Genomic DNA, 72,089 nt, shown 5'->3' on the forward strand with positions numbered 1-72,089 from the left:
CTGTAAGCTCAAACAGATTCCTATGTTCCAGTCTGGAGGCCAAATTCCTTCTTTGGGAAAACTCACTCTTTGCTCAGAAGGGCACTGGTCAGCATAGCTTAGCCACATTGACTCATAAAATTATCCTTCCCAGCCACAGTTCTATCAGTACTCAGAAAACTCCCAAGGCAGAAGAAAGAAAAAAAACTCTTAGAGATGTCAGCTCCTTCAGCCTCCTTTCCCGAATCTGGCAAGGGAGAAAGATCACATTCTGTGTGAGAGAATCACCAGTTTTTAAAATGCTGACAAGGTTCAAATTAGCCCCAAGTGTCCTATGGTGACTAATACACAGGGCAGGGCTCCCTAGGTGCCACCTTCTCAGCACATTTCTGCACCCCAGGTCCAATCTACTTGCCCATGAGTCCTGAACCTTGTGGGGAGGGGAAGATTTAACTACACACAATGAAAAGGAGCTCTTTATCATTAGCTCCGACTCTTGCCCCAGCTTGCCACTCCTAGCTGGACTGCGCCAGATGGATTCCATTGCCAAGTTGTCATAAATGTCTTCCCAGCCCCAAGCCATGTGCCCTTTCTGCTTAGCTGTGTCTGGTGTCATGGGAAAGCTCACACACACCCCTTCCCTCTGTGGGCCAAGGGGAAGCACCCACAAGGTGGTGGGAAGCCCTGGCTCAGAGTCCACATGCACACGAGGCCTGGCATTGATGGAGGCCCTGGAGAGTTTGCTGGTTTGACTCATTGTCTCAGTCATGCCCAGGCCCGAGAAGTCAAGCTTTTCGTCTTATCATTTCTTTTCTTTTTTTTTTTTAGCAAGGAATGTACTGTCTTCTGGGGCTTCCCAGGTGGCTCAGTGGTAAAGAATCTGCCTGTAGTGCAGGAGATGAGGGTTCAATTCCTGGGTTGGGATTGAAGACTCCCTGGAAACAGAAATAGCAACTCAGTCCAGTATTCTTGCCTGGAGAATTCCATGGACAGAGGAGCCTGGCAGGCTACAGTTCATGGGGCCGTAAAAGAGTCGGACACAGCTTGGCAACTGAATAACAACTAGTGTTGTCTTCTACAGGTGTGAAGCACCTTTCTGCTTTGGAGAAGATCTGCATCCACATAATAGAGGAGAATTGGAGTAGACTCACTGCTGGCTGCTCTATCCTTGGATCTCTCTTACCTGGGAAGCCAGGAAGGTTGGCAGTCACCCACAGAGTCCTTGTAAGGGTTACATGAGGTGCTGATCTTAAGTGCCTGGCTCCAGTGTGCATTGAACAGAGTGTCTTTCCTCTCCCCTGTTATCTATGGACCGCTCTTGTTACAACTCAGTTCCCCACATGCTGTCCCATTGGATCACTCATATTCCCATGAGACAGATGTCGATTCCCTGGCCAGCAGAAATGGGACTTGAGAGTTGGCATGTCATCCTCCTAGCTTTGGGACCATGGGTGGCGGCCCCACAGTGTTCCCCAGTCTGTCCATGAGCAACCTCGAGCCTTTCTGTTTCACAACATATCAGGGAAAACAGGTGTCTGAGGAAATAACAGCCCACAGGGAAGGGCCAGCCAGCTTGAGCCTTGTGGGCCTCTGTGGCAATTCTTAGGCTACAAGTGGGCCAGACAGAGGAAGGAGCTGGGATTGGTAAGTGTGTGGGAAGCTGAGGGGAGAAAGAATGAGGATCCAAGCCCCACAGTCCAGGCGGAGAAAGAAAAGACCACCTTGCATGTGCCAAACAGCCATCTGAGATTCTAGAAGCACTGGTAAAAGACAGGTCATCACCCGGTGAGAGAAAGATTAGGAGAAAGGCAGGCCCTCAGCTCCAGCTGCTATTTCAAGGCTACTGTCACCTCTAACCCAGAATACTGCAACAGTCTTTCAACCGGTCTCTTGCTTCTGACCTTGACTCCGTCAGGTGAGACTAGGCTCCACATAGCAGCCAGAGAGCCCGTAAAGGCATGAGTCAGCTTATGTCACTTTTTTTGCTCAAAACCCTGCAGTGACTCCCATCTCAGAGCAAAACCAAACTCCTCATAAGGCCTTGCAATGACCTCTGTGGTCACTACAATCTGCCTTCCATCCCTGACCTCCCCTAACACTACTTCCCCATGGGCTTGTTATCGTTAATCACTAACTCATGTTTGACTCTTTTTTGACCCCATGGACTGTAGCCCACCAGGCTCCTCTGTCCACGGGGTCTCCTAGGCAAGAATACTGGGGTGGATTGCTGTTTCCTACTCTGGGGGATCGTCTAGACTCAGGGGTTGAACAGGCATCTCCTGCATTGCAGGTGAATTCATTACCACTGAGTCACCAGGGAAGCCTTCCCCACAGGCTTACTCTGCTCCAATCAAACCAGCCTCTTGGCCTGTCCACACACACACTAGGCCCACATCCACTGTCCTTTCCACTGGCTGTTGCTTGACTCGGAAGACTTTTTCCCTGTAGATCTACTTAGTTATTCCATGACTCAAATCTTGTATCAACCTTGCTCAAATCTCCTATTCTCCGGGAGGACTACCCTGCCAGTCTACTTCCTACTACAAACTGCCCTCAGTCCCCACTGCCTTCATTTCCTTCTCTGTTCTTGCTCCTTTGTGTCTGCATTTTTTTTTTTAATTTTACTTAAAGGTATCCTCTGCATTTCAGTACAAGAATGTCAGCCTCACAATGGTAGCAGACTTTCTCGTTTTTAAATATAAATTTATTTATTTTAATTGGAGGCTAATTACTTTATAGTATTGTATTGGTTTTGCCATACATCAACATGAATCTGCCATGGGTGTACACGTGTTCCCCATCCCGGAACCCCACCCACCTCCCTCCCCATACCATCCCTCTGTGTCATCCCAGTGCACCAGCCCCAAGCAAACTGTATCATGCATCGAACCTGGACTGGCGATTCGTTTCACATATGATATTACACATGTTTCAGTGCCATTCTCCCAAATCATCTCACCCTCGCCCTCTCCCACAGAGTCCAAAAGACTGTTCTATACATCTGTGTCTCTTTTGCTGTCTCGCATACAGGGTTATCATTCAGATCAGATCAGTCACTCAGTCGTGTCCGACTCTTTGCGACCCCATGAATCACAGCACGCCAGGCCTCCCTGTCCATCACCAACTCCCGGAGTTCACTGAGACTCACGTCCATCGATCTTTCTAAATTCCATATATATGCGTTAGTATACTGTATTGGTGTTTTTCTTTCTGGCTTATTTCACCCTATATAATAGGCTCCAGTTTCATCCACCACATTAGAACTGATTCAAATGTACTCTTTTTAATGGCTGAGTAATACTCCATTGTGTATATATACCACAGCTTTCTTATCCGTTCATCTGCTGATGGACATCTAGGTTCCTTACATGTCCTGGCTATTATAAACAGTGCTGTGATGAAAACTGGGGTACCAGGAAGAAATTGAAAATCTTAACAGACCCATCACAAGCACAGAAATTGAAACTGTAATCAGAAATCTTCCAGCAAACCAAAGCCCAGGTCCAGATGGCTTCACAGCTGAATTCTACCAAAAATTTAGAGAAGAGCTAACACCTATCCTACTCAAACTCTTCCAGAAAATTTCAGAGGAAGGTAAACTTCCAAACTCATTCTATGAGGCCACCATTACCCTAATACCAAAACCTGACAAAGATCACACAAAAAAAGAAAACTAAAGGCCAATATCACTGATGAACATAGATGCAAAAATCCTTAACAAAATTCTAGGAATCAGAATCCAACAACACATTAAAAAGATCATACATCATGAACAAGTGGGCTTTATCCCAGGGATGCAAAGATTCTTCAATATCCACAAATCAATCAAAGTAATACACCACATTAACAAATTGAAAATTAAAAGCCATATGATTATCTCAATAGATGCAGAGAAAGCCTCTGACAAAATGCAACATCCATTTATGATAAAAAAAAAAAAAACCCTCCAGAAAGCAGGAAGAGAAGGGACATACCTCAACATAATAAAAGCTATATATGGCAAACCCACAGCAAACATTATCCCCAATGGGGAAAAATTGAAAGCACTTCCCCTAAAGTCAGGAACAAGACAAGGGTGCCCACTTTCACCACTACTTTTCAACATAGTTTTGGAAGTTTTGGCCACAGCAATCAGAGCAGAAAAAGAAATAAAAGGAATCCATATTGGAAAAGAAGAAGAAAACTCTCACTGTTTGCAGGTGACATGATCCTCTACAAAGAAAACCCTAAAGACTCCATCAGAAAATTACTAGAGCTAATCAATGAATATAGTAAAGTTGCAGGATATAAAATCAACACGCAGAAATCCCTTGCATTCCTATACACTAATAATGAGAAAACAGAAAGAGAAATTAAGGAAACAATTCCATTCACCATTGCAAAGAAAAGAATAAAATACTTAGGAATATATCTACCTAAAGAAACTAAAGACCTATATATAGAAAACTATAAAACACTGGTGAAAGAAATCAAAGAGGCCACTAATAGATGGAGAAATATACCGTGTTCAAGGATCGGAAGAATCAATATAGTGAAAATGAGTATTCTACCCAAAGCAATCTATAGATTCAATACAATCTCTATCAAACTCCCAACGGTATTTTTCACAGAGCTAGAACAAGTAATTTCACAATTTGTATAGAATTACAGAAAACCTTGAATAGCCAAAGCAATCTTGAGAAAGAAGAATGGAACTGAAGAAATCAACCTGCCTGACTTCAGGCTCTACTACAAAGCCACAGTCATCAAGACAGTCTGGTACTGGCACAAAGTCAGAAATATAGATAAATGGAACAAAATAGAAAGCCCAGAGATAAATCCATGCACCTATGGACACCTTATCTTTGACAAAGGAGGCAAGAATATACAATGGAGAAAAGACAATTTCTTTAACAAGTGGTGCTGAGAAAACTGGTCAACCACTTGTAAAAGAATGAAACTAGAACAATTTCTAATACCATAGACAAAAATAAACTCAAAATGGATTAAAGATCTAAACATAAGACCAGGTAGCAGACTTTCAATTTGCTCATGACTATACTCTAAGGTCTGGTAACCCACTCCAATACTCTTGCCTGGCAAATCCCATGGACAGAGGAGCCTGGTAGGCTGCAGTCCATGGGGTCACTAGGAGTCAGACATGACTGAGCAACTTCACTTTCACTTTTCACTTTGATGCATTGGAGAAGGAAATGGCAACCCACTCCAGTGTTCTTGCCTGGAGAATCCCAGGGACAGGGGAGCCTGGTCGGCTGCCATCTCTGGGGTCGCATGGAGTCAGACATGACTGAAGCGACTTAGAAGCAGCAGCAGCAGCAGCAGCATACTCTAAGGTCTGAGAATAGACCTTGACAAACACTGGGTGTTTCGTAAACATTTTTGAAAAATGAATGAATAAATGAAAGAAAATGTACTTTGGAGCCAGTCAGACTTAGGGCTCAAATATACCACCATCTACCACAACCCACTGATCTTTGGAAGGTAGATTTAGCTTTCAGGGCTCAGTTTCCTCATCTGTAAAATGGGAATTGTAGTTTATACCTCATAAGATTGCTTTAGGGATTAACTAGAAGAATTTTACATAAAGTGACTGGCTATCAGTAAGAGCTAATTTTCTTTAAATATTTTCAGGAATTTTTCAGCACCAAAGTATCTGAAAGTGAAAGTTGCTCAGTCATGTCCAACTCTTTGTGACCTCATGAACTATACAATCCATGGAATTTTCCAGGCCAGAATACTGGAATGGGTAGCCTTTCCCTTCTCCAGGGGATCTTCCCAACTGAGGGATCGAATCCAGGTCTCCCACATTGAAGGCGGTTTCTTTACCAGCTGAGCCACAAAGGAAGCCCAAGAATATTGGAGTGGGTAGCTTACCACTTCTCCAGTGGTCTTCCCCACCCAGGAATTGAACCAGAATCTCCTGCATTGCAGGCAGATTCTTTACCAACTGAGCTCTGAGAGGTTGCTTATATCAAAATAATCAGGGACAAGTTTCAAAAATCAATAAAAACTTCTGAACACCAACCTGTACCAAGAACTCTGCTAGTCTAAGTGAATACGAATAGATAATAAAGCAGCTGTGCACTCAAGGAGCTCAGAGTCCTTGAGAGTCAGAGCCAACAGTTCAAAGCGTGAAATGTTCTCTTAGAAGATTCAGAACGTGTTTCAAGAGGAAACAAAGCAGCATAAATTAGCTTTCTTAAAAGCATATTTTGAAATAACTTTAGATTGGCAAGATACTGCCAAATAATGCAGAAATCTCCGTACCCTATGTCCAGCTTCCTCCAGTGTTGATATCTTCCACGTATGTCATGTTGGTTTGGTTTAGTCACTAAGTAGTTTCCGACTCTTGCAATGCCATGGACTATAGTCATCCAGCTCCTCTATCCAAGGGATTGGTCCAAGCAAGAATACGGGAGTGGGTAGCCATTTCCTCCTCCAGATCTTCTCCACCAAGGGATCAAGCCCCAGTCTCCTGCATTGCAGGCAGATAGTTTACAGACTGAGCCACCAGAGAAGCCCCCATGTATCTTACATTCTTCATCAAAACCAAGAAATTGACGTTGATCAGTTGCAACTACAGAACTTATTCAGATTTCACCAGTTTTTACATACATTCTGTGTGTGTGTGTGTGTGTGTGTGTGTAGCTATGAGATTTTATCACATATATAGAGATTAACTGTTAAAGAAAACCAGAAAACATTTCACAAAAGTAACACAGTATCTTGTGTTTTTCCTGAGGTTGTGAATTTGATATTTCCATTTTACAGATAACATAATGAAATTCATAAAGCTAAGTGACTTGCCTAAGATGACATAATTCCTAAGTGGCAGAGCTGGTACCTGCAATTTTCTGACACTCAGCATGTATTGACATGAAAAACCTTAATGTTGGAAGGTAGGGTGCAATAGCATTAGGAGTTATCAAGGCTTTGTTTTCTGACTTATCTTGCCATAGAGACATTTGCAGCTATACAACTGCTGTTGTGTAGGTATCAAATTGCTATTTTCTTTGATCTTGCCCCAACATCTGGGCTCTGGAGTATCTAGGATATAAAATGCAAAAAAAAAAAAAAAAAAAGGCACTGATATTTCAGGATGACCTGAGTGCTGAGTGAAGGATTCCCCAGGACTTTCCCACTCTTAGATGTGCCAGCCAGACTCACCTGTCTGGGCTGTCAGAATCCTATAGAGCAAAGAAAGCAAAAAGGTTTAAAACAAGGGCCATGGACAGAGGCTTAAACAGCCTGGGAGGAATCCTGCAGAAAGAAAGTAACTGTTGTCCTTTCCTCTGAAGCTCCTCTCTATTGCCCAGTTTGAAAGCAGCTGAGTCTGAACCTCAGCCAAGAGATAAAGGGCTTTTTTTTTGGCTAAAAGAAGTAACTGTGATCACGGTGGGCCAAAATAGGAGGGAAGTATTAAGACTTGAAAGGGTAACAGAGCTACCAAGTGTCAGAATCAGTGCTTTAGGATACGCATTAATTCTGCAAGGAGTCATGCAGTACATGCATCAGGCATGCATACGTGATTATGAGACAACTCCAGGTCTTTCAGGGAACTCCCAAACTAGTAGAAGACTTGCTCATTTTGCTCACTGTTTTTTGAAAAAAATCTCTGACTCTTTCAGAATATAATTTAGTTGTTAAGAACATAGTCTTGAAATACGAAAGTTTCACTCATTCATTCATGTAATATTTATTCAGTGCCTACTAAGTTCGCAAGACTGCTCAAGACACTAGGAAACAAAAGTCAACAAAACATAGCTGGGAACTGAGAGATGGAGGGACAATGGACAGGAAGCAGAGCAAATAAATAATATAGTATATTGTTTCTGTTCAGTCACTAAGTCATATCTGACTCTTTGCGACCCCATGGACTGCAGCACACCTGGCTTCCCTGTCCATCACCAACTCCCGGAGCTTACTCAAACTCATGTCCATGGAGTCAGTGATGCTATCCTCCCATCTCATCCTCTGTCGTCCCCTTCTCCTCCTGCCTTCAATCTTTCCCAGCACCAGGGTCTTTGCTAATGAGTCAGTTCTTCGCATCAGGTGGCCAAAGAATTGGAGTTTCAGCTTCAGCATCAGTCCTTCCAATGAATATTCAGGACTGATTTCCTTTAGGATGGACTGGTTGAATCTCCTTGCAGTCCAAGGGACTCTCAAGAGTCTTCTCCATCACCACAGCTCAAAAGCATTAATTCTTCGGTGCTCAGCTTTCTTTATGGTCCAACTCCCATATTCATACATGACTACTGGAAAGACCACAGATTTGACTAGACAGACCTTTGTCGGTAATGTAATGTCTCTGCTTTTTAATACGCTGTCTGGGTTTGTCATAGCCTTTCTTAAAAGGAGCAAGAATCTTTATATTTTGTGGCTGCAGTCACCATTCAAAGTGATTTTGGAGCCCAAGAAAATGGAATCTATCATTGTTTTCACTTTTTGCCCATCTATTTGCTATGAAGTCATGAGAGCGGATGCCATGATTTTTATTTTTTGAATGCTGAATTTAAAGCCAGCTTTTTCACTCTCCTCTTTCACCTTCATCAGGAGGCTCTTTGGTTCCTCTTTACTTTCTGCCATTAAAGTGGTATTATCATCTGCTTATCTGAGGTTGTTGATATTTTTCCTGGCAATGTTGATTCTGGCTTGTGAGTCATCCAGCCCAGCATTCCACCTGATGCACTCTGCGAAATAATATAGTATATTGGAAACTGGTAAATGCCATGGGAAAAAGAAAACAGAATTAGGTTAAAAATCTCAGAAATATGGGGCAAGAGAGTTTAGAAGGCAGTATTAGACAAATTTGTCAAAGTCGACCTTATTGAGAAGGTGGCATGTGAGCAGGGATCTCACATGAGATGAAGCAGGTGAGGGAGTGGGCGATTGTGTGGATATGGGATGGAGGAGAGGAAGCAACGGAGATGGGGGGACAGACAAAGACAAGACCCTAATGTGGAGCCAAGCCTGATCTTTCCAGGAACACTAAAGAAGGCCACAAAGTTAGGTATAAAGAGGGGAGGGGAAAGGGGGAAGAGAGTTAAGACTGGGCCGATTATAGAGGGCCATATTGGACATGGTAGGATTTCTTCTTTTATTTAGTGACATGGGTAGCCACAGCAGAGTTTCAGCAGAGAACTGCCATCATCCATCTCGTGTTTCAACGCACCCCAGTATTCTTGCCTGGGAAATCCCATGCACAGAGGAGTCTCATGGGCTACAGTCCACAGGGTTGCAAAGAGTCAGACATGACAGAGAGGGAACATACACAATATATATTGCTACAATACATAATCTGCAACATATTATAATACCAGTATATTTATACAGAGAACACACAGAATATACACCTTGCATATATACAGCAATATATGTATATACACACATATATAGATTACAACACATATACAAACACATATAGCTAGATATACTCAATAGCTAGTTATGGACACATATATACATAGGTAGATACAGCCACGGAGAAGGCAATGGCACCCCACTCCAGTACTCTTGCCTGGAAAATCCCATGGATGGAGGATCCTGGTGGCTTCAGTCCATGGGGTCGCTGAGTCAGGCATGACTGAGCTACTTCACTTTCACTTTTTACTTTCATGCATTGGAGAAGGAAATGGCAACCCACTCCAGTATTCTTGCCTGGAGAATCCCAGGGATGGGGGAGCCTGGTGAGCTGCCATCTATAGGGTCGCACAGAGTCGGACACGACTGAAGTGACTTAGGAGCAGCAGCAGCAGATACAACCACAGCATGCATAGATAGATAGATAGATAGATGAAATTGAACTGGTGAGATTCCGAGAAAACTGCTACCAGGAGCAGGACTGTGAGATTGGAGGAGGCGCAACCAATTCTGCCAGAAAAAGAAAATAACCTGGCATTTCATGAAGCAAATTAAAGTCCAAGTGTTTGGGGAGCGTCTCAGTGTTTGTCTTTCTGGTGAACTCTGGTGCTCTTGGCCGTGGGCCCAGGCTGGAGAGCGGGTGCAGGAAGGAGGCAGTCCTAGGCACCCAGCCTGCCGAGATCACACTTGTAACACTCCTCTCGTGGGTCTCTCAGCCAAACATTGCTCAAGGACTCCAGAGGCAGGAAAACACTGTTCTGTTTGTGTTGGAAGTTTGGAGAATCTGTCTGAAACAGAGAGAAATTCCAGACTTTTAGAAGTTTATCTTTTATGTTTGGGAAATAAATACAAACAGGACTGGTGTGAGAAAAGTCTTAGAATGTCCTAAGGAGGTGACATGGTCACATAAACATAAAATAAATAAGATATGTGAGGGGCATTTAGGAAGGGGTATCACAGAACACAGTGTCCTGGTTAATTTATCCAAATCGGACTTGACCATCTCCTACCCTTTTCACCAGGTGAAAAAGCATGGACTTTCATTTGATGGTTGGCTTTTGTTGTTTGCTGCCATCTGGTTGATTTTAAAAGACTTTTTAGACTTTCTATGAAGATGGGATATTGAATATAGAGTTTGTTCCTCTGATCCACAAAAAGAAAAGTGATAGGGAAAAAATAAGTTCAATGAATAAAGAAATAAATAATAAATTATGTCATTAATATATGTTATATATATTGATATACAGGTGGCCAAGAATCTGCCTGCAATGCAGGAGCCACAGGAGATGTGGGTTCAATCCCTGGGTCAGAAAGAACCTCTGGAGGAAGAAATGGCAACCTACTAGAGTATTCTTGTCTGGATAATCCCATGGACAAAGGAGACTGGGCTACAATCAATGAATACATACATATATGGAACAAATAAACTAACATATACATATATGTTAGTCACTCAGCCATGTCAGACTCTGCGACCTCATAGACTGTAGCCCCCCAGATTCCTCTACCCATGGAATTATCCAGGCAAGAATACTGGAGTGGGTTGCCATGTCCTTCTCCAGGGGATGTTTCCAACCCAGGGATCAAACCCGGGTCTTCTGCACTGCAGGCAGATTCTTTACCATCTGAGCCACCTGGGAGTGATTTTGTAAAACCACTCCCGAGTTTTATATACATATATGTATATATACATGTATGTATGTATACACATAAGATGGCAAGAGTGAACAATGACATTTTAGGAATCAGCAAATTAAAATGGACTGGAATGGGTGAATTTAACTCAGATGACCATTATATCTACTACTGTGGATAAGAATCCCTTAGAAGAAATGGAGTAGCCATCATAGACAACAGAAGAGTCCGAAATGCAGTGCTTGGATGCAGTCTCAAGAATGACAGAATGATCCTTGTTTGTTACCAAGGCAAACCATTCAGTATCACAGTAATCCAAGTCTATGCCCCAATGAGTAAGGTTGAAGAAGTTGAAATTCAATGGTTCTATGAAGCCCTATAAGACCTTCTGAACTAACACCCAAAAAAGATGTCCTTTTCATTATAGGGGACTGGAATGCAAAAGTAGGAAGTCAAGAAATACCTGGAGTAATAGGCAAATTTGGCCTTGGAGTACAGAATGAAGCAGGGCAAAGGCTAGTAAGAGTTTTGCCAAGAGAATGCACTGGTCATAGCAAACACCCTCTTCCAACAACACAAGAGAAGACTCTACACATGGACATCACCAGATGGTCAACACTTAAATCAGATTGATTATATTCTTTGCAGCCAAAGATGGAGAAGCTCTATACAGCCAGCAAGAGCAAGACCAGGAGCTGACTGTGGCTCAGATCATTAACTCCTTATTGCCAAATTCAGACTTAAATTGAAGAGTGTGGGGAAAACTTCTAGACCATTCAGGTATGACCTAAATCAAATTGCTTATGATTGTACAGTAGAAGTGAGAAATAGATTTAAGGGACTAGATCTGACAGAGTGCCTGATGAACTATGGATGGAGGTTCGTGACATTGTATAAGAGACAGGAATCAAGACCATCCCCAAGAAAAAGAAATGCAAAAAAACAAAATAGCTGTCTTGGGAGGCCTCACAAATAGCTGTGAGAAGAAGAGAAGTGAAAAGCAAAGGAGAAAAGGAAAGATATAAACATCTGAATACAGAGTTCCAAAGAATAGCAAGGAGAGATAAGAAAGCCTTCCTTAGTGATCAGTGCAAAGAAATAGAGGAAAACAACAGAATGGGAAAGACTAGAGATCTCTTCAAGAAAATTAGAAATATCAACGGAACATTTCATGCAAAAATAGACTCAATAAAGGACAGAAATGGTATGGACCTAACAGAAGCAGAAGATATTAAGAGGAGGTGGCAAGAATACACAGAAGAACTATACAAAAAAGATCTTCATGACCAAGATAATCACGATGGTGTGATCACTCACCTAGAGCCAGACATCCTGGAATGTGAAGTCAAGTGGGTCTTAGGAAACATCACTATGAACAAAGCTAGTGGAGGTAATGGAATTCCAGTTGAGCTATTTCAAATCCTGAAAGATGATGCTGTGAAAGTGCTGAACTCAATATGCCAGCAAATCTGGAAAACTAAGAAGTGGCCACAAGACTGGAAAAGGTCAGTTTTCATTCCAATCCCAAAGAAGGGTAATGCCAAAAAATGCTCACACTATTGCACAATTCCACTCATCTCACAAACCAGCAAAGTAATGCTCAAAATTCTCCAAGCCAGGCTTCAGCAGTACATGAACCATGAACTTCCAGATGTTCAAGCTGGATTTAGAATGGAACAATATCTGGTTCCAAATCAGGAAAAGAGTATGTCAAGGCTGTATATTGTCACCCTGCTTATTTAGCTTATATGCAGAGTACATAATGAGAAATGCTGGACTGGATGAAACACAAGCTGGAATCAAGATTTCCGGGAGAAATATCAATAACTTCAGATGACACCACCCTTATGACAGAAAGTAAAGAGGAACTAAAGAGCCTCTTGATGAAAGCTAAAGAGGAGACTGAAAAAGTTGGCTTAAAACTCAACATTCAGAAAACTAAGATCATGGCATCTGGTCCCATCACTTCATGGAAAATAGATGGGAAAACAATGCAAACAGTGACAGACTATTATTCTGGGCTCCAAAATCACTGCAGATGGTGATTGAAGCCATGAAATTAAAAGACGCTTACTCCTTGGAAGGAAAGTTATGACCAACATAGATAGCATATTAAAAAGCAGAGACACTACTTTGCCAACAATGGTCCGTCTAGTCAAGGCTATGGTTTTTCCTGTGGTCATGTATGGATGTGAGAGTTGGACTATAAAGAAAGATGAGTGCCAAAGAATTGATGCTTTTGAACCGTGGTGTTGGAGAAGACTCTTGAGAGTCCCTTGGACTGCAAGGAGATCCGACCAATCCATCCTAAAGGAGATCAGTCCTGGCTGTTCATTGGAAGGACTGATGTTAAAGCTGAAACTCTAGTACTTTGGCCACCTGATACAAAGGGCTGACTCATTTGAAAAGACCCTGATGCTGGGAAAAATTGAGGGCAGGAGGAGAAGGAGATGACAGAGGGTGAAATGGTTGGATGGCATTGCCAACTCAATGGACATGAGTTTGAGTAAACTCCAGGAGTTGGTGATGGACAGGGAGGTCTGGCGTGCTGCAGTCCATGGGGTTGTAAAGAGTCAGACATGACTGAGCAACTGAAGTGACTGACTGATATATACAAAAATGTTTGTAATTGTGTATATATATATATATATATATACACACACAAATATATATATAGCCAGGAATAAAGGGGGAAATAGTACCTTTCTTGGATGGTGGGTGGAATAAAGACACAGGTGTGTGGGAAGGCCTGCAGTTTGAGCCTCCTGGGCTCTGAGTCTGGAGCAGGGCTGAAGATTCTGCTTCTGAAAAATAAATCAAACCAGCCCCCAAGATGGGGATCCAGGACAAGGCTGACTACCCAAAGCCAGCAGATGGATTCATCACATTTTCCCACTTATGAAAAAGGGAGAAAATGACTGTTGCCCTCCCCCACCTAAAACTCTGGATTTGAGCCAATTTTGACCTGAGAAAGCACAGAAGTCACAGCCATCACCTCTCAAATAGGAATGGAGTCAAGCAACATGCTGACCAGGAGACTGGATCTACAACACTCCCATTAATAATATATGTGGAACAGGATTCCTAAAATGCTTGGGTGAGATCTAGGGATCTGTACATGGCCTGGGAGCAAGGAGAAGGCAACTGTCAAATCATTAGGTAAGGTGGGATTAATACAGGTGGAGAGAGAGAGAATAAATATAGTTCTCTCATTTAAATCTAAGCCTAAGCCTAGCTCTAATTCTTGGCCAACTCCTAGTGGAACAGAAGCCAGGAATTAGAAATGATTGTACCTCTAGAGTTGGAGATATACTGGATCAAAGACTAGGAGGACTGATTATAGGTATATGTACGTGAAAGAAGCAGCTAGATTCCTAGGGCATTCCTGTAGCCAAAATGACATAATTGCTCTTCCGTCTTCACTCATCCCATGGCCACAGAAGACTTTAAGTTTACCATTGAGAACACTGAACCAGGAGACCCTGGGCTCTGGGGCACCAGGTATAGCCGAGGAAGGATGCAAAGCTAAAACTGCTGAAATGAGAGTCCAAAATCCTTTTTCCCCTCAACTCCTGTCAGTCAGGCTTATACCCACAGGCAAGAGATTGGCGCATACAGAAACTCCTCAGGAGACAGATAAGCCCAAGTAAAAAGACCTACAATTGCTAGACAATTACAAATTCTGCAAGAAAATAGCTGATTATTTGTTCAATTGCCTGAGAATGAAGTTCACCACTCACTAAGGCTTGACCTCATGTGTTGGACTTCCAATAAGCTTTTAAGTGCCTAACTTTTTGATGTAAATGGATGGAAAAGAATCATCTTTTTTTTTTAACAATCACTTCTAATATAATAAGCAGACCAACACAATTATTTCTTAAAAAGAAATAAGGAAATAGATAAAATGTGGGAAGCCAAATAAATCAAGGGAAAAAACATTCCTGAAGAAGTCAAAAGTATTGCATCTATGAAACAGGAGCAAATACTGTTTAAAAGAAAAGTCGCAAAATAAGCAATAACAACAACAAAAAAAAAACCTCTTCAAAATTAAAAATCTAAACTAATCTGTTCTAAGGAAGGAAGGGAGCCTTGATAAAGACAGGCAGGTAGGTAACTATGCTCTGCTATGCTAAATCACTTCAGTCGTGTCTGACTCTGTGCGACCCCATAGACGGCAGCCCACCAGGCTCCCCTGTCCCTGGCATTCTCCAGGCAAGAACACTGGGGTGGGTCGCCATTTCCTTCTCCAATGCATGAAAGTGAAAAGTGAAAGTGAAGTCGCTCAGTCGTGTCTGACTCTTAGCGACCCCATGGATTGCAGCCTAACAGGTTCCTCCGTCCATGGGATTTTCCAGGCAAGAGTACTAGAGTGGGGTGCCATTGCCTTCTCCAGGTAGGTAACTAGGTAACAACAAACACCCAGTTCAAAGTAATATTCTAGAGGGATTTAGCTGTTAATCTCTGATTAATAAGGAACGGAAATGGGATGGAAGAGCAACATACAGGGTGTACATTTCTATCTATGATGGCTTATTTCTTAGAAAACACTTTAGAGGCAAATATGTCACCATTTGACAAAGCTTTTTTTTCTTTTTTTGATTGTGCCAGGGCTTACAGGATCTTATTTCCCAACCGTGGATTAAAATTGTTGGTAAAAGCCCAGAGTTCTAACCACTGGACAATCAGGGAATTTTCACTGGTAAAGATTTGGGAAACTCTCATATCATTTCTTTTCACGCTATCTGTATTTTAAATATTTCACATAAGTTTTTTTTTAAGTAAATTTTTCAACAATCCACTTTCACTACAATTCTTATATTTTTTTAAAAATTCTAAGTACACACATATATAAACAATTGAAAAATACTTAGACGACATTAGCTTCACTACAAATTATCTCATACATGGAGCTTCAGTTATTTTAACTTTGAGAATAAAACTTCAGATGCATAAAATAGCTAGACGTTTGACTACCCTGAATAAGTTTTTGTCGTTGCTATTAACTAGTATCAATTGAATATCTACTACATGGAGATGACTGTGGCAGGCTTTCTTCTACACAATACATTACAGAATATGTTCCCAGTGTCAATTATTCATTTGCACTGTATTAACTGTGAATTCTGAATAATTCCCTAAATTTCTGATTCTTGTACAAAGGCCAATGCATTTCCCTATTGATTCAAACTGTGGTTACAGTGAGAAAAGTGGAAAAAACACTCTTCTCTAAAGCTTGGGAGGCTGTGAACACATTCTTTTAACTTTCCTTCCAAAAAAGATCTATTGAGTAATTATAATTGAGTCTGCTGGCTCCACAGATCTCTGCTTCGCTGAGGACTTTTACCAGAAAGCATTTTATGACACCAACCAGCACCACCAATCCACTTGGATTAAATCAGATGCTCCTTTTCAACACTGTGGTCTTAGCATGCTTGTGTCTTAGACCCCTTCCCCATCCAACCACCTCCTCTATACTTGGAATTCCTGTTTACTTCTTCACCTGCCCCCAAAGAATGGGATCTCTCTAAGGGGGTTCACTGTTTTGGTCACTGTGGTATTCCCCAACATGTAGCTTAGGGCATGGCACATAGTAGGTGTTCAATAAATACTTCTTTGAATGAATGGGTAACTAAATGCCAGCCTTCGTTTTCTGCCATTGCCCTGGATAGATCTTGATGCTGCAGCTTGGTCACAGCAGAGCAAAGACAACTGTGGTCCAAAGTCTTCCCTTATTACGTCTAATCATACAACTATAAAACACTGCAAAAGGCACACCCACCAGAAACTAATTCCTGCATGGTCAATTTACAGTAAGTGCTTCTGGAATTTGCCTCAACTGTGGTATCAGAATTTGAAGGTTCCAATTACTGGGAAAACAGTTCCCATTACCAACAGAAGAATCATGAGGAGGAACGTTCAACTAGGTTGGCATATGAACAGCTTAGTGTAAATAATGGATTATCAGAATTTCTACATCACCAAGAGAAATGGCAAAGAAGAACAAAGTCTCTGTCCAAATGTTCAGGCCCTCATTTCCTACTTTTCCAGTAAATTTGTCTTAGCTGCAATACTTAACATTTGCATATCTCAGTTTCTGTGGAGGCATATGAGTCTTCCCAAAGCCTTATAAAATCAGAGCCTTAGGCATCTTAGATTACACTGTTTCTTAACATTTTCTGACTCGTGTTCCTCAGAATCACACTATTGAAAAATCTGGGTCTCATTCACCTTTTATAAGAAGGCAGTGAATAGCATACATTGAAATAAACTATTATTCTATTTATCATCTACATTAAGAACTTAAAAATTGCAAGGGTGAGGTTTACATTATTATTGCTATTTGCAGTGGGTTGAATACTGTCCCTCCAAAAAATTCATGTTCACTTAGAATTTCACAATGTGTTCTCTTTGAAAATGTAATTAGTTAAGGATCACAGATGAAACATTCTGGTTTAGGGTGATTTTTCCAGTAGTCATGTACAAGTGTGAGAATTGGACCATAAAGGCTGAGTGCCAAAGAATTGTTGCTTCTGAATTCTGGTGCTGTAGAAGACACTTTAGAGTTCCTTGGACTGTAAAAAGATCAAACCAGTCAATGCTGCAGCAGCAGTCATTGGAAGGACTGACGTGGAAGCTGAAGCTCCAATATTTTGGCCACCTGATGGAAAGAGACGACTCACTAGAAAAGACCCTGATGCTGGGAAAGATTTAAGGCAAAAGGAGAAAGAGGCAGCAGAGGATGAAATGATTAGATAGCATCACCAACTCAATGGATATGAGTTTGAGCAAACTCCGGGAGATAGTGAAAGTCAGGGGAGCCTGGTGTGTTGCAATCCATGGGATCACAAAGAGTCAGATCCAACTTAGCAATTGAACAACAACAATTAAATCCATTAACTTGTATCCTTATGAAAACAGGGAGGGGAGAGAGAGACACACAGGTAAAAGGCAATGAGAAAATAGAGCAGTGGAGGTCGGACTTCAGCTGCCACTTCCCAGGAGCCTCCAGAAGCTTGAAGAAGCAAAGAAATATCCCCGCTTATAACCCCTGGCAGGAATGTAGTCCTGCTGATATCTTGATTTCTAATCTACAGAACTGTGAGAGTCTAACTTTCTGTTGTTTAAGCCACCCAGTTTTTGGTACAGCATTAGAAAACTAAAAAACTGGTTTTGAAAGCACCAAAGCAGTAATTGCATCATTGGTTGAAAATGGTAACAAATACTATTACATTAATAAAAAGACAATTCTTTTTTCTTCAAGAATACTTCAGTATTCTTGCCTTGAGAACCCCATGAACAGTATGAAAAGGCAAAAAGATAGCACAATGAAAGATGAACTCCCCAGGTCGGTAGGTGCCCAATATGCTACTGGAGATCAGTGGAAAAATAACTCCAGAAAGAATGAAGGGATGGAGCCAAAGCAAAAACAACATCCAGTTGTGGATGTGACTGGTGATAGAAGCAAGGTCCGATGTTGTAAAGAGCAATATTTTATAGGAACCTGGAATGTTAGGTCCTTGAATCAAGGCAAATTGGAAGTGGACAAACAGGAGATGGCAAGGGTGAACGTCGACATTCTAGGAATCAGAGACCTAAGATGGACTGGAATGGGTGAATTTAACTCAGATGACCATTATATCTACTACTGTGGGCAGGAATCCCTTAGAAGAAATGGAATAGTCATCACAGTCAACAAAAGAGTCCAAAATGCAGTACTTGGATGCAATCTCAAAAACAACAGAATAATCTCTGTTCATTTCCAAGGCAAACCATTCAATATTATGGTAATCCAAGTCTATGCCCCAACCAGTAATGCTGGAGAAGCTGAAGTTGAACAGTTCTATGAAGACCTACAAGACCTTTTAGAACTAACACCCAAAAAAGATGTCCTTTTCATTATAGGGGACTGGAATGCAAAAGTAGGAAGTCAAGAAATACCTGGAATTAACAAGCAAATTTGGCCTTGGAGTACAGAATGAAGCAGGGCAAAGGCTAATAGGGTTTTGCCAAGACAATGCACTGGTCATAGCAAACACCCTCTTCCAACAACACAAGAGAAGACTCTACACATGGACATCACCAGATGGTCAAGACTTAAATCAGATTGATTATATTCTTTGCAGCCAAAGATGGAGAAGCTCTATACAGCCAGCAAGAGCAAGACCAGGAGCTGACTGTGGCTCAGATCATTAACTCCTTATTGCCAAATTCAGACTTAAATTGAAGAGTGTGGGGAAAACCACTAGACCATTCAGGTATGACCTAAATCAAATTGCTTATGATTATACAGTAGAAGTGAGAAATAGATTTAAGGGACTAGATCTGATAGAGTGCCTGATGAACTGTGGATGGAGGTTCGTGACATTGTATAAGAGACAGGAATCAAGACCATCCCCAAGAAAAAGAAATGCAAAAGAGCAAAATGGCTGTCTGAGGAGGCCTTACAAATAGCTGTGAAAAGAAGAGAAGTGAAAAGAAAAGGAGAAAAGGAAAGATATGCCCATTTGAATGCAGAGTTCCAAAGAACTTCAAGGAGAAATAAGAAAGACTTCCTCAGTGGTCAGTGCAAAGAAACCGAGGAAAACAATAGAATGGGAAAGAGTTTCTTCAAGAAGAATCTCTTCAAGAAAATTAGAAATACCAAGAGAACATTTCATGCAAAGATGGACTCAATAAAGGACAGAAATTGTATGGACCTAACAGAAGCAGAAGATATTAAGAAGAGGTGGCAAGAATACACAGAAGAACTGTACAAAAAAGATCTTCATGACCCAGATAATCATGATGGTGTGATCACTCACCTTGAGCTAGACATCCTGGAATATGAAGTCAAGTGGGCCTTAAGAAGCATCACTATGAACAAAGCTAGTGGAGGTGATGGAATTCCAGTTGAGCTATTTCAAATCCTGAAAGATAATGCTGTGAAAGTGCTGCACTCAATATGCCAGCAAATCTGGAAAACTCATCTGTGGCCACAGGACTGGAAAAAGTCAGTTTTCATCCCAGTCAAAGAAAGGCAATGCCAAAGAATGTTCAAACTAACACACAGTTGCACTCATCTCACATGCTAGTAAAGTAATGCTCAAAATTCTCCAAACCAGGCTTCAACAATATGTGAACCATGAACTTCCAGATGTTCAAGCTGGTTTTAGAAAAGGCAGAGGAACCAGAGACCAAATTGCTAACATCCGCTGGATCATCAAAAAGGCAAGAGAGTTCCAGAAAAACAACTATTTCTGCTTTATTGACTATGCCAAAGCCTTTGACTGTGTGGATCACAATAAATTGTGGAAAATTCTGAAAGAGACGGGAATACCAGACCACCTGACCTGCCTCTTGAGAAACCTGTATGCAGGTCAGGAAGCAACAGCTAGAACTGGACATGGAACAACAGACTGGTTCCAAATCAGGAAAGGAATACATCAAGGCTGTATATTGTCACCCTGCTTATTTAACTTATATGCAGAGTACATCATGAGAAACGCTGGGCTGAAATCAAGATTGCTGGGAGAAATATCAATTACCTCAGATATGTAGATGACACCACCCTTATGGCAGAAAGTGAAGAAGAACTAAAGAGCCTCTTGAAAGTGAAAGAGGAGAGGCAAAAAGTTGGCTTAAAGCTCAACATTCAGAAAACTAAGATCATGGCAGTTGGTCCCATCACTTCATGGCAAATAGATGTGGAAACAGTGGCTGACTTTATTTTTATGGGCTCCAAAATCACTGCAGATGGTGATTGAAGCCATGAAATTAACAGACGCTCACTCCTTGAAAGGAAAGTTATGTCCAACCTAGATAGCATATTCAAAAGCAGAGACATTACTTTGCCAACAAAGGTCCGTCTAGTCAAGGCTATGGTTTTTCCAGTGGTCATGTATGGATGTGAGAGTTGGACTGTAAAGAGTGCTGAACACAGAAGAATTTATGCTTTTGAACCATGGTGTTGGAGAAGACTCTTGAAAGTCCCTTGGACTGCAAGGAGATCCAACCAGTCCATCCTAAGGGAAATCGGTCCTGGGTGTTCATTGAAAGGAGTGATGTTAAAGCTCAAACTCCAGTACTTTGGCCACCTGATGCGAAGAGCTGACTCATTGGAAAAGACCCTGATGTTGGGACAGATTGAAAGCAGGAGAAGGGGTCGACAGAGGATGAGGTGTTTACATGGCATCACTGACTCGATGGATATGAGTTTAGGTAAACTCCAGGAGTTCGTGATGGACAGGGAGGCCTGGTGTGCTGTGTTTCATGGGGTCGCAAAGAGTCGGACATGACTAAACAACTGAACTGGACTGAAAAAGATAATAAAAAATAATTTTATCACCAAGATCAGTATGAGGAAGCAGAAATTCTTAGAAAGCATTCAGAAAACTGGGTTTCCTTTTGCCACAGCCATGGTCTGTGGTAAATATAGAATGAAAATGTACTGATTGGGTGGATAATCAGTATTGGTCTCAAATGACCAAAAAAAGTGGTCAACGGAATACCAGCTTGAATACATCCTTTCAGATAGAGGGTTTAAAATAAAACTGATAGTGAAATGAGGAATTGCAGAACTCTATAACTGTGTTAGTTGCTCAGTTCTGTCTGACTCAATGAGACCCCATGGACTGTAGCCTGCCAGCCTCCTCTGTCCATGGGATTCTTCAGGCAAGAATACTGGAGTGGGTTGCCACTCCGTTTTCCAGGGGATCTCCCTGACCCAGGGACTGAATCCAGGTCTCCCACATTGCAGGCAGATTCTTTACCATCTGAACCATCAGGAAAGCCCCATTAAACCTTGGGATTCTCCAGGCAAGAATACTGGCATAGAGAGCCATTTCCTTGTCTCGGGGATCTTCCTACCCAGCGATCGAATCCTGGTCTCCTATATTGCAAGCAGATTCTTTACCACTGTGCAACCAAGGGAAGCCTAATTATAGGACCTTTTTATATAAAAATGTAAGGCATTATTATATAAAAGTACCGGGTATCATTAGCACTTCTCCAGAGCTCACGCATTTCAGACATTTTTCCAGGCTGGCTCATCACCACCCTGTCCGTTGGACACATTGCCACTCTCCGTGAAATGGAAGGCACATACCAGAATGGAAGCTCCGAAAGCACGGGGAATTTGACCTGTTTGTTTGATGAACCATGCCTGGCACATACTAGACACTCAGTAAACACTTGGTGAATTTCAGGAAACTAAGACTTGCTCAAGGAAACACAGCTAGTGCACAATGAAACCTGGACTCCAAGATTTGAGCCCAGGTAATATTATTTCTGGAATCATACTCTCAACCAGCATCCCAACCTGCCGCTGACAGTGCAAGCGGAGATTTAAATCTCAACATATGTAAACAAACCAACGCTAACCATTTCAGAAAATCTGCAAAATAGAGAATAGGAGATAATCACCTGGTAACCTACCACTCTGCTGGTCAGCATTGACATTTTGTTAATATTTCCTCTTAAGGCTCTTTCCTTGTGTTGTGTGTGTGTATGTGTGTGTTAGTCACTCAGTCACGTCCGACTCTTTGTGACCTCATGGACTATAGCCTGCCAGGCACCTCTGTCCATGGAAATTTTCCAGGCAAAAATACTGGAGTGGGTAGTCATTCCCTTCTCCAGAGGATCTTCCCAATCCAGGGATGGAACCCCGTTTCTCCTGCATTGCAGGCAGATTCTTCACCATCTTTGTGTTATATATATTTTCCCCAAAGGTATATTAAAACTCTAAATACAGATTCTGCTTTTAAATTTAGCATTCTAGCAGATCATATTTCTATGCCATTATAAATTCTTCATAGATAAAGCATCACATGTTGCACTGAGAGGTTGTTACCTGCTTTACTTCTATTCCTAGGTGTTTGGTGTAAGTCATTTTCACTGTATATTTTGTCCCTGCAAATAGTTCTCTGACAAATATCTTGGCTCATAATCTTTTAATAAAATTTATTACAATATTTAACATACTTATATTAAATATAAACTTTGAATACATATTTACAATAATAAAAATATCCTTAGGGTAAATTCTTCTTTTTTTTTTTAGGGTAAATTCTTAAAGAGAAAAAGACAAAAAAAAAAAAAAAAAAAGACTCCTAGGTCAAGTGGTACAAAATTTTAAAGGCTCTTATTAGTAATACTGACAAAATGATTTCCAAAATGGACATGCCTATTTATCCTTTCATCAGCCATGTATGGAAGTGGGAGTAGGTTATGGTGGATCTTCTGTACTAAATACACTAAAATACTAATTTCATAAGCAATAAATGTTATCTCATTATTTTAATTTGCATTTCCTACAGGCCAGAATATATATGTATATGAAAGTGAGTGGGTGAAGTTTTTATGTGTATGCAAAATAGAGAAAGGAAAAGAACATGTCTATACTCCCACCAATTCACTCCCAGAGAAACAGTCAAGAGAAATCAACGTGTCTACCACAGTTGTTTTGTTCATAATACCCTTGACTGGAGACAACTCAAATGTCTATCGTGAGTAGAATGGAGAAAGCAATTCGAGTATATTCACAAAATGAGACACTACAGAGAAATTCTAAAAAGAATGAATTGCTACATGCAACAACATGGCTACCAGATGTTGCTGTTCAGTCACTAAGTCGTGTCTGCCTCTTTGCGACCCCGTGGACTGCAACATGCCAGGCTCCCCTGTCCTTCGTTATCTCCTGGAGTTTGCTCAGATTCAGGTCCATTGAGTCGGTGGTGCTATCTAACCATCTCTCCGCAGATATGAGTGTTACATAAAGAAGTCAGGCACAAAGGAAATACTGCACAATTTCATTTATACTGTGTTCAAGGACAGGCAAAACTAACCAATGATAACGCGACTCAGAATAGTCGTGGGGAAAGACAGAGTGGGTATCAGTGGAGAAAGGCAGGCTTCTGGGTGCTGGAAAGCTTCTAAATTTTGATCTGCATGCTGGGCAGATGAGCATACACAGGTGTAGAAATTCATTGGGCTTAAAATTAGCTCAATTTATCATATAAAGCTTATACCATTATATAGGTAAAACTGTAAAAATAAAAATAAATAACAAAGCATGGATTTTGAATGACCACGTAAGAATACAGACCCTCCCGTAAAAGTCCTTTAAGCTAAACGGTTCATTGCTCCATTTTATGGGAGTGAGAATTGGCTTTGGGATGATATCATGCTTTGCTGTTCAGGGAGTTCAATAATGAGCTCACTGAACTATTTACACATATGTTTGAAGGTTATAGAAAACTGGAATGGTGCCCAAAAGACTTAAAGAGTAAAGGAAGTCATTTTAGCAATTACCATCTGGCAAATCTACCACTTCAGTTATTATTTAAATAACACTTTAAGGAACAAAAAAATGATAAGCATAAAAAGGAAAAAAAGCATCGTGAAAATCTTCAATAACTGGGGAAAGACACAATACCCTGAGTCAGAAGAACTGCATTTTCATCCTAGTTCTACAATAAATGATTTCAAACACCAGTTTCCCTGGTTTTCTTCTCCCTTTTTCTTTTCAGTCTCCTTTAGTGCCTCCCAATCTTCCCCTCTTCCTTTAAATGTTGGTGTGCCCCAGGGCGTGTCTCCCTAAATAATTGCATATAATTTTAGGACCTTAAGTATCATCTGTAAGCCAATGCCTCCCAGATTTATATCTCTGGACTTGACCTCTCACCTCAACTTCAGACTTTTGTGACTGCTAGCTTGACAACTCCATTAGGGGTCTAATAGACATCTCAAACATAAGATCTTGATTTTCCATACATTCTCCATTCCCAGCTTCTCTAGTTCAGGACAAGATAACCACACTCTGCTCAAAACTCCCAAACCCCAAAATAGAGAAAGATCATAAAATGAGAGAGAAACCCATTCCCATTTTCTCTTCTACTCATAGTACTTATCACCACTTTCCATTTCATATATTAATATTTTTATCATCTGCCTCTCCAAAACAGAATGAAAGCAGGGACTGTGATAATTGTTGTATTAACAAAGTGCTTAGTATGTTGTGGGCTTCCTTGTAAAGGAAGGGCTTCCTTCTTTTCTTTACGGCTAGTAAAGAATCTGCCTGCAATGCAGGAGACCCGGGTTCGATCCCTGGGTTGGGAAGGAAGATCTGCTGGAGAAGGGAGAGGGTACCTAGTCCAGTATTCTTGGACTTCCCTGGTGACTCAGCTAGTAAAGAATCTGCCTACAATGCTGGAGACCTGGGTTCCATCCCTGGGTTGGGAAGATCCCCTGGAGAAGGGAACGGCTGCCCACTCCAGTATTCTGGCCTGGAGAATTCCATGGACTGTTCCACTGGGTCTCAAAGAGTCGAACACAACTGAGCGACTTTGATTCAGTATTTTGTAGGCACCTGGAATACACTGGTTCAATGAACGATTGATATATTGAACATCGTACATTTCTGATGAAAACATTACTGATAATAACTTTAAAGGACCACCTGTAGTAGTACTGTCATCACTGGGTTGCTGTGAGGTTTAAGAATGAGATAGGCTATGTGTGTGCTAAGTCGCTTCAGTCATGTTCAACTCTGCAACCCCATGGACTGCAGCCCCCCAGGCTCCTCTGTCCATGGGATTCTCCAGGCAAGAATACTGGAGTGGGTTGCCATGCCCTCCTCCAGGGAATCTTCCAGACTCAGGCATTGAATCCGCATCTCCTGCAGCTTCTGCGCTGCAGGCAGATTCTTTACCACTAAGCACCAGAGAAGCCTGAAGTATACTATAGAAAATGTCATTTTTTTGCAATAAATGGCAGATTGCTCTGCTGGTTTCAGAGGACAATGGTCTCACAACTCCGACACTGACTTTTGTAGGCAGAAGTCAGAAAGTTTGTGTTTAAATCTGGACTGTGTCCCTGATTACCGGGGGGCCCTTAGGTTCTGTGTGTAATCTCTCTGAATCTAGGAACTCTCATCTATAAGTTGAAGGTAATGAAACCTGCCTCACAAGGACAATGCAAATCTCTTTAGATGATACAATGTTTAGGAGTATGCCAAGCAACTACACGGTCTTCCAAAAAAAAAAGACAAACGACAAAAAAAACAAACATCTGCATTTATGTAAATTATGCTGTGTATCATTATGCTTTCGTGAGAGGCCAAGTATTATTTTTAAATAATATTTACTTCCCTATTTCTCTTTATAAATTTAAACTTACTGTGGAAATTGTAAACTATCCATAAAAATATTTTTTTTAATGAAAGTTACCTAGAATTCTTCCTCCCAGAGATAACCACTGCTAACATTTTGGTTATATATTTTTCAAGTCTTTTTAATGTACGTATCTGCATGTGTGCATGCTCAGTCACTCAGTTGAGTCCAGCTCTCTGCATATCTATGTTGTATGGTGTTTTACTCTGTCATGTTAACAATGTCATACAAATTCTTAAAGCCCATGGCTTATAAAATCTGTATTTATTTTTTCTGAACTCTTATTGATGGTCTGTTGGGTTGATTTACATGTATACAACTATAATATTGTTAATAATTTTTTTGTGATTATTTCCATGGGTGAAATTTCCAAATGAAATGCTTGGATAAAAGGGGGTTAAACTTTTGAAGCTTTTGATGCATCTTGCCAAATTTCTTCCAAAAAGACCACTGTGCCAATTTACACTAAAGCCAGCAGCATATTATTGCCTATATCATCACATCTACATGAAATATTGAATTTCAGGGTGGGAAAAAAAAAACATGAACACCATTTTGATAAATAAACAATTTCTATTAATTTTATAATATTTAAAAGTATATTTTAATATCAATTTTTAGTAATGACATCATTACATTTATAAAAATTTGTTTTGTGATATTTTTGTTTTCAAAAGAAAATTTTTTAAATCCACCATCCAGTAATAGTGATTGTCAAACTCTTGCTGAGTATAATTCCAGACACCTCTCTATGGATAGAAAAACGTAAGGACAAGTTGGTAGTTAGGTGAGGAGGGGAGGAAGAAGGGGGAAAGAAGTTTTATTAGAAATACAGGCAATTCTCCTTATTTGTGGATTCTGTGTTTATGAATTTCTTACCTGCTGTGCTGCGGTTATCATTTCACAATATATGCAATATAAACCCAATAAATTAAATTAAACATGCCTTTGCAATGCACACACACATGAGTACCAAACCACATCACACATGACTACAAGCTCCCCCAGGACTGGGACAGGCCTGGGCAGCAATAGTTATCCTTGTCAGGGAAAGCCAACCACTCAGGGACCACCGCTCCAAGTTCAGGAGCCCGCACTGCATGGCGCACATTGACAGTCTGAAGCTGACCTAGAAAGAAACAGCTGCCTTGCTGTATTTCACTGATTCTAAGACACACACTATTTTCACATTTTAACGTCTCTGAAAATGAAGTGTGCCTTATAATTGATGTCACGTCAAGGCTTCATTGGTAGAGGTTTTTGTTTGTTTCTTAGAGATATACAAAAAATGACGGTGCAGTTACAGATGATGCCTACAAATGATGGCATCTTTGAATGAACAGACAACAGTGCCCTAGACCTGGAAAAGCAACCCATCAATGATGCTGGGGAACTGGGGGTGATTGGCAGCGAGAGAAGAAGGCTTGGGTAATTGGTGCAGAAAATGGCAAAGGTGAGTGAGTAGGAGGATTCACAATCACAGACAAGGAATATTTTAGTTGAAAGACTGCTCAAAGGTCACTTGTCCATGATCATCATCTTCACATATTTGAAGGGCTGCCATGTGGAAAGAGGGAACACACCGGTGCTCCGCAACCGCTGAGGGCAAATCAGGACCAACCAGTGCAGTAAATGATGTGGCTTTGGCCTCAAAAAAAGCCAGAATTTAAAAGTTTTTGTTTTCTGAACAAATTGGATGAACCTCCATGTGAAGAAGTAAGGTTAGTTGAAAGAAGTCAGCAAGAGGCATGATGCTTTAGAAAGCATCTCTGCCTTCAAGTTGAGATCTGACAGAGCAACTTCCCTTCCAGTTTAAAGAAATGAAAACTTGAAAAATATATACCCATTTTAGCCCTTACCCATAAATTATTTTATATAAATAAATGGAGATATGTGTATAAGGAGATTAATTGCAGAGTAAGAAAGATTCGATCAATATATCCATTCACTGGGATATGGTTCAATAAATATAGCATGATGAAATATACAACTGTTAAAGAGAACCATTATGAAAGCCACGTACCAGCAAAGTAAACTGTGTGTGGTAAAGTCTTGACACAAAACCATATCTTCACTGATTGCAAAAATCTCATGTCTGCACATAGACAAGGGCTAGAAACAGGAAAACAGGTTATTCTTCGAGAGGCAGAATTGTAGGTTAGTTTTTTCTTTTTTTAATTTTTGATTTCTGTTATTGTTGTGCTTAAGCAATTTATGTTGTGGGGAGTTAGTACCACTGCTACTTTGAAGGGCACAAGGGGGTGGGCCTCTCCAAGATGAAAAAAAAAAGCACTGTAAGCTCCCAGGGCTCCTTTCCAAAGCATTAATACTTATAAAAGATGATCTTAAGTTCATTGGACCTAATTACTCAACAAACAGACCCACTAGGTATTTCTTTCAGACTAAAGATTCCATAAACTAACTACCAAGACAATGAGAGCAAAGTGAACCAAGAGATTTTTGGAAACCTCTCATAGTCTCTACATTTGAAGAGTATAAAAGGCAAAACTGGACGATCAAATATCAATGAATCTAGTGTAATAAATCATATAATCTACACGAACACAAAATAGACGTGGGAGAAGGGAAGAGAAATAATTTAGCTATATGGAAAGCATCAAGGCAAGCTACATGAAAAGAATAAGTTCTGAGGGCGTTTGTTTCATTTCACCTAAATAACAAATGCTCTAATGTTTAAAAATCAAATAAACTGGTTTATATTGAGTGATCACAATCTCCTCCCCCACTCACCACCAAATCCTCAGTCCTACTCCCTAGAACCTATTTCTTTCAAACATTAATATCTTACCTACTTTTCCTGGTAATTATCTCATCACTAAACAAGATACTCACACTGCTCTATCTTGCTTTCTACATTTAAGACCTTCTATATTGACTTCCAATATTAATCAGTCAATCCTAAAGGAAATCAATCCTGAATATGCACTGGAAGGACTGATGCTGAAGCTGAAGCTCCAATATTTGGCCACCTGATGCAAAGAACTGATTCTCTAGAAAAGACACTGATGGTGGGCAAGATTGAAGACAGGAGGAGAAAGGGATGACAGAGGACAAGATGGTTGGATGGCATCACTGACTCGATGGACATGAGTTTGAGTAAGCTCTGGGAGTTGGTGATGGACAGGGAAGCCTGGTGTGCTGCAGTCCATGGGGTTGCCAAGAGTCAGACACAACTGAGCAATGGACCTGAACTGAAGAAAAAATGTATAGTGGATAAAATGCTTGCATCTTTCATGTCAGAAAATATGTAAATAATACCTTATGCTCTCAATTGATAATTTGCTGTGTATAATACTAGGTTGACTATAATTATCTCTTTCAATTTTGAAAATATTGCTCTCCTGTTTTCTAGTGTTGCTATGATTAAATTTGAAGCCATTTTGAATTCTGAATCTTGTCTCTGTCTCTCTTTGTCTCTCTCTCGTATTTATTCCAAGTGTTCTACAATTTCACACTAATGTGGCTGGAGGTAAGTAAGGTCTTCTTGCTGACTGTGGGCTGAGCAATCAGGAACCAGTCAATACAGAAGTTCACATACTTCAGTTAGGGAAGACATACTCACATTAGACCTCTGATCAGTTAATCCTTTCCATTTTCTCTGTCTTCTCTTTCTGAGTCTCCTAATGTACTGATGGGGGAGTCCCTGGGTTGAGCTTTTAATTTTCCTGTTTTTCTTCCTTCTTGTCCATCATTTTTCCTTTTGGTGGGCGACAAAGTCACCTTTCAACTTTTAATAAACTTTTTACTTTTTTAGAGGTGTGTGAAATCAAAATGATGTCTTTTCCCCAAAAGAGCTCTTTATTATTCTGTTTCCTTTTCCCAAGCATCCTACTGATATTTTAAATGTGTAACAAATTTTCTTACCTTTCTGAAGATATTAGTTGTAGATTTTTAAGTTTTCCCCTGATGCCAGCATGGTTTGTTTTATTGAGTTCCTTTTCGTTGTTGTTTTCTGTTGGTTTGTTTGTTTCACTGGTTGGTTCTCTGGGGGATTTGGTACATTTTTGTCACTTTCATGTGGAGGGCCTTCCTTAAATACCTGGATTGCCCATTTGCTTTTTTTTTTAAGAGCAAAGCACCAAATGTTTATCTGAGGCACTGTGAGCATGGGCAGAGACTTAATTGCTGGGTTTTACTTGGGATAATTAAAGGGCACACCATCCTTGCGGATGGAAAGCTCCATTTGTCTGTCTCTGCGAAGCTCTCCTTTAGAGCTACTTTGTTTCATTACAAAATGATCTTTCAATCTGCTGCTCCAGAGCTTCAGAAAATAGGTATATATGCTGAGATGCTGGCCTTCTGGGAAAACAGGGAAGGGTGCTGATGGCCTTGCAGTTTGTTATATGAAGCGCTCTTAATCTTCTGTTCTAGCCCCATCCCATACCTCCTTGCTCTCCCCAGACCTTGGTGTCCCTGAGAACAGAGTCCCACGAGTTTAATTTTCCAAAGGTGAGGAAGGGACCACCTCGAGGAAGGGTAAAGGAGGGAGCCAGGTCTGCCAACCCTCCAGTTTCAGCCTGTGTGCCCCCTCAACCTTCCACTACTCCTGGTGTTCTTCTCGCAGAGCCTCTCAGAGACTCAGGGGCAAGTCATCTGCAGGCACTTAAGTGGGAACTTTCTCTGCTCAGCTAAGTGGTCTGCCTCGCCTGCATCTGTTTCCTATCTTCAGAACAGTGGTTGAGCCGTTCCATTCATTGCTGTGTCTTCCTACTCATTTTGTCCTTTGCAGACCAGTGTATTTTCTCTTCTGCCACTATTTCAAGGGTATGGGGGGTGGGGAGGGAGAAGAGAAAGGCATGTGTGTGGACCTTTGCTATGACCAACTGGAAGCCTCATGTCAATTTCCAAGATACAGTGGAACCAGCCAAGTGGAGAACCTAAATGAGACAGTCCAGGGAGAGTCATATGTGCTGGGTTTCTAGCAGACGTAAAGAATAAACTCTCCTTGGATGAAATCTTCTGCCTGCTCCAGAAAAGATACTGAAGGAGCATAGCACTCAGTTTTCAAGCTCAAGATCTGGAAGGATATAGGCTTCATCCCAGGTCTCTTACTTAGTAGCTGGGTATCTTTTGGGGAAATTTAACTACTCTGGTTTCCCCATCTGTCCAATAAGGAGTATAATCAAACCTACCTGATGCCTGTATTGAGCGCATTAAATGAGATGATGCTTTGTGAAGACTTAGCACCATATATAGCAAAAGAGTAAGGACCAGACTATCGTCATCACCATCACCATTAATAGCATCATCATATGCCTACACAAATACACTGTAATAGGGAACATTTGACTGAAGAGACAAAAGTAATTTAGATGAGCAGGAAAAAAAAAAAAAAACTGTACTAAGAGTCAGTGATGGCATCGTGAATTCCTTACACTGGACTATGTTTACTGAGAAAACACTAGAGTTATTTGAAGGAGTAAACTAAATATGAGTATTTGTATAGATATTACTTAGGAATCTCTCACATAGGCATTTACTAAGTGATAGCTCTTATTATTATATGTCATAAGAAAGGGACAAAGAAGACACTTTGAAAGTTCAGAAATGGGAAGCTGGGATTAAACTACAAAATAGGTTGACTGGCAGGTTTAAACACTGGCTTAGAAGAACACTCTGATATGTCAGACAACCCCTGGGAATGACGAAGTACCTGGTTATGTTCTCCTTTAGGACTAGGTACTTACCTCAGTACGTCTCATTCCCTGGCTGAATTTGCCTCTATGTTCCCAGCACCCAGCACAGGATCTCACATATAATCATTTTTGATAGGAACCAAAAACTGCTTAAATTATCTCCATAACCATTTTTAATAGCAAGCACGAGGATATAGGAAGGACAGAAAATAGCTGGTTTGGCACGCCCCCAGATATTTCATATACATATTTTTTTTAAGTTATCTTGTGCATGAATCAGGTACATTGATCAGCACTAAGACAAACAAGTCACTTTGACTCCCACTCTTTCCACAGATCTTCAAGGCTTCCCACATGGCACCAGTGATAAAGAATCCGCCTGCCAATGCAGGAGATACAAGAGAGGTGAGTTTGATCACTTGATCAGGAAGATCCCCTCGACATGGAAATAGCAACCCATTCCAGTATTCTTGCCTGGGAAATTCCATGGAGAGAGGAGCCTGGACGGCTACAGTCCATGGGCTTGCAAAGAGTTGGACACCACTTAGCACACACACACAAGGCTGGCTGAGCCCACCTGGAAATGACAGTATTGATTTCCTTCTTTGGAAAAAGATTGATAACAAGAATTTCAGGAAAGCCCTACAGTGCTGACTGTATTTCTTTTTACCTCATGCATTTACCATGCTTTTCTCATTAGCAAGACATTTTGTCACAGATTATTTAAATGAAACAACGCTTGTTAAAACAAATGGAAGAAAGATGCTCTCTGTAATGGCTTGAATTTTACTCTTTGTAGACATGCCAAATTGCAGGATTATACAATGTTTCCTGTCACCAAAGGGAATGAGTGACTTTGTCTGCACGGTCCCCAAAGTCAAGAAGCATCCTACAATGAAATCTCATATTTTGAAGGTGTATTTATAGCTCTCAGCATGCTTTCATGCACTTATATCACTTGGTTCTATCAGGTCATCGGTAACAATAGTTCCATTTTTGTAATGAAAAAATAAGGACTCAATGAGGTTTAGGTGATGCAAATCAAGGGATTGAGAGTACATAACATGGCTGAAAAGTAGCTGGAAGAGCAGAAGTTGGGAAGAAGGAGGTCTGGGTGCCCTTCTTGAACCTGAGTCTAATAAACTGTGCAACCGTGGGCAAGTTGCCTCATCATTCTGGGTCCCAGCTTCCTAATTTGAGAAATGAAAAGGCTGAACGAAGCATGCTCCCGATACTAACACTCTGAATTGCAGAATCCAGATTTACTAAACTCTTTCCATAGTACAGCACAACTTAGATCACTCTCTGGGATTAAAACTCGTCTGTTACTGATGAACCCGATGGATCTTTGTTTCTCAGTTTCTAGTTCCTCACTTTGATCAACAACAAACTATTAATATATACAAGTAGATTGAGTACCTGCTATCTGTCAGGGATGATTTGCGGTTGTTCAGCCGCTCAGTCATGTCCAGCTCTTTGTGACCCCACGGACTGCAGCATGCCAGGCCTCCCTGTCCTTTACCATCTCCCAGAGCTTGCTTAAACTTATGTCCATTGAGTCGGTGATGCCATCCAAACATCTGGTCCTCTGTCATCCCTTTCTCCCACACCTTCTATCTTTCTCAGCATCAGGTTTTTTGTTTTTTTTTGTTTTTTTTTTTTTTTTTTCCCAATAAGTCAGCTCTCTTCCAATGAGTCAGGGATGATACAGGGCAGTAATGATGCCAAGGTGAAGAGGCCTGGTCTCTGCCCTCAAGGAACCTACTGCCTAGAGGAGACACAAGAGCAGATAAAAGCTATGTTGTGACTACAGCAATGGAGAGATTGTGTACAGAGGTCTCAAGGAAGCATTAAAAAAAAAAATAGCCAACTCAGGTCTGTTGTCCTTAAGGAGTGATGTTTGGGTTGACTCTTGGTGATGGGTTGAAACAGACATTGTGGTGAGTAGTAGCAGGCACACAGTTGGGAAGGCAGGGTGCACACAGTTGGGAAGGCAGGGTGCACACAGTTGGGAAGGCAGGGTGCACACAGTTGGGAAGGCAGGGTGCACACAGTTGGGAAGCAGGGTGCACACAGTTGGGAAGGCAGGGTGCACACAGTTGGGAAGGCAGGGTGCACACAGTTGGGAAGGCAGGGTGCACACAGTTGGGAAGGCAGGGTGCACACAGTTGGGAAGGCAGGGTGCACACAGTTGGGAAGGCAGGGTGCACACAGTTGGGAAGGCAGGGTGCACACAGTTGGGAAGGCAGGGTGCACACAGTTGGGAAAGCAGGGTGCACACAGTTGGGAAGGCAGGGTGCACCCGGAGAACAGCCAGTCCTTCTGCAGTGGGGATGGAGCTGGTAGAAGGAGACGCGCACAGACCAAGACTGAGGTTAGAAAAGTGGACCAGATCCAATCACGCTGACTCTGGTTGATGATGCAGTTCACCGGTTTCATTGATTGACATTCTCCCTTGCTCCCAAAAGGATCTGAGGTGGTTTAAAGGATGGTAACAACAAAGAGCAAAAATTCAGATCGGCTTAAATAATAAAGGGATGTATTTGGTTCAGATTAAGGAGAAGCCTACTGAAGCCCTAGTCAACTAATACAGTGATCTTCAGACCCTTCGGATGACTGCCCCCCTCTATGAATATGTTTCTTTGAAACAGGCAGTTGATAAAAATCAAGTCTTTTGTCTTTTACAAGGACAGTGAGGATGGCATTGCCATCATTGTGGGGATAAAGGCCAGTCCTCTGTTGGGAGAATGCGATGTGCTCCAGGAACCGGAAATAAGCTCTTCCTGCTCCCCAGGTTCTGTCTTTGTGTCTGACGGACTCACACAGACTGCCTTGTCTGGATGTCAGCTCTGATGCCGACTAGCTGTGTGACTTGAGGACAGTACACCAACCTCCCTGTTCCTTCATCTGGAGGAAGAAATGACATAACATACCTAAACAAAAGGCCTAAGTAATGCATATAGAAACATGTCATGTGGGGCCCACTATGAAGTAGGATTCCGAAAATAATGTAAGTCTCCCTCCTTGCTCTCCTTAGAATGCAATATATATTTTCCCATAAAAGAAGTAAAAGTAAGTAACCTCTAACAACTTAACAATTTTAAGATATCTTCTCTCTTTAATATTATAATCTGGTCAGCTTTCTACATCCAAAAAAAAAAAAAAATCATAAACATGTTTAAGAAAAAAAAAAGAACATGTTTAAGTAAAAAGATGACAAAGAAGTTCATTTTATTCTGGAAAGGGTTAATTATTGTGCACTAAACATTTGAATTTGTATCTTAAAATTTTTAATTTAAAAAACAATCTCAGTCCTTGTAGTTTATTTGTAAAGTTTGGCTAAGGTTTACACTTAGAACAAATATTTTTGATTTATTATACTACTAAGTCAACCAAATCATTGTGTGTGTAAACTCAGTCTCCATATCTTGTAAATGCATTTTTTCTAGTGTCTTGCTCTATGTGATTTTCATTGTTTAATTTTTTTCTTTATTGCTTTTTAGCAGCTGAGTGCCTCTTAAACCAAGCAGAGAAGACTAGAAAAAAAAAAGCATATCCTCAATCATGGGTTTGAGGTCATTTGATCCTAGTGATCTTTGGCTTTCCAAAGATTAAAGCCAAATTTAAAACAGAGTAATTTTCCAGAACTAGCAACAAAGAGATGGTTTTGGCTCAAATCCATCCACTATGAAAGAATAGAGAAAATTCAATATTATTATTTATTCCAAGCCCTAACTAACACTTTTGCAAGAATATCAGAACTTCAGGTTAATATTCTCTTTCACTTAATATTATCCAGGGTTAACAATTATTGAACAGGGCCAAGCATGATGGAGAAAGTAAAGAACTCTGTACTTAGCATTATCTATGGAGAATTCAGTATATGCCACACATTTGGAGTTCAGGTATAAATCATAAAGTGTACAAAAAATTTAAAGTAGGAAAAGGCAAGCCAGGTAAGGGCATTTAGGGCAGGTAGGAGTGCTAGTTAACAACAAATGGGGAAAATAATAAAAACTAATCACAAGGCTATCAAACCTCAGCATTCATTTTTTTTGTAAGAGGCACAGGGTGTTAACTATACCATAGGCCCCAAGACATCATACAACCCAACAAAAAAGATAGGGCTGTTGCAGCTTTTCTTGAATGGTAGGCGTTCTAGAACCACACACTATGAAGGGCCTCTGATTAGCCAGGCCATCTGGGAATCATCATTGACTCTCCCAAAGCCATTCTTTATCTCCAGAATGAAAATCACGGTTCTATCACTCCCTACTGCACGGGTCATAGTGGACATCAAAAGAAAAAGAGCTGCATAGAGTCACTGACTTGATTTCACAACTCAACCGCTTCTTTCTCCTCTCTTGGCTTCTGGGACCACACACTGTCCTATTTCCTTCTAATGCATCAACTATTTCTGGCCAGCCTCCTATGCTAGTTCTACTTTTTGATCGCTAAATTTTGGAGTACACCAGAGTTCAGTCCTCATTCTTTTCTCTGTCTCCAGGCTCTCTCTGGATAATCTCAAAGTTTTAGGTATGACCCATTTTGCTGGTCATTCCCACATTTGTATCTCCAGTCCTAACTGCCCTTCTGATCTCCAGATGTATAAACTCACTGAAACTTGATATCTAACAGGTTATCTCGAACTTTATTCGGCCAACATAGACCTCTTGGTCTTCCAGCACCTTCCCTACTTTCATCAATGTCATCCACTTAGTTGTTCCAGTCAATAAACGCGAGGAATTATCTTGAGCCTTCTCTTTCCCTCTTCCCTCACATCTAATCCATCAGCAAGATCTATCAACACAACCTTTGAAACAGATCTCAAATCTGTCTACTTCTTTCTGTTTCCACCCCTTGCCCTTGTCCAAGCCATCATATTTGCTCTGAATATTCCCAATCAACGCTCAACTGATTGCCCCTATTTAGCTATTGGCCTTACAATCTTATTTTTTATGTTTATTAGAGTCTTAAGACTAAGATGGCAGTGGCACCCCACTCCAATACTCTTGCCTGGAAAATCCCACGGAGCCTGGTGGGCAGTCTATGGGGTCGCTAAGAGTCGGACATGACTGAGAGACTTCACTTTCACTTTCATGCATTGGAGAAGGAAATGGCAACCCACTCCAGTGTTCTTGCCTGGAGAATCCCAGGGACGGGGGAGCCTGGTGGGCTGCCGTCTACGGGGTCGCACAGAGTCGGACACGACTGAAGTGACTTAGCACCAGTAGCAGCAGCAAGACTAAGATGATGGCATCTGGCCCCATTGCTGCTAAGTCGCTTCAGTCGTGTCCGACTCTGTGCGACCCCAGAGACGGCAGCCCACCAGGCTCCCCTGTCCTTGGAATTCTCCAGGCAAGAACACTGGAGTGGGTTGCCATTTCCTTCTCCAATGCATGAAAGTGAAAAGTGAAAGTGAAGTCGCTCAGTCGTGTCCGACTCTTAGCGACCCCATGGACCGTAGCCCACCAGGCTCCTCCATCCATGGGATTTTCCAAGCAAGAGTACTGGAGTGGGCTGCAATTGCCGGCCCCATTATTTCATGGCAAATAGAAGGGAAAAGGTGTTAGTAGTGACAGATTTCCTCTTCTTGAGCTCCCAACTCACTGCAGCTCGTGACTGCACCATGAAATCAGAAGATGATTGCTTCTTGGCAGGAAAGCTATGACAAACCTAGACAGTGTGTTGAAAAGCAGAGACATTACTCTGCCTACAAAAGTCCATATAGTCAAGGCTATGGTCTTCCCAGTGGTCACATACGCTTGTGAGAGCTGGACTGTAAAGAAGGCAAAACTCCAAAGAATTGATACCTGCAAACTGTGGTACTTGAGAGGACTCCTGAAAGCCCCTTGGAGAATGGCGATCAAACAAGTCAATCTTACAGGAGATCAACCCTGAATATTCACTGGAAGGACTGATACTGAAGCTTAAGCTCCAGTATTTTGGTCATCTGACGTGAACAGATGACTCATTGAAAAAGTCCCTGATGCCCTGGAAAAGATTGAGGGCAGAAAGAGAAGAGGGCATCAGAGGATGAGATGGCTGGACAACATCACCAATGCAATGAACATGAACTTGGGCAAACTTGGGAGATGGCGAGGAACAGGGAGGCCTGGTGTGCTGCAGTCCATGGGGTCACAAAGAGTTGGACATGACTGGGTGACTGAACAAAAATGACAACATAGGTTTTATATAAATTTTATGACATATAAATAATGCATAAAGGATATTTCTAAATTTAAAAATCCACCAAATATTTAAAATATATACATGTATTTAAAAAATAAAAATTCAGCGAAGACCTAAAATGCCATAACAAAATCTATGATGCATTGAACTGCTTATAAAGGAAATAGGATAGGAAAAGAGGACAAAATAGACTTTACTTTTATATGTAGTATTTGTGTGTGTGTGTGTATGTGGGTGTGCACACTCAGTTGTATCAGACTCTCTGTTACCCCATGGAATGTAGCCCACCAGGGTCCTCTGTCCATGAAATTTTCCAGGCAAGGACACTGGGGTGGGTTGCCATTTTCTCCTCCAGGAGATCTTCCAACTCAGGGTTTGAACTTGTATCTCTTGCGTTGCTTACATTGGCCGGCAGATTCTTTACTACTGCACCATCTGGGAAGCCTATGCATAGTATATTTTTCTTTTATTAAAAAATATAAGAAGTTGAACATGTAAGTATGTGAAAATGTCCGTCTTGGTCGGACATTTGAATATTGTTTCCTATAATTTTTTTTCCTAATTTTCTCAAAAGAAAAAAATAAAACACATAGAGAAGGGAAGATAAAGAGCAATAAAATAAGTAAAAGGGGAAAATATCCCTGAACCAAAGATTGCATTAAAATTTAAATATATTCTATGCATAAACAGCTGGAAAAATATTTTGATTTCATGAATAAAAGTCTTGCTCTAATTCTGATTTTTATCAGGATGTTTCTATTTGCCTCCATACTGTACAAAATCTGGAAAGTGTAAATCATATCATGATAATTTTAAAGTCCTCCAAAGACTCCCAGGGTTTCCCGGGTGGCATTAGTGGTAAAGGACATTCCTGCCAATGCAGGAGATGTAAAAGATAGGGGTTTGATCCCTGGGTTGGGAAGATACCCTGGAGGAGGGCATGGCAACCCACTGCAGTATACTTGCCTGGAGAAACTCATGGACAGAGGAAGCCTGGTGGGCTACGGTCCATGTGGTCACAAAGAGTCAGATACGACTGAAGCAACTTTGCATGGCACAATATAGCACAATGACTCCCAACATGTTTAGAATCAAATTCAAATTGTCTGCCATGACACACAAAGTCCTATCTGACCTGGACTCTGCCACCTCTCCAACCTCCTCTGCTGGCTCCCTAACCATGCAGGTCCCAGCCACGCTGCCCTTCCATCCGTCTGTCAACCACAAGCTCCTTCTCACATGACACCCTTTGCCTTGGTCCATCCTCTGCTTGGGTAGCTTTTTCTTCCGAACTGAACCTGGCTTGAAACTCCTTACTGTGCAAGTCTTTTTAAGTACAGCTACCCGACAGAGACTTTCCCTGACCAGCTGATCTGAAGGAACCCTCTAGACCCTCTAGATCATATACTCTATTATAATGCTCTGCACAGCACTGCCCACAGTCTGATTTTTTACTATGTGTATTTGTATTGAACTTTCCTGGCTTAGCTCAGTTGGTAAAGAATCTGCCTGCAGTGCAGGAGACCTGGGTTCGATCCCTGGGTTGGGAAAATCCCCTGGAGAAGGAAACAGCAACCCACTCTAGTATCCTTGCCTGGAAAATCTCATGGACAGAGGAGCCTGGTGGGTTGCAGTCCATGGAGTTGCAAAGAGTCAGGCATGACTGAGGACTAACACTTATTTACTTACTTTCCTGGTGGCTCAGATGATAAGGAATCCGCCTGCAAAGCAGGAGACCTGGGTTCAATCCCTGGATCGGGGGGTGGATCTCCTGGAGAAAGGAATGGCTACCCACTCCAATATTCTTACCTGGAAATCTCATGGACAGAGGAGCCTAATGAGCTACAGTCCACGGGGTTGCAAATAGTCGGACACAACTGAGTAACCAACACATCTTCATTGCATCTCCTTCATCCTCTACCCTCTTAAGTGAAGTTGCTCAGTCGTGTCCAACTCTTTGCGACCCCATGGACTGTAGTCCACCAGGCTTCTCCATCCATGGAATTTTCCAGGCATGAGTACTGGAGTGGGTTACCATTTCCTTCTCCAGGGGATCTTCCTGATTCAGGGATTGAACGCTGGTGTCCCGCATGGCAGGCAGACGCTTTTACCATCTGAGCCACATCTACCCTCTTACCAGAATTTAAATTCTGTGAGTGAAGAAGCCATATTATATTTCCAGCACCAAGTACTGTGCCTGCCTAGCACATAGAAGGTGTATTGGTTTTGTTTTTGCTTTTTATTGTTTTGTTCCAAATTACCATTTTAATGCTTTAAACCAACACTCATTTATTAGCTCAAAGCTAATAAATGACCCTGGAGGTCAGGCCTCCTGGCACAGAATAGCTGGATCCTATAACACTTTCAGGGCATTAGAAGCTAAAATCAAGGTGTCCACCAGGCTGAGTTCCTGTATGGAGGCACTGGAGAAGGATTCACTTCTAAACTTGCTCAGATTGTTTACAAAATCTGGCTCCACGAGGCTGAAAGATTGAGGCCTCCATTTCCCTGTGGTCAGTCAGGCTTTGTTCTTAGCTCCTCGAGGCCACCCACATTTCTTACCAGGCATCCCCCTCTATCTTCAAGCCAGTAATAGAATGTCAAATCCTTCTTGTAATTTGAATATCTGACCTCCTTTTCTCTAAAACCAGCTGGAAAACTGCTTTCAAAGGAGTCCTGTGATTCAATCAGGCCTACCTGGATAATCTCCATATCTTAAGGTCAACTTGCCAAGTAACCTGACCTATTTACAGAGCAAAATCCCTCACATTCACAATCCTGGGGATTATCTGAAACAAGTACCAGGGGCAGGGACTCATGGGGCCCATTTAGAATTCTGCCTACCACAGAGGGCATTCTATAAATGTTTGTGGATTGAAAAAAGTGAATAGCAAATGAGCTCATCTAAAAATCATAAATAACCTCACGATGTCAGCATTAAAGTAATTGTGATTCATAAAGATGTCCCTGTGAGTCATGAAAAGGTTAAGATGGGTATGATTTGCCATGGCTAAGAAGTCAGTCTATCAAAGCAAGGCTACTTTTTTCTTTAAGTTTTGGAGCTCAGAAAGACAAACTCTAGTTGGCTGATAAAAGCAGTTTAAAAAGACAAAAACCATAGGCTCATTGGTAAGACTTGGTTTTCATTTGACTCACCTACTTACTACCTCTGACTCTAGACAATTTATTTCAATGTGTCCAGTTTAGAATTCTTTCTAAAATGAGCAGAGATTTTACAGGTGGTTGTAAGGTTTAAACTATTAGGTATGTGTACATTAGCTGTTTAGAATAACAATTCATATATCTGAATATGCAGAAAAACTTTTCCAATGGAACTGCACAGTAAAGGAGTGGGTATTTGCTAACATCAGAAAATTAATGTGTGTGTGTATATATATATATATATATATATATATATATTTATGTGGCTTCCCAAGTGGCTCAGTGGTAAAGAATCTGCCTGCCAAGCAAGAGATGGGTTCGATTCCTGGGTTGGGACATCCCCTGGAGAAGGAAATGACAACCCACTTCAGTATTCTTGCCTGGAAAATTCCATGGACAGAGGAGCCTGGTGGGCTAAAGTCCATAGAGTCGCAAAGAGTCGGACATGACTGAGCATGCATATATATATGTGTGTGTGTGTGTGTATGTGTGTGTGTGTGTGTGTGTGTATGTGCATCTATTGTTGTTGTTCAGACACTAACTTGTATCTGACTCTTTGTGACCCCACGGACTACAGTACACCAGGCTCCTCTATCCTCCATTGTCTCCTGGAGTTTGCTCAGATTCAGGTCCATCAAGTCAGTGATGCCATCCAACCATCTCATCCTCTGTCGTCCCCTTCTCCTCCTGCCCTAAATCTTTGCCAGCATCAGGATCTCTTTCAGTGAGTCATCTCTTCACATCAGGTGGCCAAAGTATTGGAGCTTCAGCTTCAGGATCAATCCTTCCAATGAATAATCAGAGTTGATTTCCTTTCAGACTGACTGATTTAGAGGCCATACTTATTTTAGTCAAAAAGAAAATACCTTTATGGGATTGCACAGAAAGTTAATCTAGTTTTGGAACCAGAATTACCCACTTTATTGAATAGAGATTGTCATTAGGAAAGTTGACATTGCTTTTTAGCCACCAAAAGTATAACATCAATAAAACAACTTTCAAAGATTTTCCTCGTGAAATGAGATCGCACACCGCATTCCAGAGCTCTGCAGCCCCAGCTGGCCCTCGGCCTGTGTGTTGCCCGCATCTCACCTAGCGAAAGGAACCCAGAACAGAAGGCTCAGTGCCAAGGCTTGGAGAACACACCCTCTTAGGTGGGACGGGTGAGGACGAGAGAGCTAGAAGAGGTGGAGTGGAGATGCTTTGGGAATTCAGAGGAATGAGCCACAAATAACCATTATGGGAGTGGCACTGATTAGCTGAGACTCCCAGACAGGCTGCCAAATGCAGGACAGCCAGCTTTTTCCTTATCTTACTTCAAACCTTGGTTTCTAGCTTAACCTTGGTTTTTCCAATGCGGATGGTTCGGTGTGATCATTACCACCCCAGTTCCTGACTGATGTTATCATCCATCCATCCATCCTTAGTCCAGGACATACTGAGTACAGAGTGCACTTGGATCACAGTTTCTACTAACAGCATATCCCTTACAGTGAGTATATATTTTGCTATACTGATTTGTAATGTTAGCCAGTGCAAATCACTTTGGGAGGGAGGGATAAATTAGGAGTTTGGGATTAACATACACACACTACTATATATAAAATAATCTAAAGGACCTACTAGAACTTTACTCAATATTTTGCAATAACCTAAATGGGAAAAAAATCTGAAAAAGAATAAATACATGTATATGTATAACTTTGCTATACACCTGAAACTAATACAACATTGTAAATAAATTCTATTCCAATATAAGGTTAAAAAAAAAAGCCAAACCAAAGCTCTTTTGACTGATTTTAGTTTAAAGCCCCCACATCTGTGACCCACCCTGGAGTAGCAGGAAATGGAAACTTAATCCAGTATTCCAAACATGGGAGAAAGCCAGCTTGAACTGACTTAAGCAAAAAATGTTACTGCTATTATCATTATACAATGATTGGGGTATTTCCTGAGTCACAATATTGCTCAGGTAGTTTGACAGCAGAGACAATAGGAACCAGGCACTCATGTGGCATTTGAACTCATCTCTTTGGCTCTTTCCTGCGTATCGGCTTGAGACATCTCTCTCTTGCTGCTTACTTGCTTTTACTGTTTGGTGGGGAACACAGCAATCAGAAAATTCTGACTTTTATATCTTACAGCTTCAATCAATAGAAAATGACTGATTCAAGTCTCAAACTCCCCAAATCCAAAAATCCTAAAGATTGGGACTCACTGGCTCTGGAAATATCCACTGACCACTCTTGCACCAGTAATTGATGACGTAAGAATTGGGGTTCTATGATTGGCCAAGCTTGAGTCTGGGCCCAGTGCTGACCAAATCTTGAGTTTATATTAACTTGGCACCTCCTTCCAGAAGAATAAGAGAAGGCATAATTCCTAGAAGAAGGGAATGTTATTCCCAGAAGAAAAAAATATGCCAGCCAAAAACAAAAGGGGTTAAAATATAGAGGTAAAAATTATTGGTATAGTCAATTGGAAGAGATATTTATCTATCAAGATTAAACATATATAATCTTATCCCAATTCGATGGATATGAGTTTGAGCAAACTCCAGGAGATAGTGAAGGACAGGGAAATCAGTCCATGGGGTCGCAAAGGGTTGGACATGACTTAGCCACTGCACAACAACAACAAGACCAAATCTTATCCATTAATTCCACTTCTAGTCATTTACACTAAAAAAATGACATATATACACACAAAATTGGATGAACTAAATTAATTTATTCAATGGATATTTGGTGTAAACTGTATGCTTTGTACTAGAGCTGAAATACTAGTGGTAAAAAAGGAGGAGTTCCCTGCATTTGTATTGATCAAGCATTCTGTTCAATTTCTAGACTTCACAACTGCACAATGCACATGTATTTTCTCTTTGTACCCAAGGAGTTTTCATTATCTTCAAAGCTCCATTGCTGATACCATATATCAGATTATGTCTAATTTGTATGGAATTATACACTTTACAAAGAACTTTTACATCTAATATCTCATTTGCTGCAACACTGTGACTGAAAGACAGGCATTACTATTATTTTGATCATCACTCAATCTCTAGAGCCTAGCAAGATGCAAAGTATACAGCAGGCACCAAATAAAAGTTTGCTGGAGGAATCAAAGTCAGGAGGCATGGTTGAAAACACTGAGATAATGGGCAGCAACCTAAGTTATCCAACCCAAGATCGCCGCTTCAAGTTCTTGGGTTTTTCCAGGTACATTATGTTCACAATTTCTAGAATCATCCAATCATAAGATTTTAGGTAACCCATTTTATTTTGTGGGGCTTCCCTGGTGACTCAGATGATAAAGAACACACCTGCAATGCTGGAGACCTGGGTTCAATCCTTGGGTCCAGAAGATTCCCTGGAGAAGGATATGGCTACCACTCCAGCATTCTTGCCTGGAGAATCCCATGGACAGAGGAGCCTGGCGGGATACAATCCATGGGGTTGCAAAAGAGTCGGACATGACTAGATGACTAACACTTTCATTTCATTCTACTTTGTAGCTGCCATAGAAAATTAGCCATTTTATTTATTTATTTACATTTATTTATTCACAAAACATGAACTGTTCTAACATAGAGAGTGCATGTGTTCTCAGTCATGTCCAACTCTTTGTGACCCCATGGACTGTAGCCCTCCAGGCTCCTCTGTCCATGGAATTTTCCAGGCAAAAATACTGGAGTGGGTTGCCATTTCCTTCTCCAGAGGATCTTCCCAACCCAGGGATCAAACCCATGTCTCCTGCATCATCAGACAGGTCCTTCACTGACTCAGCTGCTTGTGCTGTGTGCTCAGTCACTCAGTCATATCCGATTCTTTGTGATCCCATGGACTGTAGCCCTCCAGGCTCTTCTGTCCATGGGATTCTCCAGGCAAGATTACTGGAGTGGGTTGCCATTTCACAGGCTCATTTTTCTTATAGAAACTAAAACTAATAACTAGAGCTCAAAGACTGGAGTATAGAAAGAAGTGTTGGTAACACTCAGATCTGAGCTGGACAAGAAACCTAAGGCTCGTGTTTCAATCTTAACCACATATGTGTGACTTGGACATGAAATTAGGTGATTATTCTAGTTAAAAGCCGACTCTTTCTGGCTGAAAAATGTGATGATACATTGACTTTTTCAGCCACACCTGCTGTATAATTATGGATAGCCAAGGTTGTGTTTTAGTCGACTCTGAAGGGCAGGGATACACATTGCAAAACAAAGTCATTTCAGGCAGTTCTCTGAGCAATTGAGCGTTTTAGGCTCCACAAGTTGCAAACTTAATTACCACAAAGAACAAGCATTAGTTCTTTCACATGATGAAATGAGTCAACAGGAGAGTGTGTTCAGGCACACCCTCTTTCTTAAGACTCAGCAAATGCCATGACATGACTTTGCAGATGCCTAGTTAAAATCAATGCATATGGACTGCAGAAAAGGAAAGTCTGGGCTTAGGCAATCACTTTGTACTGAAGGTCTGCTCACAAAACCAGTCCTTGGACAGGGCATAGCATGATGAGTGAGAGATGGTTAGATACCTCACTGACTCAACGGACATGAGTTTGAGCATACTCCAAGAGACAGTGAAGGACAATGAAGCTTGGTGTGCTGCAGTCCATGGGGTCACAGACTGAGCGACTGAGCAACAGCAACACTATCCTTTCAGATTACAAAGGATAACAAACACACATAGTCCCTCACCTAATTTTTTTCTGCTTAATTTGTGTCTTAGTTTCTTTTCTATTATCTTTCAGTTCAGTTCAGTCATTCAGTTGTGTCCGACTCTTTGCGACCCCACGAATCGCAGCACGCCAGGCCTCCCTGTCCATCACCAACTCCTGGAGTTCACTCAGTCTCACGTCCATCGAGTCAGTGATGCCATCCAGCCATCTCATTCTCTGTCATCCCCTTTTCCTCCTGCCCCCAATCCCTCCCAGCATCAGAGTCTTTTCCAATGAGTCAACTCTTCACATGAGGTGGCCAAAGTACTGGAGTTTCCACTTTAGCATCATTCCTTCCAAAGAACACCCAGGACTGATCTCCTTTAGAATGGAATGGTTGAATCTCCTTGTAGTCCAAGGGACTCTCAAGAGACTTCTCCAACACCACAGTTCGAAAGCATCAATTCTTCGGCGCTCAGCTTTCTTCACAATCCAACTCTCACATGCATACATGACCACTGGAAAAATCATCTTTAGCATCAATAGTAAATACTTAATGAATGAATGTCGTATGCACTGCATGATTCTTATACTAATCTGGTCAGAGGACCCAGTTCTAGAGAGTGAATTCTATAATGAGGGAAATGTTGTACTTTCTCAATTCCACAACCAATTCAGTTCTACAACTTATCTGAGAAGAACTCCAAGACATGTGCCTCACCTAATTTTAATAGTCTGTGCAGTGGAAAGCTAATGGGCTTTAGAATGTCAAAAACCCTAGGTACAAATTTCAGCCTTTGCTTTGAATGACCTTGAAAAAGCCATTTAATCTCTCTAAGCCTCAGGTTTCTAATCCACAAAATCAGGTTGATAATAATATTTACCTTCCAAGATTTAAGTCACAAATGTATTTAATCACCCCAGTAGAGTCCTAACACCAAATAAATGTTGAATAAATATATGGATGTACCCCAGTGTGTTTAACATTCATCTGTTGAAGGACATCTGGGTGGTTTCCAGTTTTTCTCATAACAAATAAAACTTCTTTGAACATTCATGTACAGGCCTTTGTGTAAACATGAATTTTCATTTCCTTGAGATAAATATCCTAGACTATAACTGCTAGATTATATGGCAGTTGCATATTAGGTTATAAAAAATTTGCCAAGCTGTTTTCAAGAGTGGCTGTACAATTTTACATTCCCACCAGCCACAAGCACATGGACAGATCCAGTTTCTTCATATTATCACTAGCATATGGTATTGTCACTATTTTTCATTTGATCCATTCTGATAGCTGGGTAGTAACATCTCATTGTGGATTTAATTTGCATAGTTGCTTGGACTGCAAGGAGATCAAACCAGTCAATCCTGGGGGAAATGAACCCTGAATATTCATTGGAAGGACTGATGCAGAAGCTAAAGCTGAAGCTCCAATACTTTAGCCACCTGATATAAAGAACAGACTCATTGGAAAAGACCCTGATGCTGGGAAAGATTGAGGGGATGAGAAGACGGGAGTGGCAGAGGATGAGATGTTTATACAACATCACTGACTCAATGGAAATGAATCTGAGCAGATTCCGGGAGATAGTGAAGGACAGGGAAGCCTGGCATGCTGAAGTCCATGGGGTTGCAAAGAATAATATACAATTTAGGGGCACAGCAACAACAAGAGCTAATGATGTTAAACATCATGTGCTAATTTCCCATCTGTCTGTCCTCTTTTGTGAAATGTCTGTTCATGCCCTTTGCCCATTTTCTAGTCAGGTTGTTCATTTCTTGGTGAATTTTGGGAATTCTTCAAACATTCCAGATGTTAATCCTCTGTCTGACAAGTGCTTGCAAATACTTCCTCCTGTCTGTATCTTGTCTTCTTATCCACCTAAAAAAGCTATTCCCTATAAGTTTCTAATTTTCATGAAGTCCAGTTTACCCATTTTTAAAGGATTTTATGGATTGTGCTTTTAGCGTGACCTAGTCCTGGGCCACAAAGATTCTTGCCTACATTCTCTTCTAAAAGATTAGTGGTTTTACGTTTTACATTTAAGTCTATGATCCATTTTTGGTCTGCACCTGTGGCATTTTCAGGTTCCAGCTTTTCCAGCTTGAATTTTCAGATAGATAAAGCAAAAAGAATACCCAAGGATCTCACAACCTTTTTTTCCCCTTGATTCCAAGGTCCCTAACAGTTTGTCATCTCCCTACCTTTCAAATGGTCGATATTTACCTTTTGTATAATGTCCAGGCTTATTAGGAGTATTATTAATAAGTGGGAGGAATAGGAAAAAATCATCTGTTCTATCGTCATGGAAGTGGAAGTTCTGAAGATTCATTTTTAATAACATTTTATTGTAAAGACAATTTGAGTGAGATATTAAATGAAATGTTAAAGCTAGGGGAAAAAAGCCTTCTTATAATGCTTACTGATATTAGCATGGAAATTATACACAAGATTAAGATTTGCAAGCAGCATTCATTTGTCACATTCATAGCAAAGGCAGGTACATGTCCTGCTAAGGATCCAAGCTAAAGCCTAGTCTTGGTAGGGGGATAGATAGCTGCCTATGGGTATGTGGTTTGATGGTGTTAAGTAAGCCAGACTTCCTCAAATAAATCCTCTCTCTGGCTGGTGCATAGCATTACCAGGCTTAAGCTTTATCCCCTAAGCCTATGTCTATAATATCTGTTGAAGCATAAACATCCATGGAGAATATATGGTACTATTCTCGACCCCAAGAGTGCCATATGCTGTGAGCACTCACTAATAAACAGGAACAATCAGATACTTAACAGAAACGAGTAGATATGAAAACACGTCATCACAACCTCCAAATATGCTCGTTCATGTACACACACGCACAGTCACAAACTTACATCTCTAATAATCAGCTGAAGGAACAAATACACATGCCCAATTTAAATGGAATTTTGGATTATAACGAATACATTTATTGACAACTGCTTGATGTGCCAAAAAGGTCACAAGAAATTGAATACAATACATCTTCTCCCCTGGCTGGAGGAGAGATTTGGTGTCCTCTGGTCTCCTTCTGCCATTCAGGAACTCAGCTCAATAAGTATTTATCAAGCACTTACTATATGACAGGCACCACATAATATACTAGAGATAAGGACTTATAAATCACTTCTCTATGCTGTCTGCCAGTTGATGGTTCTTATACCAAAAAGATGTTCCAAGGAAATTGGCTTTCTTTATCACAAATCTGTATTGCATTTTAGAAACTGCTTTCCCTTATCTCTACCCATTAATTCTTAAAATAAGGTGGACCCAAAACCCATTATTGTCCTTATTTAACAAATGGAGGGAAGCGAGACCCAGAAACTAGTGTCTTTCCCATAGTCCCACATGGAGTTCATGCTTAGTCATTCAGTTTTGTCCAACTCTTGCTGACCCCAAGGACTGTAACCTGTCAGGCTCCTCTCTCCATGGGATTCTTCAGGCAAGAATACTGGTGTGGGTTGCCATTTCTTTCTCCAGGAGATCTTCCAGAGCAAGGGATTGAACCCTTGCCTTCTATATTGCAGGCAGATTCTTTATCTGCTGAGCCATAGAGGAAGCCCCCCACAAGAAGGATTAGCCTTAAATAGTGGTCTTCTGACCCCCAAGCCCAGGACACTCTTCACATCACAGCTTGACAATGCTCAGTTGCTGAGAGCCATTTCCCTCTAAAGACCTGTCATCCTTTTGTTAAAATCCCACCTTATGTTTGTTTTTCTAACTCCTTCCACCAAATCAAAAACTCCATTAGAGTGGGGACTTTATTATTATGAAAGTGAAGAGTCGTGTCTGACTCTTTGCGACCCCATGGACTGTCCATGCAATTCTCCAGGCCAGAATAATGGAGTGGGTAGCCTTTCCCTTCTCCAGGGGATCTTCCCAACCCAGGAATTGAACTGGGGTCTCCCACATTGCAGGCAGATTCTTTACCAACTCAGCTCTCAGGGAAGTTTTATCATAACTCAATGTAATTTTAAACACTTGTCCTTATTGGCGTTCCATTGCTATTTGTTGGATTAATTTGATTGACTACAAGAGGATTTAGATTCTGAAATAAAAAAATAATCCTTATGTTCTTCCTTGTTGTCAATTAGCCTGCCTCAGTTCCTTCCTAGTTTTGTGAACTCAGATAAATCAGTAGCATTTTCTTAGCGTAGGTTTCTCTTTTGCAAAATAGGCGAAATAATAATGCTTACTTTGTAGGGTTGCTGTGAATATAGGAGATATTCAATAAATGGTAACTCTCATTCTAAAATATGTAGAATTCCTAGGGTAGTGTTTGTAATGGAGCAGGTCCCCCTTCTGTCGTTACTTCCACTCTCCCAACTAGATAGGGAACTTCTTGAGAACAAGGACTTCCTTATTTAAAACCAATAGCACAGTGCTTTGTATTTATCAGACACTGGAAAGAGATTTGCTAAGTGAATAGATGACTGAACATAATACTGTAAAAAAAAATGCTTAATTATCAGTGTTACAAAATATGTAACTTTACTAAGAGCAAGTTGATACAGTATTTTGGCAGTACAGTAAATCTATATATGGTGATGGTTTAGTTGCTAAGTCGTATCAGACTCTTGCAGCCCCGTGGACTGCAGCCTACCAGGCCCTTCTGTCCATAGGATTTTCCAGGCAAAAATACTAGAGTGGGTTGCCATTTCCTTCTCCAAAATCTATATATATCTTCTGACTAAATGAAAACATATGATCATCAATCACTCTGAATCTTTTCATTTTAACATGTTTACCCTATTATTTATTTTACCTTTAAAGTTCCCATCAGCTCCCTACTATCTGCCTTTAACCTTTCCTGGGAACTAATTGTTCATCCATGCATGCAATTAACATTTTACTGAGCACTTACTGTCTACCACAAACCAGGGTATAAAGATTCATAAGACTATCTCTGTGTCTCTAAAGGATTTATACCCTACAAGGAAAAACCAACGTATAAACAATTTATAATTAATGGAAGTGTTATGATAGAAGTACGAAAAAGCACTATGGTTTATAAGAGTGATTCATTCTGCCTGGGGACTTGGCTTATGAAGCATACGTGTGGGAAAGTGATTTTTCTTTCTGTAAACTAAATTGACTTAGCGGTAATAAAAATAGTTTCCATTTGTATAGTACTTTGCAAAGTGCTTTCACATCCATTTTTTTCTTTTAATCTTCACAATGAAGGTTCTATAGTTGTATGTGTGTGTTTTTTATATATTCATCAAAAAAAATGTAGCTATGAAGCCAACAGATAAACAATATGGAAATTCATTCTAAAGCCCGTGTATGCATGCTAAGTAGCTTGTTGTGACCAACTCTTTGTGACCCCATGGACTGTAGCCCACCAGACTCCTCAGTCCATGGGATTCTCCAGGCAAGAATACTGGAGTAGGTTCTCATGCCCTCCTCTAGGGGATCTTCCCAACTCAGGGATCAAACCCATGTCTCTTATGTCTCCTGCAGTAGTAGGTGGGTTGTTTACCACTAGCGCCACCTGGGAAAGCCCATAGGTAGATGACATAAGTTGAAACTGGAAATAAGACTCTGTTGGAGCTTCACGGACATCATTCCAAGAAAAGCTAAAAGCAAAGACCTGTTCCTTCCCCTTTATCCTCTGTGTCATTGCCTACTTCAAGCCGAAACTGCTGTCTTGCTCAAAGGTTATTATAACAACTTTCTGGCTGGATCTAGATGGATTTGTCTCATCTCTGTCCGAGTCCGGTAATTTTTAAATGCAAATTGAAGCATGTCATTCTCTTATATCCTATAGAGCTCCCTACTTCCTATAGAATAAAGTTTAAATGCTTTTCTATAGCATATAAAGTTCCTCATCTACACCTGTCAAATTCTTCAAATTCTTTATTTGTTATTCTCTTCCAATATTTTTACTATTTGCTCAAAGCTACCCACTATTTCCACGTCTACCCCTTTATAGTGTCTTTGACTTGGATGCCTCTAGCTTCCCATCATTCTGTCCGGTAAAACGATGGTGGACGTAGAAGTTGTGGCTTTTATAGTTGTTGTTTATATATGGGCTTATGTAACAGGAACAGCCAGATCTTAACATAAATTTGGCTGTTGCTTTTCTTTTCTCAATTCATCACTGCATAAGATACAGTTTAGGAACCACTAGACTAGCATTTCCTTTTAAGATCTCAGGAAGAGATCACTATACCTTTTACTAAATATTGAAGACTTATGACATTTATATTCATTTAACCTAGAGCAGAAAATGAAGAGGAACTAAAAAGCCTCTTGATGAAAGTGAAAGAGGAGAGGGAAGAAGTTGGCTTAAAACTCAACATTCAGAAAACTAAGATCATGGCATCTGCTCCCATCATTGCATGGGAAATAGATGGGAAAACAGGGGAAACAGTGGCTGACTTTATTTTGAGGGGCTCCAAAATCACTGAAGATGGTGATTGCAGCCATGAAATTAAAAGACACTTACTCCTTGGAAGGAAAGTTGTGACCAATCTAGACAGCATATTAAAAAGCAGAGATGTTACTTTGCCAACAAAGGTCTGTCTAGTCAAGGCTATGGTTTTTCCAGTGGTCATGTATGGATGTGAGAGTTGGACTGTGAAGAAAGCTGAGCACCAACGAATTGATGCTTTTGAACTGTGGTGTTGGAGAAGACTCTTGAGAGTCCCTTGGACTGCAAGGAGATCCAACCAGTCCATCCTAAAGGAGATCAGTCCTGGGTGTTCATTGGAAGGACTGATGTTAAAGCTGAAACTCTAATACTTTGGCCACCTCATGCGAAGAGTTGACTCACTGGAAAAGACCCTGATGCTGGGAGGGATTGGGGGCAGGAGGAGAAGGGGACAACAGAGGATGAGATGGCTAGATGGCATCACCGACTCGATGGACATGAGTTTGGGTAAACTCCAGGAATTGGTGATGGACAGAGAGGCCTGGCGTGCTGTGATTCATGGGGTCACAAAGAGTTGGACACGACTGAGTGACTGAACTGAACTGAACTGAACCTAGAGCTAAAGTGTATTCTTTTGTGAGCATATTCTGGGCTATATGCTAAAAAAACAGTCAGAAATAAGTCAAAACAAGGCAGACAGGAGTCCATCATGGATCTTACTTACACTCAATGAAAAAAAGAGACAATAAGATAAGTGAATAAATTAAATCTCATAGATGAAGATAAGGGCTAATAAGGAAATAAAGATATCTGGGAAGGGAGGCATTTTGGAGAAGACGGTCCATGAAGGTCTCTATGAGGAAATCTCATTTCAGATGAGACGTGAAAGATGAGGACCTAGCTATGTAGCTGGAAGAAGAGTCTGCTGGGCCAAAGAAGGATTTGGAGTGATTGAAGATCTGAACAACCAGTGTGGTTGCACATAGTGAGAGAGGGGAGACCGATGGGAATTGCCAGTAGATTATGCAGGACCTGGTTGGTGGGGAAAGGCCAGGAAGCCCCTGAAGGATTTTTTAGCAAGTAAACAATGACCTTGATTGCAACACCAGCTGCGGGGAGCAAGGTGGAGAATGAGACCGGTTATAAAGCTATGACATCAGCAAGACCAGTTTGGAGGACAGCAAAAAGAAACAAGGGTGAGTTCTAGGTTTCTGGCCTGAAGTAATAGGACAGATGATGGAGACATTTACTGAGATAAAAGAGATAAAAGAAAAAAATGGAGCAAAATTGAGAGTTTCGTTACAAACATGTTAAATTCGAGATATCTATGAACCAATCAGGAGCTATCAAGTAGACAGTTGGATAAATAAAGTCATACTTCAGAAATGAGTCCTGATCTAGATCTACCAGTGTGGGAGTTTTTAACACATAGATGGATTAAGATGAATTAATGCCTTAAATGTATTACTGAAATAACTCATGGAAAATGCTGCTGCTGCTAAGTCGCTTCAGTCGTGTCCGACTCTGTGCAACCCCATAAATGGCAGCCCACCAGGCTCCCCCGTCCCTGGGATTCTCCAGGCAAGAACACTGGAGTGGGTTGCCATTTCCTTCTCCAATGCATGAAAGTGAAAAGTGAAAGTGAAGTTGCCTCTTCGAGACCCCATGGACTGCAGCCTACCAGGCTCCGCCGTCCATGGGATTTTCCAGGCAAGAGTACTGGAGTGGGATGCCATTGCCTTCCCCTTCATGGAAAATAGCAGACACTTGGCATGCAGCAAATATGCTCAAAGTATATTAGCTAGAGGACGCTGCTTATGGTTAGAGAATTCTTCACACAGTGAATGTAACCCAAGAATAAACTGCTAAGAATAAACTGCTCTTGTATCATTTTCTTCCCACTAGTAATAGAGAACACCCAGTAGTTTTAATAAGGTATGTGTGTACTTGGAGACTTATTTAGAATGTTTTATGTATTCATATGCAGGAATACAAAAGAATAAAGGGAAAAGTCAACTACTATAACAAATGCATGGCTATATAGCAATATATTATATAAAATAGATTGCATATCACAGAACATAATCTGCTTTAAAAACTATTTTTAAGAAACTGAATGGAAAGACAGATTCTTCAGATTTTCAGAATCTTAGCACCTACATATAAAAAATACATTACAGAATTCTGATAATTTATGACACAGTAGATTAATTATTTTTATGTTATGAAATGCATTGTAGTTATGATTAAGAAAATGTGGTTTCACCTCATACATCCTGTCTCAGCTGTTTACTTGATGTGTGATCTTGAGCAAATTATGTAACACCTGGGCTATTCAATTTTCCTCTTCTGTAAAATACAAATAATTATAATACCTATGTAATCAGGTTGTCAACAGAATGTGTAAAATGATGTGGAAAATGCATAGCACAGCGCCTAAAGTAATCAATAAATGATCCATCTATCTCCGTGGTTCTTAACCCTGGATAACTATTAGAATCACCTGGGGAGCTTTCAAAATACTATGTCCAGGCTTCACCCAAACAAACTAAATCAGAATCTCTGGGGGTAGGATTCAGGCCAACAACAATTTAAAAAATTAAAAAAGGCTCCCTAGGTAATTCTAATGTGTATCAGGGTTGAGAACCACAATCTAAAAATAAATGTCATATATGATATATGAGGATAATTTTTTTATTGAAAAGTTTATAAAATATGCTGTGATGCTGATTAAACAAGTGGCCAAAAGAATTTCAAAACTTGTCTAATAATTTAGTTTGGGGGGAAAAAAAGTCAGTAAACTGAAAGAGTAGATAAATGATAATTAAAGACATTGTCCAGCATCTCTGGAGTAAGAGGCCCCCACCCAGCTCCCAGCTCCACCTCTTAGCAGCTTTGTAACTTCAGGCAAATTACTCAACTACTGTTTCCTCATTCGCAAAGTAGGGATAATGACGGTGCCTACCTCTCATTGTGTCATTAGATCACTGGATGATTTAATATTTGTAAACTGCTTAGAACAACACCTGGCATTCAGTAAGCACTATGTATTTGCTCTTTCTTTTTAAGTACTTGGAATTAAATAATACTGGCCATTAATACTGAATCTTGGTGATGTGCTTTGGCATGAAATGAGAACTGGAAGCAGGTGCTATACAAAAGCTCTGGCTGCTGCTGCTGCTGCTGCTGCTGCTGCTGCTGCTAAATCGCTTCAGTCTTGTCCAACTCTGTGCGACCCCATAAACGGCAGCCCACCAGGCTCCCCCATCCCTGGGATTCTCCAGGCAAGAACACTGGAGTGGGTTGCCATTTCCTTCTCCAAAAAAAGCTCTGGAGTGATCATTGAAAAAAAATTCTTTACAACTTATTTCAAAGATCAAACTGATCCTAAGTTCATAGCTCTCTCTCCTCATAGAAGATGATATGTTAATCTTGCCAGGATGCGCATAAAATACCAAGAAATATGCTAATAAAAGGGGCTTCCCTGGTGGCTCAGATGGTAAAGAGTCTGCCTGTAATGCAGAAGACCTGGGTTCGATCTCTCAGTTGGAAAGATCCCCTGGAGGAAGAAATGGCAACCCCCTCTGATAACCTTGCCTGGGAAATCCCAACGATAGAGGAACCTTTTGGGTTACAGTCCATGAGGTCACAAAGAGTTGGACATGACTGAGAGACTAATACTTTCACTTTCACATTAATAAAGGCATCCACTATCCCTGAAGCCCTGACACTCAAATATTATCTGGTGAACTACAGGGAATTTTTAAAACAAGATCACCAAATACAGGTGCTGTGTTGGGTTTAGGTCCTGGAGGTGGATTTTCCAACGATTTTCCTCTCTGTCACACCTGGTCTGGCCCTTGCCTATTTCTCTACTTTGTTCTAATGGCCTCAACTCACACTCTTGCCCCATGCAGGAAACCTTCTTTCTACTTCCCCCAAGTTCAGCTGTTCTCCTCCTCCAATCCTTTGCTACTCTTGCTGATGAGCCCTCCTCCTGGAACATCCCACCCCCAACTGATGCATCTTTTAAGACTCAGTTCAAATACCAACGTCTTCTGTGAAGCCTGTCCTGGTGCCCCAGGTAGAGGTAGTCATTCCTTTTTTTTTGTAACTGCTTATACTATGAACGTTGGGCTTCCCAGGTGGCTGAGTGATAAAGACTCTGCCTGATAAGCAGGAGACCTGGGTTCTAGCCCTGGGTTGGGAAGATCCCCTGGAGAAGGAAATGGCAACTCACTCCAGTATCCTTGACAGGGAAATCCCATGGACAGAGTAGCCTGGGGGGCTACAATCTAAGAGGTCACAAAAGAGTGGGACATAACCTAGCAACAAAATAACAACAGTACCATGAACACATGGCCATTTTAAAGGTCAGGAACTTTTAAAATGTGTTTGAGTGTTTTTAAAGGTCAGGAACACTGATCTGATTTATTTCCAAATGTATGTATTTAATCATCAACAGATACCACAGAATTGGGCTCGTTTAAGTGCTTTCATTGACTTTCAGAATGGAAGGAAGGGAGAAAGGGAACAAAGAAGAAATGCTGTTCACTTGTACGGTGTTTAACTGAAAGATGTCATCCGTGGACACGAAGGAAGCAGTGGGAATTTATGGTGGTTGAAGCCTGCAGCTTCTCATGGACCCAGACACCATCACGCCTCTGCTGCCCCGGGAACCCCTGCTCCAGATTTCAGGGAGGCTCCGAGGTCTGAGGGAAGTGGAAGAAGTGCGACTCAGAGCCACCCAAAGGACAGTGCCTTTACACACATTGTAAGTTCTCTCCCTCGCCCATTTCCCAAATTGACTCCTATCTCTGGAAGAGTTTCCAAAGTCCCATCATTTCTTGGAAGTGTTCCCCAGTTTTGCAGAGACAGAGACATGAGACCCACAACACTTTTAGCCCAGTTAAGATAAGAACCCCTGGGATTCTGGCTCTGTGATTAGCTCTGTGGTTTCAGGCTTACCAATCCTGTGCCTCAGTCCACTCACCTTTAATATGAGGACAATAATAGTATTTATCAAGGGGCTATAAGGTGGATTAAATGTTTAGAATAGCACCTTGCATGTAGAGAGTCCTGTACATGCATGGGTACTAAGTCGTTTCGGTCATGTCCAACTCTTTGTGACCCTATGGTCTGTGGCATATGGACTGAAGCCTGCCAGGCTCCTCTGTCCATGAAACTCTTCAGGAAAGAATGCTGGAGTGAGTAGCCATTCCCTTCTCCAGGGGATCATCCCTATCCAGAGGATGAAGCTGGGTGTTGTGCATTGCAGGCAGATTTTTTACCGTCTGAGCCACCAGGGAAGCCCAAAAATAAACACATGGACTTACAAAACACAGAGAAGGCAATGGCACCCCACTCCAGTACTCTTGCCTGGAAAATGCCACGGACGGAGGAGCCTGGTAGGCTGCAGTCCATGGGGTCGCTAAGAGTTGGACACGACTGAGCGACTTCACTTTCACTTTTCACTCTCATGCATTGGAGAAGGAAATGGCAACCCACTCCAGTGTTCTTGCCTGGAGAATCCCAGGGACCGGGGAGCCTGATGGGCTGCCGTCTATGGGGTCGCACAGAGTTGGACACGACTGAAGTGACTTAGCAGCAGTAGCAGCAGCAGCAGCACTTACAAAACAGGAGATTTCTCATCTCCGAATTCTCTGTGGTATTTGCTGCTTCAGAGTCTATGTTAGCAGTGGTGAAACTTGGTAAGATAACCCATTTAGTATAACAGCAGAGAAATGATAAGCCAACATGGCCTCAGATTCATAAAGTTCCAATGAGGAAGTACCTGCCAGAGGCACCGGCACCGTATTTTTTTCTAAACTGAAATGAGCTGAACACAAGTATAAAGCTTATTATGAATCTCATTTTCAGTTCTTTGGAAATCTTTCACGAGTCTCTGCTATCTAAGGAGACCGTCAAAGGAGAGTCTATGTGTAGTAGGGGATTAGGTTAGACAAATGCCTATAGAAATTCAATATCCATCTTTCTCCTTTCGATTCTTCTATGAAGAGAAGAAATCTTATCCTCCTTAGTAAATGAGCTTACAGAGACCTCTAAAGAGGCAGAGGTCATTAGACTGTATAGGGACCCTGAACACTATTCCTAAGGACAGATTCCAGGTTATGTCCCCAGCAAGGATGAATAGATACATCAACAGATTATTTTTCATTGACATCTAAAATCAACAAACCAATCTTTTTTACCAATCATGAGAGCTCTGCCTAAACATTGAGCATTCATGATTACTAATAAAGGAGACCATTCACCAGTTTACGACCCATTTTGAACTCAAATTAAGAAAATGCTTGAGTTTGCTTTTTGTCTAACACATTTCTGTAGTCTAAAATAAATATAAAATAAAGAGCAAGTGATAAGTCATTAGCAAAAATAATAAATCCAGAGATGTGCATTAAAATGATGTATAACATAACCACATTTATTTAAGGAAGTATTCCAATATCAGAGGGCAAAGCTCAACAATGCAAAAAGACAATTACTTTTTGCACCAACCTAATAGCTGTGTTTCCTCCTGAATTCTCTTACTGGAAAACACCTTGATGCTGGAAAGACTGAAGGCAAAAGGACAAGGGAGTGGCAAAGGATGAGATGTTGGATGGCATCACTGACTCAATGGACATGAGTTTGAACAAACTCTGGGAGACAGTGAGGGACAGGGAAGCCTGTCACGCCGCAATACATGGGGTCCCAAAGAGGTGGACACAACTTAGTGACTGAACAACAATAGCAACAAGCTGTGTTTATTCATGAGTTCATGTACTTAAACCTTCATTTACTTAATAATCTCACAAAGTTACTTTGAGGCTATTAGAATTAACTATGAAAGCAACCCCAAACTGTCAAGTGCCAAACGGATATCACTCCATCTCTACTCATTCCAGAATTCCAGAGAATGGGAGTTATATGCCAGCAGCCTTTGGTGTTGGACAGCCTGAGTTCAAATCTGAGCTCACACTCACCAACTGTGACCTTGAACAAGGGCATGCTTCCATTTCCCCATCTGTGAAATATGAAATGGATGGGCATCTGTATGGCACTTACAACAATGACTAGAATCTAGAAAACTTTCCATGAAAAGTTAGGATGTTATTCAGTAAGGGCTTTTTAAATTTAATTTTTCCTGGACTATAGATTATATAAATCAACTATAGATTTACCATGTTGTGTTAGTTTCAGGTGTACACCCAAGCGATTTGGTCATATATATATATATATATATATCTCTCTCTCCATATACATATGTCTATCCATCCTTTTTCAGGTTCTTTTCCCATATAGGCTATTACAGAATATTGAGTAGACTTCCCTGTGCTATAAGTGGCCACCCCTCAACTATGTATAAACTTTGAGGATGCTGAAGAATGGACAAGATATAGTTCCCACCTTTAGAGGTCTCATAGACTTAGGAGTGGCAGACACAGAGGTAAACAAATGTTATAATGGAGACAAAATACGGAAAAGCACAAGGTGCAGAGCCATTCCTAATCCCTTGCTCTGTCCTTTTGCCTTCCCTCTGCTTCCCTGCTCTTCAAAGAAAAATTTCCCCGATAACCACATCTACTTTCAAGGCTTGAGTTATAAACTGTGCTCCAGCAGAGCTAAGACCCACAGCCTGGGACTCCACTCTCACAATCCCTGTGAGGTATCCCCTGTGAGGATACCCGCAGGGTATCCCCATGTGGCTTCCTCCCATCCCCCACTCCTGAATCGAAACCTCTTTCAACTAATCCCTCCACCTAATTAATGACCAGGCCATGATAATTCTATCAGAGAAACATGCCCTACTTCTCAACCCCTATACATATTTGCTATGTTCATCTTGACTATTGCAAGAGCTTCCTATGCATTTCCAGGCCTCGAGTCTCAACTTCCCTACCCTCCACTCATTCCCAATTCAGCCACTTGAGTTCTTCTAAAGCCTGTATCTGTTTTCACAATACTCAATCTGGTAAATGGCTTCCCACTGCCAACCCTATTGAATTGTGATCTTCTTAGGTCTACAGGACTCTAAACTCAAATCTCAAGCTCCTTTATAATTTAATTCATACTTCTCAGATTTCACAAAAAAAAAAAAAAGAAAGAAAGCTCATGTACCTTTCTAGAACACACATGTACCCTCTTTTCCTCTCCACTTTTGCTCTTGTTGATCCTGTTATTTCAAATATTCTATCTGCCAGCTATCCATCTACTAACCTGTTTCATCCTTCAATATCCAGCTCAAATCCCACCTAATGCATATTGTTTTCCCTGATTAACAAGAATCCCTCAAGATTTCTCCTTCTTTAACCTGGATTTACACATACCAGGTAGGTTGAACAATATGATTTACCGTATTTTGGGGAGGTAAAAAATGGTCAAATAACAAGTCTCAAATAATTCAAACTATAACTGAATATGTTTCTCTTACATCATTTACCCTGCTTCAGTAGACTTCCTTATACCCTGTCTTCATCCCTGCATGCCCAGTACCTAGCGGTGACAGAAAAGTAAATGCTCAAAACATGCTGGAAGAATTCAAGATAATTGATATGTAAGGATCTTAGTACTTCATTCAGATCAGATCAGATCAGATCAGTCGCTCAGTCATGTCCAACTCTTTGCCACCCCATGAATCGCAGCACGCCAGGCCTCCCTGTCTATCACCAACTCCCGGAGTTCACTCAGACTCACGTCCATTGAGTCAGTGATGCCATCCAGCCATCTCATCTTCTGTCGTCCCCTTCTCCTCCTGCCCCCAATCCCTCCCAGCATCAGAGTCTTTTCCAATGAGTCAACTCTTCACATGAGGTGGCCAAAGTACTGGAGTTTCAGCTTTAGCATCATTCCTTCCAAAGAAATCCCAGGGCTGATCTCCTTCAGAATGGACTGGTTGGATCTCCTTGCAATCCAAGGGACTCTCAAGAGTCTTCTCCAACACCACAGTTCAAAAGCATCAATTCTTTGGCACTCAGCCTTCTTCACAGTCCAACTCTCACATCCATACATGACCACAGGAAACACCATAGCCTTGACTAGACGGACCTTTGTTGGCAAAGTAATGTCTCTGCTTTTGAATATGCTATCTAGGTTGGTCATAACTTTCCTTCCAAGGAGTAAGCGTCTTTTAATTTCATGGCTGCAGTCACTATCTGTAGTGATTTTGGAGCCCAGAAAAATAAAGTCTGATACTGTTTCCATTGTTTCCCCATCTATTTCCCATGAAGTGGTGGGACCGGATGCAATGATCTTCGTTTTCTGAATGTTGAGCTTTAAGCCAACTTTTTCACTCTCCTCTTTCACTTTCATCAAGAGGCTTTTGAGTTCCTCTTCACTTTCTGCCATAAGGGTGGTGTCATCTGCATATCTGAGGCTATTGATATTTCTCCCAGCAATCTTGATTCCAGTTTGTGTTTCTTCCAGTCCATCGTTTCTCATGATGTACTCTGCATATAAGTTAAATAAACAGGATGACAATATACAGCCTTGATGAACTCCTTTTCCTATTTGGAACCAGTCTGTTGTTCCATGTCCCATTCTAACTGCTGCTTCCTGACCTGCATACAAATTTCTCAAGAGGCAGATCAGGTGGTCTGGTATTCCCATCTCTTTCAGAATTTTCCACAGTTTATTGTGATCCACACAGTCAAAGGCTTTGGCATAGTCAATAAAGCAGAAATAGATGTTTTTCTGGAACTCTCTTGCTTTTTCCATGATCCAGTGGATGTACTTCATTGGGTTCCCTTAAGTCTGTATCCATATTGCTTTCAATTTTCTGGAGCCTGACAAGGGTAAAGTCAGTCACCTAAGACTGTCTTCTCAAGTCAGGAGTGATGGTATCCTTTCTTCATTTCCATCCGGAGAAGGCAATGGCACCCCACTCCAGTACTCTTGCCTGGAAAATCCCATGGACGGAGGAGCCTGTAGGCTTCAGTCCATGAGGTCGCTAAGAGTCAGACACGACTGAGCGACTTCACTTTCACTTTTCACTTTCATGCATTGGAGAAGGAAATGGCAACCCACTCCAGTCTTCTTCCTGGAGAATCCCAGGGACTGGGGAGCCTGGTAGGAGGCATCTATGGGGTCGCACAGAGTCGGACACGACTGAAGCGACTTAGCAGCAGCAGCAGCAGCAGCAGCAGAGTGATAATTGACTCAGAGATGGTAAAGAATCTGCCTGCAATGTGGGAGACCTGAGTTCAATCCCTGGGTTGGGAAGATCCCCTGGAGGAAGGCATGGCAACCCACTCCAGTATTCTTGCCTGGAGAATCCTGTGGACAGAGGAGCCTGGCGGGTTACAGTCCCTGGGGTTGCAACGAGTCGGACACAGCTGAGTGACTAAGAATACACAAAACCTATAGAGGGAAAAACCCACCTCCAGGGTCACCTTTTCTTTAAGTATGTGTGTGTGTTCAGTCGCTCAGTCTTATTCAACTTGTTTCGAGCCCATGGACTGTGGAGCCCACCAGGCTCCTCTGTCCATGGGATTCCCCAAGCAAGAATACTGGAGTGGGTTGCCATCTCCTTCTCCAGGGGATCTTCCAACCCAGGGATTGAACCTGTATCTTCTGTGTCTCCTGAAATGGCAGGCAGATTCTTTATCACTGAGCCACATGGGAAGCCCTTTCTTTAGGCAGCAAGTGTGTAATTTGTAATGTTAATCATTCAGGACATTCACTCATTCATCATTTAATCATTGGTGTGTGATTGGCCCTGAGAATACAGCAGTAAATGAGGCAACCAGAGACAATGAATTTAGAGTGCCTTTGTTCTTTAATCTGGTCTTCAGACACTTTTCCCTGAGAATCACATGAAGATATTTTGAAAATGTGAACAATATTTTCTATACTTAACACTTTTAAATGTCTTGTAAGCTGTCTAAAATTTTTAGCATAAATTGAAATTGTCACAAAGGATGTGATTTTCACATATGCTAATATTTTCACTTATATATTACTATATTAATTTAAATGTATCAAATGAAATTTGAATATTATAAATTAAATGCTCAAGACCAGTTATTTTTATTGATAAAAAGTATTTTGTAAAATTTGGAAATTTTAGGCCTTTCCTCTCTCCTTTTTCAACTCACATTTCCATAATACTTTCTCCCTGGATTTTATACACATATATTAAATCAAAACTGTAGAGCTGCATAATTAGGTCAATTTAAAAAAATATCCCTGGCAAACAATAAGCTGAATTGCACTTTCTTTCAGAAAAAAATCTTCATTTTTTTATATCAATTCAAATAGATATACTAATAAGCACTGCCAGAAACATTATAAAAACATTGAGAAATAAGTTACAAAATGAATCCTATAAAACAGATTATAATAAGTATTAAAAATTAAGATAATATAGATCTAATATGAATAATTAATTAATTTTCCATAAATTATAAAAAGAAGATAAAGCAATACGTTTGCTCTCAGCAACTAATTTATAATAAAACAATAAATGTATATTTTATGAAATAATGACCATATCATTCCTCTAGTAAGAGTGTGTATCTCTGTCCAGTTAAAGGCAAAGAATGGTCACATGAAGTAAAGATGATCTAACTATATACCATCACAAGAGACACAAAGATGTGAAAAGTTGAAAGTAAAAGGACAGAAAAATATATACCATACAAAGAGTATTCAGAAGTGAGCCAAAGTGGCTACAGTTCAGTTCAATCTCAATCGTGTGCAACTCTGCTGCTAAGTCACTTCAGTCATGTCTGACTCTGTGCGACCCCATAGACAGCAGCCCTCCAGGCTCCCCCGTCCCTGGGATTCTCCAGGCAAGAACACTGGAGTGGGTTGCCATTTCCTTCTCCAATGCATCAAAGTGAAAGTGAAGTCGCTCAGTTGTGTCCAACCCTCAGCGACCCCATGGACTGCAGCCTTCCAGGCTCCTCTGTCCATGGGATTTTCCAGGCAAGAGTACTGGAGTGGGGTGCCATTGCCTTCTCCGTGCAACTCTTTGCAACCCCATTGACTGCAACACGCCAGGCTTCCCTGTCTATCACCAACTCCCAGAACTTGTTCAAATTTATGTCCATTGAGTTGGTGATGCCATCCAACCATCTCATCTTCTGTCATCCCCTTCTCCTCCCACCTTCAGTCTTTCCTATCATGAGGGTATTTTCCAATAAATCAGTTCTTTGTATGAGGCAGCCAAAGTATTGGAGCTTCAGCTTCAGCATCAGTCCTTCCAAAGAATATTCAGGCCGGATTTCCCTTAGGAGTGAATGATTTGATCTCCTTGCAGTCCAAGGGACTCTCAACAGACTTCTCCAACACCACAGTTCAAAAGCATCAATTCTTAAGCACTCAGCTTTCTTTATGGTCCAACTCTCACACCCATACATGACTACTAGAAAAACCATAGCTTCGACTAGACAGACCTTTGTCAGTAAAGTAATGTCTCTGCTTTTTAATACGCTGTCTAGGTTGGTCATAACTTTTCTTCCAAGGAGAATGTGTCTTTTAATTTCATGGCTGCAGGCACCACCTGCAGTGATTTTGGAGCCCAAGAAAATAAAGTCTCTCACTGTTTTCATTGTTTCCCCATCTATTTGCCATGAAGTGATGGGACTGGATGCCATGATCCTAGTATTTTGAATGCTGAATTTTAAGCCAGCTTTTTCGTTCTCCTCTTTCACTTTCATCAAGATGCTCTTTAGCTCCTCTTTGCTTTCTGCCATAAGGGTGGTGTCATCTGCATATATGAGGTTATTGCTATTTCTCCCTACAGTAGTATAAGGCAAAATAATCTTAGAGACAACCTTTGTTACTAGAGACAAAAAAGGACATAATAATAAAAGGAAGACAAAATAAGTATAAACAATGCACCTAACAACAGAGCACCTCAAAACATGAAGTAAAGTACGTAAATTAAAAGGCAAAATATAAAATTCAACAATAATATTTGAAGAGTGCAATACCTCACTTTCAACAATGGGTAGAATAACCAGGCAGATAAACAATGAAATAGAAAATGTAAACACTATAAACCAACTAAATGTGACAGACATCTACAGAGCACCCCTATCAACAACAAGCAGAATATACATTCTTCTCAAGTACACATGGAACACTTGCCAGGATATTTTAGGAGGCCATAAAGCAAATCTCAATTAATTTAAAAGTATCACAGGTGGCGCTAGTGGCAAAGAATCCGCCTGCCAATGCAGGAGACAAGGGTTTGACTCCTGGTTTGGGAAGATCCCCTGGAGGAGTAAACAGTGATCCAATCCAATATTCTTGCTTGGAAAACTCCATGGACAGAGGATCTTGGCAGGCTATAGTCCATAGGGCTGCAAAGAGTCAGACACGATTGAGTGACTGAGCACACACACACAATTTCTAAATATTTAAATTATACAATGTTCTTTGACCGCAATGGAATGAAACGGAAACTCATAATGATAGAAAGAAATCTGATAAATGAAAAGTTAAAAAACTCTCCTAAGTAATAAATGAGTCAAATAAGAAATCACAAGGCAAACTTGAGAAAAATGAAAATAAAACCACACATACCAAAACTCAACAGCAATCAGAGGGAAACTTACAGCTATAATGCTTATTTTTATAAGAAGAATAAATATCTAAGATCAAAAACCTGAACTTCCATCTTAAGAAATTAAAAAAAGAAGCTAAAACAAAAGCAGGCAGGAAGAAGAACATAATAAAAATTAGATCACAAATAAATAAAATAGAGAATAGAAGTAGTAGTGAACATCGATGAAATAAAAAGCTAGTGCTTTGAAAAAGATCAACAAAATTAACCTGTAGTTAACCTGGCCAAGAAAAAAGCCAAGGACTCAGATTACTGAAATCGGGAATAAAAGAGGGGACCTCAGTACTAACCTCAGAAGTAAAAAGAATTGTAAGGGAGTAGTATGAGTAATCATATGACATCAAATTGGATAACCTAGATCAAACAGATAAATTCTCAGAAAAACACAAGCAACTGAAACTGAAATAAGAAAAAAAATCTGAATAGACTTATAACAAGTAAAGAGATTTCATTAGCAATTTTAAAACTTTCCACAAAGGAAAATCTAGGCCTAGATGGCTTCACTAGTGAATTCAACCACACATATAGAGAAAAACTAATACCAACCCTTCACACACTCTTACAAAAAATTTGAAGAGGAAGGAACACTTCCCAACTCATTCTATGACACCAGTATTACATTGATACCTAAACCAGACAAAGACATGACCAGAAAATTACAGATAAATATTCCTCATGCATGCTGTGCATGCTACATCCCTTCAGTTATGTCCACCTCTTTGCGACCCTATGGACCACAGCCCACGAGGCTCTTCTGCACATGGGGATCTTCCAGGCAAGAATATTAGAGTCGGTTGCCATGCCCGCGTCCAGGGTATCTTCCCAACCCAGTGACTGAATCCACGTGTCTTATTTCTCCTGCATTGGCAGGCAGGTTCTTTACCCCAGCACCACCTCAGTTCAGTTCACTTCAATCACTCAGTAAGTCCGAATCTTGGCAACCCCATGGACTACAGCAAACCAGATTTCCCTGTCCATCACCAACTCCCAGACCTTGCTCAAACTTACATCCATTGAGTTGATGATGCCATCCATCCACCTCATCCTCTGTCATCCCCTTCTCCTCCTGATTTCAGTCTTTCCCAGCATCAAGGTCTTTTCCAAGGGACTCTTAACAGTCTTCTCCACCACCACAGTTCAATAGCATCAATTCTTCAGTGCTCAGAAAAAGAATTATGGTCCAGAATAAGAGAGTTATGGTCCAACTCTCACATCCATTCGTGACTTCTGGAAAAACCATAGCTTTGACTAGATGGATATTACTTTACCAACAAAGGTCTGTCTAGCCAGAGCTAAGGATTTTTTCAGTAGTCATCTATGGATATGAGAGTTGGACCATAAAGAAAGCTGAGTGCCAAAGAATTGATACTTTTGAACTGTGGTGTGGGAGAAGACTCTTGAGAGTTCCTTGGACTGCAAAGAGATCCAACCAGTTAATCCTCAAGGAAATCAGTCTTGAATATTCATTGGAAGGACTGCTGCTGAAGCTGAAACTCCAATACTTTTGCCACCGGATGCAAAGAACTTACTCATTGGAAAAGACCCTGATGCTGGGAAAGATTGAGGGCAGGAGGAGAAGGGGATGACAGGGGATGAGATGGTTGGATGGCATCATCAACTCAATGGCCATAAGTTTGAGCAAGCTCTGGGAGTTGGTGGTGGACAGGGAAGCCTGGAATGCTGCAGTCCATAGGGTCGCCGAGATTCAGACACGACTGACTGAGAGACTGAACTGAACTGAATTGAAACAGTTGCACACCATGACCAAGAGGAATTTTTCCCAGAAATGCAAGATTGATTTAACATTCAAAACTCAATCAAAACAATATTATAGAAAAAACTGCAGAAACCACAAGGATCTCAATAGATGCAGCAAATGAATAACTTTTATATCAGCAACATGGATAAATGATAATCCTTTGCATGCATTGTACAGGAGACAGGGAGCAAGACCATCCCCAAGAAAAAGAGAAATGGCTGTCTGAGGAGGCCTTACAAATAGCTATGAAAAGAAGAGAAGTAAAAAGCAAAGAGAAAAGGAAAGATATACTCATCTGAAATCAGCATTCCAAAGAATAGCAAGGAGAGATAAGAAAGCCTTCCTCAGTGATCAGTGCAAAGAAATAGAGGAAAACAATAGAATGGGAAAGACTAGAGATCTTTTCAAGAAAATTAGAGATACCAAGGGAACATTTCATGCAAAGATGGGCTCGAAAAAGGACAGAAATTGTATGGACCTAACAGAAGCAGAAGATATTATGAAGATATTACAAAGAATACACAGAAGAACTATACAAAAAAGATCTTCACGACCCAGATAATCACAATGGTATGATCACTCACCTAGAGCCAGACATTCTGGAATGTGAAGTCAAGTGGGCCTTAGGAAGCATCACTACAAACAAATCTAGTGGAGGTGATGGAATTCCAGTTGAGCTATTTCAAACCCTAAAAGATGATGCTGTGAAAGTGTTGCACTCAATATGCCAGCAAATTTGAAAAACTTAGCAGTGGCCACAGGACTGAAAAAGGTCAGTTTTCATTCCAGTCCCAAAGAAAGGCAATGCCAAAGAATGCTCAAACTACCGCACAGTTATACTCATCTCACATGCTAGCAAAGTAATGCTCAAAATTCTCCAAGCCAGGCTTCAGCAATATGTGAACCGTGAACTTCCAGATGTTCAAGCTGGTTTTAGAAAAGGCAGAGGAACCAGAGATCAAATTGCCAACATCCTCTGGATCATCAAAAAAGCAAGAGAGTTCCAGAAAAACATCTATTTCTGCTTTATTGACTATGCCAAAGCCTTTGACTGTGTGGATCACAATCAACTGTGGAAAATTCTGAAAGAGATGGGAATACCAGACCGCCTGACCTGCCTCTTGAGAAATTTGTATGCAGGTCAGGAAGCAACAGTTAGAACTGGACATGGAACAACAGACTGGTTCCAAATACGAAAAGGAGTACATCAAGGCTGTATATTGTCACCCTGCTTATTTAGCTTACATGCAGAGTACATCATGAGAAATGCTGGGCTGGAAGAAGCACAAGCTGGAATCAAGATTGCCGGGAGAAATATCAATAACCTCAAATACACAGATGACACCACCCTCATGGCAGAAAATGAAGAAGAACTAAAGCGCCTCTTGATGAAAGTGAAAGAGGAGAGTGAAAAAGAATGTTGGCTTAAAGCTCAACATTCAGAAAATTAAGATCATGGCATCCGGTCCCATCACTTCATGGCAAATAGATGGGGAAACAGCGGAAACAGTGGCTGACTTTATTTTTCTGGGCTCCAAAATCACTGCAGGTGGGGATTGAAGCTATGAAATTAAAAGATGCTTACTCCTTGGAAGGAAAGTTATGACCAACCTACACAGCATATTCAAAAGCAGAGACATTACTTTGCCAACAAAGGTCCATCTAGTCAAGGCTATGGTTTTTTCCAGTGGTCATGTATGGATGTGAGAATTGGACTATAAAGAAAGCTGAGCGCTGAAAGAATTGATGCTTTTGAACTGTGGTGTTGGAGAAGACTCTTGAGAGTCCCTTGGACAGCAAGGAGATCCAACCAGTCCATCCTATAGCAAATCAGTCCTGAATGTTCATTGGAAGGACTGATGCTGAAGCTGAAACTCCAATAGTTTGGTCACCTTATGTGAAGAGCTGACTCATTGGAAAAGACCCTGATGCTGGGACAGATAGAAGGCGGGAGAAGGCGATAATAGAGGATGAGACGGTTGGATGGCATCACCAACTCCATGGACATGAGTTTGAGTAAACTCTGGGAGTTGGTGATAGACAGGGAGGTCTGGTGTGCTGCAGTCCATGGGGTCACAAAGAGTCAGACATGACTGAGTGACTGAACTGAACTGAACTGATATCTGGTCAATTTGACTAGATTACAGATCATTGGAGGCAGTGGCCTTCTATGTTTATTTTCCTAGTTCTTGTTGATTCATTTATGTATCCACTATTGAGTGCCTACTATGTGCCAGCCACTACCAGGCACTGGGGATACAACCAGCAACAAAACAGAAGGCACATGCATTATTCCATGCGTTATTCAGAGATACTGTAAATCAGTGTTTACTGTTGATTCTAGTTACCATAATTCGTAGCTCTAATTATCTTGACAGATTTTTGAACAGTGAGATTCGAGGCTGAAACTGACCTACTAAATTGGAGTCCTACATGCTGCAACATAGACTTGCTAGGCTGGTCATGGGTGGAGCAAAGGCATGCATGTAGGATATTGAGGTAAGGCAACTTCAGCAAGAAGGTAGAAGAAACCACACACTGACACACAGTAATCCTGGCTTGCAATGAGACTCCCATTTGTTATCTCCTGTGTGTGTGCATGCTCAGTGGCTTCAGTTGTGTCTGACTCTTTGCAACCCCATGGACTATAGCCTGCTAGGCTCCTCTGTCCATGGGATTCTCCGGGCAAGAATACTGGATTCCTTACCCTACGTCTTCTGCATTGGAGTTTCAGCTTCAACATCAGTCCTTCCAATGAAGATTCAGGTCTGATTTCCTTTAGGGTGGACTGGTTGGATCTCCTTGCAGTCCAAGGGACTCTCAAGAGTCTTCTCCAACACCACAGTTCAAAAGCATCAGTTCTTCAGCGCTCAGCTTTCTTTATAGTCCAACTCTCACATCCATACATGACTACTGGAAAAACCATAGCTTTGACTAGACGGACCTTTGCTGGCAAAGTAATGTCTCTGTTTTTTAATATGCTATCTAGGTTGGCTTTTCTTCCAAGGAGTAAGTGTCTTTTAATTTCATGGCTGCAGTCACCATCTGCAGTGATTTTGGAGCCCCCCAAAATAAAGTCTGTCACTGTTTGCATTGTTTCCCCATCTTTTTGCCATGAAGTGATGGGACCAGATGCCATGATCTTAGTTTTCTGAATGTTGAGCTATATCTAGTCTAGTCAAACTGACTATAATCTAGTCAAATTGACTAGGCCTAAAGACAGAAGGTGACACCAATGAAACAGTTAAGTCAGTCTACAGAAGTGTTCAGGAGCACCATGGCATGAATTAGAGGTTGAAGTTTTCTTCTCTAGGTGGGACCGCTGGACTTGAATAACAAATCTCCCAGGCTTCACAAAGGGGAACACCTCCTGGAAAACCTCCTGGAAAACCTTTCATTGTGTTTGGGGGCTATGCTTTATCAGCAGTGGAAGATTCTAGATATTCGCCTTTGTAAATGAATGAGTTCACCCTTAAGGGTATAGTGAGCGGAGTGAAAACTGCAATAGAAACATGGATCTTTCAGTTTAGCATCATCAAAGAAAATGAGGGGAAGGTGAGTGAGATTTTCCTATTATTTATGTATTTATTTTTTCTTTCAGCAAACATAACTCTTAATGCCACCATGCTGTGCTTAGTTGCTCATTCATGTCCGACTCTTTGTGATCGCATGGACTGTAGCCCACCAGGCTTTTCTGTCCATGGGGATTCTCCAGGCAAGAATACTGGAATAGGTGGCCATTCCCTCCTCCAGGGAGATCTTCCCAACCCAGGGATCAAACCGGGGTCTCCCACATTGCAGGTGGATTCTTGGCCATCTGAGCCACCAGGGAAGCCCACGAATACTGGAGTTGGGTAGCCTATCCCTTCTCCAGGGGATCTTCCCAAGCCAGGAATCAAACTCGGGTCTCCTGCATTGTAGGTGGGTTCTGTACCAGCTGAGTCACCAGGGAAACCTGTTAGCTTAATGCTACCATTCTCTAGATAATGGCACATCTCCTTTTTAATGTGCTTTAGAAACATTTTCCTCCTTCTTTTCCTTCCTCCCCCTCCCTCCACCACCCCCACCTTCCTTCCTTTATTTTCATCTTTCCTTCCTACAGCATTAATTGTGTAATTAATAATCAATAAAAATTTATTGGGAACCATGCTCCAGGTACTGTGGCAGAACCATGACCTATAAAGCAACTCGCAGTCTAAAAGAGCAGATAGTCAAGGAAGCATATGAATAATTATGACCATGTGACACATAACAATAAAAAAATTATTACAACAATGTTCAGAGTGTAGAATAGGTCTCAGCTCACTGTACCAGGGGGAGTCAAAAAAGACTGTGGCATTTGGGCTGGAAGGAAAGGAAGCATTAGGTGATGAAAAGAGGCATTCCAGGAACTAGAAGCATCGTGTGCAAAGGCCCAGAGTTATGAAATCACATGGCTGATTCAGTAAATCTGGTAGGATGGAGAGTGACAGGTGATCAAGGCAAAGTGGCAAGTTGCAAGTAAGTCCTGAAGGGGCCCGTCTGCTAGCAAGTTTGGACTTGATACTGTGGAAGTTAGGGAATGGTTAT

General features: G+C 41.1%; 1 long non-coding RNA gene across 2 annotated transcripts; it reads right to left on the reverse strand.

The window, feature by feature from the left end:
• Window positions 1-7,650: 7,650 nt before the first annotated feature.
• LOC132345550 (uncharacterized) lies at window positions 7,651-34,932 on the reverse strand. Of its 2 annotated transcripts, none has more exons than XR_009494964.1 (2): window positions 28,144-34,932; window positions 7,651-10,127 (listed from the first exon to the last, which is right to left on the reverse strand). It is a non-coding gene; the product is annotated as an uncharacterized lncRNA (long non-coding RNA). The 2 variants fall into 2 exon arrangements; XR_009494965.1 differs by lacking the exon at window positions 28,144-34,932 and adding an exon at window positions 13,677-18,743.
• Window positions 34,933-72,089: the final 37,157 nt, after the last annotated feature.

Source organism: Bos taurus, chromosome 6 (genome assembly GCF_002263795.3).
Source record: "Bos taurus isolate L1 Dominette 01449 registration number 42190680 breed Hereford chromosome 6, ARS-UCD2.0, whole genome shotgun sequence".
Lineage (NCBI taxonomy): Eukaryota > Metazoa > Chordata > Mammalia > Artiodactyla > Bovidae > Bos > Bos taurus.